The 65,183-nt window shown below is 37.7% G+C and overlaps 1 protein-coding gene and 5 long non-coding RNA genes across 8 annotated transcripts; 3 read left to right on the forward strand and 3 right to left on the reverse strand.

The window, feature by feature from the left end:
• Nucleotides 1–514: 514 nt before the first annotated feature.
• LOC109158381 lies at nt 515–2,141 on the forward strand. The gene is made up of 3 exons (XR_002050371.1): nt 515–748; nt 1,902–1,963; nt 2,050–2,141. It is a non-coding gene; the product is annotated as an uncharacterized LOC109158381 (long non-coding RNA).
• LOC109158382 lies at nt 821–21,765 on the reverse strand. The gene is made up of 3 exons (XR_002050372.1): nt 21,666–21,765; nt 21,291–21,572; nt 821–835 (listed from the first exon to the last, which is right to left on the reverse strand). It is a non-coding gene; the product is annotated as an uncharacterized LOC109158382 (long non-coding RNA).
• Nucleotides 21,766–21,900: 135 nt separating this feature from the next.
• Nucleotides 21,901–22,508, reverse strand: LOC109158418 (WD repeat-containing protein 82-B-like). The gene is made up of 4 exons (XM_019306328.1): nt 22,437–22,508; nt 22,296–22,362; nt 22,101–22,200; nt 21,901–22,026 (listed from the first exon to the last, which is right to left on the reverse strand). The coding sequence occupies exons 1-4, from the start codon at nt 22,489–22,491 to the stop codon at nt 21,901–21,903; spliced, it is 348 nt and encodes a 115-aa protein (XP_019161873.1). The 5' UTR covers nt 22,492–22,508.
• Nucleotides 22,509–22,533: 25 nt separating this feature from the next.
• Nucleotides 22,534–23,751, reverse strand: LOC109158441. 2 transcript variants are annotated; one of them, XR_002050386.1, is made up of 4 exons: nt 23,621–23,751; nt 23,277–23,353; nt 23,082–23,147; nt 22,534–22,599 (listed from the first exon to the last, which is right to left on the reverse strand). It is a non-coding gene; the product is annotated as an uncharacterized LOC109158441 (long non-coding RNA). The 2 variants fall into 2 exon arrangements; XR_002050385.1 differs by lacking the exon at nt 23,621–23,751 and having other exon boundaries at nt 23,277–23,462.
• A 4,593-nt stretch (nt 23,752–28,344) lies between these two features.
• LOC109158379 lies at nt 28,345–29,010 on the forward strand. Its single transcript, XR_002050369.1, has 2 exons — nt 28,345–28,752; nt 28,834–29,010. It is a non-coding gene; the product is annotated as an uncharacterized LOC109158379 (long non-coding RNA).
• Nucleotides 29,011–29,531: 521 nt separating this feature from the next.
• On the forward strand, nt 29,532–31,772 carry LOC109158378. 2 transcript variants are annotated; one of them, XR_002050368.1, is made up of 2 exons: nt 29,532–30,489; nt 30,857–31,772. It is a non-coding gene; the product is annotated as an uncharacterized LOC109158378 (long non-coding RNA). The 2 variants fall into 2 exon arrangements; XR_002050367.1 differs by having other exon boundaries at nt 30,860–31,772.
• Nucleotides 31,773–65,183: the final 33,411 nt, after the last annotated feature.

The raw sequence follows: 65,183 nt of genomic DNA on the forward strand, positions 1-65,183 counted from the left end.
ATAACAAATAACCGACGTCATATATAATCAAAATTAAAAAAAAAGTAAAATAATTACGACTTCGGCCGACTTAATTGACCGACGTCGTAAACTAATTTTTTTTTAAAAAATGAAATTTAAATAACATACGACGTCGGCTAATTAATTAGCGACGTCGTAAGCTATTTAAATAAAAAAATATGAATTAAAATAAGATACGGCGTCGGCTAATTAAAAAAGCCGACGCCGTATTCTATTTAAATAAAAAAAAATTATTATTATAATACATACGGCGTCGGCTGATTACGTAGCCGACGCGGTATGCTTAATATAAAAAAGAAATAAATTAAATAATTACTATACGACGTCGGCTAATTAAAACGCCGATGCCGTATTGTATTAAAATAAAAAAAAAAAGAAATTATTATAATACATTCGGCGTCGGTTTATTATAAAACCGACGCCGTATGTGCCGTACCTATTTTACAGCCAAATAAAAAAAATTTACACTCAGCATTTCATTTCTCACCAAATCTCACCGCATCACACTTCCCCTTCATCTTCATCTTCATCTTCACCACCGTTTGCCCGCCGTTCGCCTCACCGCTGCACCGCCACGCAGCTGCACCTCCTCTTCGCCGCTGCTCAGATCCAACGCCCTCCTCTCCGCCCGCTGCTCAGATCGGACGCCATTCTCTCCGCCGCTGCTCAGATCGGACGCCGGGGACGCCGTGACGCCGGTCGCTCTCTCCTTCGACTCTCCACGCTGGTACGTACTATGTATATATTTATTTATTTATTTTTATTTTTATTATTTAATTAGTTTTTTATATATTTTAAAATTTTTAAAAGAATTCTGCTATATTTAAACATCAATTGGATCTTTCATGCTCCAACAAACATCAGTAAGATGGTTTAATTTCCCTCAGTCATTTAATATGTTGGAATTGGTTTTTTTAAAAGATTTGTGATCTCCAACATATTTGTATTGAAATCTTGTTTGTTTGGTTTGATATTGTGCTATCTTATGGTTGGTGTCCCCTATGGCCCTATATTATATCATTGCATACATAAAACTTGAGTTTCCAGTTAAAGAAAGAGGGTTGGGTTGTTTTGAAATTGGTGTTAAAGTTGGGTGTAATACCAGTGGCTCTATATTTACATTCATTAGAGTGTGGTTACTGAGTTGTGAAAGAAGTTGAATTATATTGTCACTAATTTGGCATATTTGTTCTGTAATTATAGGATCTTGCTCTATTTGGAATATACTCTTAGGAACGTATTGGGTTAGAAGAAATCTTTTAAAGCATTACACATTCATTTAATATTGCATTTATTATATGCTCTGATTTTCAAGTGAACTGTGTGTAGAGTTTTAGTAAGGATTAAAAGCTCTAATGGGTAGTTATTCTTTTTTTATGGCTATCTGTTAATTAGTATATATTTATAAACTTTTTCTGTGGGAAATCTCCAATTTGCTTCATTATAATATTTAGCAACTAAGCAAAAAAACTAATTTTTTTCCCCTAAAATTTTCCCAAGTTTTGCCTCAGATGGGAATTGCTTTGATCTTGTGTATGCCTTAGAAATTGTTTATCATATCTATGCCTAAAAGCTCAATTTATTTATAGTGAAATGGCTATGACAAAAGGGAATCTACCTATAAAATAAAATATTGATCCTAATAAAACAATAAAATAAAGCTTGATTCATGGGTTAGAATTCCTTGATAAAATCATTAGTTAATTGAGTCCCAACTATTAGAATCATCTATTATTTTGGTTTGATTCACTTGGTCATGGGCCGCGTGAAGACATTAAACATATAATGGAAACGTATATAAATTTATATAATTAATTAGTAGTTATCATTAAACTAGTGATGCCAAGTATTTATATATATTCTATGTCTTATATTAATAGGTGTATGACTGCAACAAACATGATGAGTAGAAAGAAACAAAATCGTCCACCAAAATGGTTCGGTAAGTACTTCATTCACTTTGTAAAACATGCAAACTTATTGTTTTTTTTTATTAATTTATTTTAATTTTATTGTAATTCAATGTAGTGTGCTATACAAAAGGGAACCACCGAATGTGGTTATTATGTGATGAAGTTCATGTTGAAAATTGTTTCCAATAACCTAAGCAAAGGAATTGATAAGGCAAGTAATTTCATAATATATCTTTTTGCTTCAAATGTTTAAAAATACTTGCTTATTTATTAATTTAATTTCTTTTGAACTTTGTAGGCTTTGGAAAGACAAGGAAGATTGCCCTACAACAAAAAAGAGATTGATGAAGTTAGAGACAAATGGTCTAAGTTTCTTATTGATGAATGAGTTAATAAAATGCTTCTTAGTTGATACTTTACGTTTAAAATTAGTTTATGTTTATTGGCTTAATGTTTAGTAGTTTTGTTGAATTGTGGTACTTATATTAGTTTTATGTTTAGTAGGTTGAATTAGCTTAATGAATTGTGTTCTTTATATTAGTTTCATGTTTAATAGCTTGATACTTTACGTTTAAAATTAATTTATGTTTATTGGCTTAATATTTAGTAGTTTTGTTGAATTGTGGTACTTATATTAGTTTTATGTTTAGTAGCTTGAATTAGCTTTTAATGAATTGTGTTCTTTATATTAGTTTCATGTTTAATAGTTTGAATTAGTTTAATAAATTAGTTGATGTTGAATGTTGAATGTTAAATTGCTAGCTGCGCAGGATTTGAAAATTGATACAGGTTGGATAAAAACCATAAAACGAATATAATAATAAAAAAATAATAATAACATACGACGTCGGCTTTTAGGGTAAAGCCGACGTCGTATAGTTTTTTTTTTTAAAATAAATATATACAGCGTCGGTTTTTAGGTAAACGCCGACGCCGTATGTTAATTATTTTTTTTTTTAAAAAATAATAAATATATACGGCGTCGGCTTTTACCTAAAAACCGATGCCGTAGGTTAATTATTTTTTTTTTTTAAAAAAAATATAAATACTATACGACGTCGGTTTTACCCTAAAAGCCGACGTCGTATGTAAATTATTATTATTTTTAAAAAATATATATATATACGGCGTCGGCTTTTACTTAAAACCCGACGCCGTATGTTACATACGACGTCGGTTGTTTAACCGACGTTGTATCATTTACTTACGACGTCTCTAAAGTCGACGTCGAAAGATAACCGACGTTAAATGGGGTATTTTAACCGACGTTAAAACCATTTTCTGTAGTAGTGTGACAACACAAGTGGCTGAATTGACTAAACAGATTAACTTGTTGATGACTCGTGATAGTTCGAATAGAAAATTTTGTGCTTATTACAATACATATGGTCATAATTCTTCTATTTGTATGAATGCAGAGTCATTGCAACCATCTTATGAAGAGGCCAATTACATGGGATCTAACATGGGTAGGCAACCACCAAGAAATGATTCATTTTCCCATACATATAATCCAGGTTGGCGAAATCACCCTAACTTCTCATAGAGAGATCAAGGTAATGCAAGACCAATGGGATCACCTGGATTCCAACAACAAAGACCATCAGGATTCCAGCATAAACAATACAGACCTTTCCAGCAGGCACCTGCACCACAACAGCCTCAACTTCCTACTCAGGAGAAGAAGCCTTAACTGGAAGAGATGTTCATGCAATACATGGCTAGCCAAGACACTATGATGAAGAAAATAGATGCAAAAATTGATAAGGTTGCTCAGTTTAGCCAAGCATCCATTCATAATTTAGAGGTGCAAGTAGGTCAGTTGGCTAAATTGGTTGCAGAAAAAGATCGGGGTAAGTTTCCTAGTACCACTAAAATAAACCCTAGGGAAGGAGCTATAGTTGTCACTTTGAGAAGTGGTAAGATATTGAATGAAGTTTTGAAAGAAAAAGAAACCATGAGTGTTGAAAAAGAGAGTGATAAAGAAGAGGAGCAAGTGCCTAAAGAGAATTCTAGTTATCAAAACCTCACTTCCTCTACAGTAAAACCTTATGTACCCCCCATTCCATATCCACAAAGGCTACAAAAGAGGAACCATGACAATAACTTTAAAAGACTTTTAGAGGTTTTTAAAAAATTGCAGATTAATATTCCTTTTGCAGAAGCATTTGCTAATATGCCATCTTATGCCAAGTACATTAAGGAAATTGTGTCTAATAAAAAGAAACTGGAAGAGTTTGCTACTGTGCACTTAAATGAGGAGTGTAGTGCTATTCTACAAAGCAAATTACCTCCTAAGCTAATGGATCCAGGAAGTTTTTCTATCCCTTGCACTATTGGTAATACTGTTGTTGATAAATGCTTATGTGATCTAGGTGTCAGTATTAACCTTATGCCTTTAACTCTTTTCAAGAAGTTGGAAATAGCTGAAATGAAGCCAACAACAATATCTCTTCAACTTGCTAATAGATCAGTCAAGTACCTGCTTGGAGTAGTGGAGGATATCTTGGTAAAAGTTGGTAAATTTTATTTTCCTGCTGATTTTCTTATTCTTGATATGGGTAGTGATACAGCTACATCTCTTATACTTGGTAGACCATTTTTGTTAACAGGAGGTGTAATAATAGACATGCCTTTAGGGAAATTGATTTTTAAAGTAGGAACAGAAAAAGAGGAATTTTCTATCTCTAAAGCTGTAACGTTCCCATCTTTTGATGAATCATGTCTTGTTATTGATGTTATTGATGACCTTGCAAAAGAAACATTTGTTAAGCATTCATTCAGTGAGTCGTTGGAAGCATGTCTTGCACTTAGTATAAAAATGGAAGAGAAAGAATCTGATTTTGTTGAGTCTTTGATGAGGTTAGAAGGTCAGGGTTATTTGCCTACACATCTTAGTAGGAAATATGAAGATTTAGGTAGGGGAAACCATTTTCCACTCCCTTCTAATGAAACATCACCTCAACTTGAACTTAAACCACTTCCATCACATTTGAAATATGTTTTCTTGGGTGTAAATGATACTTTTCTTGTGATTGTTTATGCTGATTTGCTTCCTGCAGAAGAAGAAAAACTAATGAGAATATTGAGGCAATTTAAGATTGCCTTAGGGTGGTCTATTGCTGATGTTAAGGGGATTAGTCCCTCAATTTGTATGCATCAGATATTGATGGAAGAAAATCATACCCCAAGGGTGGAAAGTCAAAGGTGCCTTAATCCTAACATGAAAGAAGTGGTACGTATTGAAATTCACAAGCTTCTTGATGCAGGTATTATCTATCCCATTTATGATAGTGCATGGGTTAGTCCTGTACAGGTTGTTCCTAAAAAGGGTGGTATCACTGTTGTTCAAAATGATAAAGGTGAGTTGATTCCCACTAGAATTGTCACAGGTTGGAGAGTATGTATAGACTATAGGAAACTAAATGCAGCTACCCGTAAAGACCATTTTCCTTTACCTTTTGTTGACCAGATGTTAGAACGGTAGCTGGTTATGCATACTATTGTTTTTTAGATGGTTATTCAAGTTATTTTCAAATTCCCATTGCCCCTGAGGACCAGGAAAAAACTACATTTATTTGTCCATATGGTACTTTTGCATATAGAAGGATGCCATTTGGTTTGTGCAATGCACCTGCTACATTTCAACGATGTATGATGGCAATCTTTTCTGATATGGTTGAGGATATAATTGAGATTTTTATGGGTGATAATAATAATAATAATAATAATAATAATAATGATGTTAATGGACCAAGCCTAATTGAATTGGCAAAATTGGGTTTTTGTTTGGTGTTTCAATTCAAATTGAGCAAATTATATCATGCACCATCAGTCATGCACCGCACGTCCTTTTTTTAAATGAAAAGAAACAGTGTTTGGTTTCCGTCGTTTTGCACCTTTTCGCAAAAAGTAATCCTGTTATTCAGTGTCATTTTGTATACATTGCAGTTTCAGTTCAACACAACTACAGTTTCATTTCGATATAACTATAGTTTCATTCGATATTTATAGACTCAAATATGTGAAAATGTTATTTAATTTTATTTTATATACATTATAGTTTCATTAAAACACAACTACATGATCATTTTGATATAGTTACAGCTTCATTGTACAATATACACTCAAATATGTGAAATGTTATTCAGTTTCATTTTATATACACTACAGTTTCATTTCACTATAACTACAGTATCATTTCGATATAACTGCAGTGTCGGTTTAAATATACTGTAGTGACAGTTGATGTTTAATACACCAAACAAGCGGACTCCGTTAACTATAACGGCGGGCCGTTTCTTTACTTAAAGAAACGACGCCGTTTTTTACCGCGGTGCACATGCACCGCGGTCTATGATATAACGACCCTTCTAATTGAGTGTTTGAATTGATGATTTTCTTTTCTTTTTTTTTTTTTTTGAAATAAGTTTGAATTGTTGATTTTTAATTGCAATACTCTATTTTTGTCTTTGTTAATCCTCTAGGTGCTTTTTTTTTTTTTTTAAATTTTTTTTAAAGATTAATTTTATAAAATGTTGTCTAAAAAATATTTATCTGATGAGAGAATTTAGTTATTTTAAATTATTAATTAACATTATATTAGTATTTTTGTACTCATATATTGAATTTAATGTTTAGTCATAAAAATATATGAGCAATTGTCGCTTTGGCCGAGTGATTAAGGCGTGTTAAGTACATGAGGTTTTCCCGCGAGAGTTCCGAATCTCTCAGACAACGATTTTTTATTTTGAAATAAATGAACTTATTAGGACTCTATCTATGTATTTGAGTCTACTTATGATTCCCAATCCTAGTCTCCCTTTATCTCCTCTTGTATATATACCTAGGTCCTGTACTCTTGTAAACCATTACTGTTAATACAATTCATTACAGTTCTTATCTGGTATCAGCTAGCTAGGTTTTATTTCCCATGGCCGACGGGTCTGTCAATTCCTGTGAACGGACCGTTTCCAATGCTGCTATCTCATCGGTCATTGCCAATGTGACCACCCTGTCCACCGCTCACCACTTTATCAGCGTCAAGCTGACCTATCGGAACTTCCTATTCTGGTGAGCTCAGGTTGTTCCTTTTCTAAACGGGCATGATCTAATGGGTTTCATTGATCGATCAAACCCTTGTCCACCGGCCACGATTTCGACCGGTGAGGAAGGGGCGTTGCCGCGACCGAACCCTGACCGCCCCGCATGGGTTCGTCAGGATCAAACACTCCTCTGGATGCTCATGTCCTCTTTATCTGATGAAATTATGCCCCTGGCAATCGGGCATCACACGAGCCGTGCGGTTTGGACAGTCGTTACCTCTGCCCTGGCTTCATCATCGCGATCTCGCTCATTGAACCTCTTCGGGCAGCTCCAAACTCTGCAGCAGGGTGATGCCTCTGTTGCAAATTATATTGGCCGAGCTCAGGTTCTCATAGATGATCTTACTCTCGCTGGCCGGCATGTCCCTCTTGAAGAACAAAATCTATACGTTTTCAGGGGGGTTACGGCTCGAATTCCGAGGTCTCGTATCTTCTCTAAACGTCCGCGACACACCGGTTACCCTACACGAGCTCTCAGGCCTTCTCAACACCGAGGAATTCGTTGCCGGCGGTGGTAGACCGGACGCATCACCGACGGCTTTCTCCGTCCAGAAATCTGGGCAGCAGCATCGCGGTAAGGGCGGCTCATCGCGGGGCGGCGGGCGTGGCTCCGGGCAGTCCGGTGGTCAGTCTGGGCAATCTCGTGGTGGCGGCGGCGGCCGTCGTGGCCGTGGAGGTAGAAACGGCAATCGTCAACCTAAGTGTCAGCTTTGTGGGATCCTAGGGCACATCGCGACCACGTGTTACAAACGGTATGAACGGGATCCACAGGCCAATATAATTTATCAGGGAGCTCCTTCAGATTCGTCACCTCTCATACTTAGTTCCCAGATACATGTGCAACGAATCATGCAACTTCAGATATAGCAGCACTCTCTACCTCGGACGAATACAATGGTAATGACACACTCCGTGTCGGTGATGGTATAAGTTTTTCTATTAGTCATATTGGTCATGCATTCATTCATACCCCCTCTAGGTCATTTCATTTGTCTAATATCCTTCATGTTCCCACTTTATCTACCTCTTTATTATCAGTTCAAAAATTTGCTGCTGATAATAAAGTATTTTTTGAGTTTCACCTATCCTTTTTTGTTGTGAAGGATATCAACACCAAGGAGATTCTTCTTCGGGGCAATAGTTCTGGTGGGTTATACAAACTACCAGTTCCTACTTCATCACCTTCCGCGTTTCTTTTAGCTCGTGCGTCTCCGTCTGTCTGGCATGATCGTTTGGGACATCCACACCATTATGTTCTTAGTCGTTTTCTTCCTTTTTTTGTTGGGTTAATAGGTCTAGTAGTACTATTCGTTGTAATTCTAGATTATGTAATGCGTGTCAAATGGGTAAATCTTCTCGTTTTCCATTACCACGTGTTAATACTTCTAGTTCCAATATTCTTGATTTAATCTATACTGATATTTGGGGTCCACCTCCTCTCTTATCTTCTGATGGTTATAGATACTTTGTTCTGTTTGTTATGATTTTTCTCGGTATACTTGGTATTTTCCCATGAAACATAAATCTGATCTCTATGATATATTTGACAAATTTCGTGTTCTTGTTGAAAGACTGTTTAATCGTAAGATCAAATTTATCCAATCTGATTTAGGTGCCGAGTACAAAAAGTTGCATTCCTCTCTCACAAAATTAGGGATTCATCATAGACAGTCGTGTGCATATACTCATGAACAAAACGGCTGAGTCGAGAGAAAACACCAACACATTGTCAAAACCGATCTCACTCTCATGGGTCGTGCGTTTGTTCCATCAAGATTTTGGGATTTTGCATTTGAAACTGCAGTTTATTTTACTAACAGAATGCCATCTGATATCTTAAATAACTCTAGTCCTCACTCTTTGTTGCATAAATCCCCTCCTTCGTACTCGTTTCTTCGTGTCTTTGGTTGTCTGTGTTATCCTCATCTTCGTCCCTATAATTGTCACAAAATGTCTTATAGATCCTCCCCATGTGTCTTTCTTGGTTATCCTGAGTCCTTTATGGGGTATAGATGTATGGACTTACAGACTAATATGGTGTTCGTGTGCAGGCATGTCAGATTTGATGAAGCTGTTTTTCCTTTTGTTACTAAAATCTCTATGCAGAAAGTCTCAGCTTATCGTGATAAATCGTGGGTTGCATCTATCCTTTATCCCATGGTGACCAATCCCGATACTCATATTCAGTCTGAACCAGCACAGCAAGCCGCACTGGTTCGGACCGAACCACAACTGTCAGCAGCGCCTGAGGCGAATGACGCAACACTGCCGGCAGAACCCGGTGAAGCCGAGACAGCCCAACAAGCTTCCGCGGTGACTACTCGTCCATGGGGACGATCGACTCGGCCAAATATCCATACTCATGACATGGAAACACGAAGTCGGTCTCGCGCACCACCTACGGTCTTGACAACTCAGGTTTGCTCCACTAATCCCACTTGTTACACACAGGCTATCAAACACTTAGAATGACGCCAGGCTATATATGAGGAATTTAATGCCTTGTTACAGATTAGACATGGTGTCTGGTTCCGTCTAAACATGATCAAAATGTGATTGGATGTAAATGGGTTTTTCGAACCAAAAGGAAAGCAGACAGTTCGATTGAGAGATACAAAGCCAGGTTGGTCGCAAAGGGGTTTAATCAGGTTCCCGGTCAAGATTTTTTTAACACGTTCAGTCCAGTTGTAAAACTCACCACTGTCAGGTTACTTCTCGCTTTGGTTATATCTTCTGGTTGGACTATGAGACAGCTAGATGTTCATAATGTTTTTCTTAATGGGAATTTGACTGAAACGGTTTACATGCGACAACCACTTGGATATATTGATGCTCAATTTCCTGATCATGTCTGCTTGCTAAAGAGATCATTGTATGGGTTGAAACAGGCCCTAAGAGCCTGGTTTAACCGTCTTCATGCCTTTTTTATTATCTGTTGGTTTCCAGGCATCGAAAACAGATGTATCACTATTTTATTACTCCCAAAATTCCACTTATGTCTATCTTCTTGTCTATGTTGATGACATTCTGGTAATGGGCAGTGATCCGAATCTTGTAAGTTATTTATTATCTAAATTATCTGCTACTTTCAAGATTAGGGATCTTGGTGAACCAGGTTTCTTTCTTGGTATTGAAACCATTAAATGCAATGATGGAATCCTTTTATCTCAACAACGGTATATGCTGGATATTTTGAAACGTGTTGTATGTCTGATTGTAAACCTCTATCTACTCCGATTCCTGTTTCGAAATCTCTTGCTCACTCTACAGATTTATATGATGATCCTACACAATATCGAAGTCTGGCTGGAGCCCTTCAGTATCTCACCATCACTAGACCAGATTTATCTTTTGCAGTCAATCAACTTTGTCAACACATGCATGCTCCTATGGTAACCCATTGGGAACAAGCAAAGCGTGTATTGAGGTATGTCAAAGGGACTCTATCTTATGGTTTGCGTATCCGAAAATATGCATCCAGAGAACAACATGCCTTCTCTAACTCAGACTGGGCTGGCTGCCCTGAGGATCGTAAGTCAACCAGTGGGTATGCTGTCTTCCTTGAGTCAAATCTTGTATCTTGGGTGTGCAAAGAGCAAAGAACAGTGGCTAGATCCTCCACGGAGGCTGAATACAAGGGTTTAGCTGATGTTTGTGCTGAAGTAATTTGGGTTCTCTCCCTATTTCTGTTCCGAAACTATGGTGTGATAATCTTGGTGCTACATATCTGTGTGCTAATCCTATTTTTCATGCTCGCACTAAGCATGTTGAGATTGACTATCATTTTGTGAGAGACAGAGTTGCCAAAGAAGATATTCAAGTCAACTTTATCTCCACCAAAGATCAACTTGCAGATATATTTACAAAAGTTCTAGCAGGTCCTAGGTTTTCTTTTCTTAGAGACAAGTTACAAGTCACGTCTGTACCCTATACTTGAGCGGGAGTATTAAGACTCTATCTATGTATTTGAGTCTACTTATGATTCCCAATCCTAGTCTGCCTCTATCTCCTCTTGTATATATACCTAGGTCCTGTACTCTTGTAAACCAGTTAATACAATTCATTACAGTTCTCATCGAACTGTTGCGTAACTAGTTTTAGTTCTACACAATTATGAAAGGCAAGTCGCAGTGCTGTTGCACTGTTGCAAGAGCCTCGCGTATAGCTGCCACTATATTTAATTTTGTTTTTTTTTTTTTAATAAATATTTCAGTTTTCACAATATATTGTCTCATAATCAGACTATGTCTTCCTTGATATTATGCAATTTTGGGTGGGGGCGATGATCAATTGTTATACCGTGCACCAGGGCACACATAGCAATGTGCGCACCGCGCTTCCCAAAACAACGTCGTTTTATATTCTGTTATAAAATTCTGTGTTTTCAGGTATAAAATTCTGTACATTCGAAACAGGGGATTTTTATCCTATTAAAAAAGATTATGTGTTTTTAGGTATAAAATTCTGTGTTTTCTATTATATAATTCTGTACATTCGAAACATGAGAATTTTCAGTTATAAAATTCTGTGTTTTCAGGTATAAAATTCTATGTTTTCTATTATATAATTCTGTATATTCGAAACATGAAGATTTTCAGTTATAAAAATTTTGTGTTTTCAGGTATAAAATTTTGTGTTTTCTATTATACAATTCTGTAGATTCAAAAAATGAAATTTTTTTAAGGGATTAACAGCAGACACGAGAAAAAGGTACAAAACGACGTCCTTTTGAGCCAGGGCGCACAATGCATTGTGCGCCCTGGTGCACGGTATAATTTGCCAGTGATGATGACATATATATATATTGAGGATTAAATGACGAAACTTTCCCACATGAGGAGTGTGGATAAATATTAACCTTAGATATTTGGTTGATTTGTGGCTCTGATTTTTTACTGGAATTTTTTCTTTTTTTTTTTATTTCATTTTTCCCGTCAGCATGGATGGGGTGTTTTAGTATTTTTCTTTTTTTTTTTTTCTTTCCTTTGTTTCATTATTTGGTTGGCGTAATATGCTTGTTTTTACGAGGTTTAATTATGGTAATTAAGGATTTTTATATGTCATTGGTGATTTTGGTATCATCTCTTATGTGTTTTGCATATTTTTATTTTTTTTACTCAAATTTCATTTCGATTTGGCGTGGGTTTTTGAGTTTTATTTTAGTGTGCTGGTTGCTTGGTTGCAATGGATTCGCCAGGTATGTCAGTGTTTACATCTTTATGTAGTAGTTCTGTATTATGCATCGTTGTTCAGTCTATCTATGATCGTATGCTGTGTTCGTGTTAGCAATGAGCGTTGTGGATGTTGGGTTGTGCATTGTGTTTTGGTTTTTGTTTGCTTTGGGTCTATAAGGCTTTGTGTTTTTTATCTGAGAATGTCGTTGTTTTTGTTTATATCCGATGTTTTTGGTTTTGGTGTTGGTAGCTATGTGCATTCTTGATTATTGTGTTGGTGCATTGAAAGTATGTTGTTTGTATCTTCTCGGTTGCTATATTGTACTGTTTTTTTTTTTTTAAATTTTAAATGTTTTCAAAACATCAGTCTTCTGTTTGTTGGTTAGTTGTTTTCCTTTCAGTGTGTTTGCCTAAGATGGGGGGAGAGGGGGTGTATTGGTGTATGTTTCTCTCAATTTGATTTAATATATCGTAGTTCCTGTTTTGGGTGGGGGTGTGTGTGTAACACCTCGTGTTACGGCCTTTAATCGCGAATTAATTATTTAATTAATCCTATTAATAATAATTAAAAAAAATTAATTTGGTTAGGATTTCCTTTAATTAATTAAGGTCCACCATGGACCATGGACCCTTATCCCTAAACCAAGCCCTTAGTCCTATAAGGAATAGAATCTAGAAGTCACACCACAATAGATATCACCACACAAGAATTCCCAAGGGACTCCCCACCACCAAGCCTAGGGAGATCAAATGGATGGAAAACTTAGGGAAGAACCTTAATAGCCAAGGGAGGATTAACTAAGGCTAAGAGGTAACCCATGTCTCAACAAAACCTATTTTCCTTGCTATAATCTCCTTCTTTGGCTCCCTCTATATACTTGTGTCTTGATGAATTTCTTTATGATATTATGATATAATCTTGATTGATTGATGAGATGATTTTATGAGGGATCTTGATGATCTTGATGTTAAAAAGAGGTTCTTGATATTTATGTGATGATTCTTGATAAGTCTTGATGGTTCTTGATAATGAAAATAAAATATGGTTTTGATGATTTGGGTGGGATTAGAGCCCTAGGATAGATTGAGAATTGGTATTGTGATGTTCTTGATTTATATTTGGGTGTGAATTTGCATGTTCGGGTGTTGTTCGTGTCTAGAAGTCGTGATAGGATGTATTCAATATGATTCTTACTTTTGATCCATTAATTGCCTATGTGGTGTCGTTAATTGCGTTTAAAAGTGTCTAAGCATGGTTTCGGGTTCCACGAAGAATCCCGGGACAAGTATTTGATAAACGAGCCAGTGGGGGGTAGGTGGGGGTAGGTGGGGGTAGGGGTACCCGCCACCTACCCGCTGCCCGAAAATCACCGCCAGGCACCGGGCAGGCGTTAGCCCGCCGGCAACCCGCTGCCCGGGCGATGATCTCCGGCGGGTGACCCCCACCCACCGGCTACCCGCTGGTCCGTACCCACCCCGGGTCTTTGGTTTCCCCGTTTGATGTTCCCCATTCCCACGTGGTTTCCCAACGGACCCCGTTTATCGTGCTTGAGTCTAGTTTGATGTTTTGGGTACCGTTCGTAGGATAAAAGAGTCTTAGGGATTGCATGCTAGTTGAATCAGTAACCCGTTGACCTAGGTGGAAGTCGCATGAACCCCTTAAGACTATTCTTAGTATGTGAATGATCACACGTAAGCTTATTTATGTGTCTTCCCCTTCCCAATGTGCTATTATGTGCTACTATGTGCTATTGTGTGTTATGTGATGCATGATTCCCCAATTTGGTTGTGATCAAATTGGCTTTACGGGCAGTTGGATGGGTTGAGAACCATCCCAACTGTTAACCAGGACGGTTGCGATCGGTCAGGTATATAAATATTATATAGGGCTGCGGTCCACTGTTGGTTACTTATGAGCTGCGGTTCATCCTCCTGGCTGTGATCAGTGATTCACTTCTTGGGCTGCGGTCCACATGGGCCTCGGGTATGATGACCCACCGAACTGGATGCATCAGGCGGTGTGTAGGGCTACAGCTGGCTGCGATCCACCGAGTGATGGGCCAATGGTGTGTAGGGTCGTAGTCTCCGAGGATCTTCGCCCACCGACTGAGTCTCTCAGCAGTGCGTAGGGCTTGATCCGCTACGGTCCACCGACTGTGCCCGTCAACGGTGTGTAGGGTCGTATGTCCCCCCTTGTAAAGTGGATCACAGTCCACCGATTGAGCGCGTCAGCGGTGTGTAGGACTGTGATCCGCCGCTGAGTTCGTCAGCGGTCTATAGGGTTGGTTGCGATCAACTCCCTTCATGATGTGGTATGAGGTAGGGTGCTGCGGGGCCGTGTTGGTGCTATATGCGCTAACCCTCATGATCGGGGTTTGCGATTGGTCCCGTGGCGTCATCACAGTGTGATTGTGTGTCACAAATGATGATTGGATAATGATATGATTGATTTGAAAGTAATCCGTGACCTTAGATGCATATTGTTTATGATGATTGTCTCTACTTAACTGCTATCATTAATTATTGTGCTTGTCCCTATTTGCTGAGTCTATTCCTGGTTTTAAAGCTAGAGTCTCCTAAGTATATATCTTCCTGCTTCAAAATGGTTTTCCTATATATATATATATATATATATATATATATATATATATATATATATATATATATATATATATATATATATATATATATATATATATTTCTACCCATATTGTATTTCAATGCGTTGGAGTGAGTTACTAGCATCATTCGCTGAACAGATATATTTGGCTTTCAGGCACAGATGAGTAGACCCCGGAGCACGCAAGAGATCCGGAACGTAGATTAGTTAGCTTCCCTTTCGGCCTGCGTGCCATGATTATGTATTGACATTGCTTTGAGGATATTTAGTTAGTTTAGCCTGTGCATCTGAGTTCTCCAGCTCAGATGTGGCATAGCACCCCGCACTCTTGTTTGATTTTGGGATTTAATGAGAATTCACCTTTATTATATAAGTTTTAAAAGTTTCAAAATTTCGGGGTGTTACAGTGTGTGTAGTGTATGGTGTTATGGTGTATGTTTTGCCTAGTTGTGTCAGTCTGTATTTTTTTTTTTTAGGGAATGTTTGTTTGTTTTGTCTTTAATCATTGTTTATGGGGTTGGGTACCAGCGGTTTTTTTTTTTTTTTTTTTTTTTTTTGGAAATGTCTGTTTGTTTTGTCTTTAATCGTTGTTTATGGGGTTAAGGTGTGTAATTTTGAATACTGTATTTGTGTATAGATTATTTACAGTGTTTACCACTTCTGTTGTTGTATGTGTTTTTTTTTTATTTTCTATTTCCCCCCCTTTTATGGGGTATCTTCCATGCGTGTTTCCGTATGTATGTATGAATCTCGTTTAATTGATTGTGTCCAAATTTTGAAAGCCGGAATGTCTGTGTGTTTTTACTGTAATCATTGTTTATGGGTTTTGGGAATGTTGTTATACATTGTGCTCTAATGAGTACACTATTTGTGAATTGATGTGTACGATGAATGATCTTCTTCAATTAAGGTAGGTATATCTCTGACAATTTGGACAATGGAAATCAATTAACCTTATGCTATTACCAAATCAGAATACAAAGATATAAAAAAAAAAAATCATATTTTATCCTACTGTAGAAAGGTAACTGGACTTCCCTGAGCAGTCCATGTACCTGTTAGTAGTACAAATCTTTATAGATCTCATTCTTTAATAATATGATAGTGTAAATTTATTAAAACTGTATATCAAATATGATTTTAATGCAACCGAGGTGTTTTCAAAATAGGGTACGGAAGAATAGGCTCAACCAAATGCCTAGTAAGTTCACGAGTCTTGGACGTGGGAAATCTTTCCTCCTCTTCAGGCAACAATGCAAACTGGGGAGCAACTCTAGTTTGGTTCTATTCTCTTCTAGATTTGTGCACTAGTTGAGACACAAAATCATCATCCGCCTCTAGTACACTGGGATTAAGTTGCACCTGTATGTTGCTTTTTTGAGTTCTTGCCTGTGTATGGGTTGCAATTACAAAAATCAAACTCAATATTAATTAACTTCTATCCAAATACATAATGCACTTATTACCCACATATGCAAACACAAGAAATAGCCAAACGTTAACTACACACTGTACTCTAGATTCATACCAACTGCTCAGAATGCACAAACACTCTCTATGGTTTCACTGTCATAAAACCAAAATGCACACAGCAAAACTATTACCATGCACAATAACCAGGAAAAAACAAGTGGGCCAAACCTTTGAATTCTACCTCCTCAAGTACCACCATTTGCTCTTAATTCTTGCAACTAAACTAGGAAAAACAAGAAAAATAATGCCGCTAATAAGAAAAATCAAGACATTTTGAAAGCAACTTGATTAGAAAAGTGTGATAATAACAAGTTATGACAAAAATTAGTACCTAAATATCAATTTTTAATATTGTCATAACAGTCACTATCCTCCAAAGAAATTTCATGCATTGCATGTGTCTTTTGCTTTGTTTCCAGCATTTCAACTTCACATGTAGAAACATTCGGAATGCTTTCATTTTTCATACTCATCTAATATGCTTTAATCCTGCTACTCGCACAACTTGCAGTTCATATCTAATCATCAATATTTGAGAATCGTGGTTATATAATGAAGTGAAGGAATCTAGTATAAAATATACTAGTAGTTGCACCTGTGCGATGCACGGTCATGTATATAGTATATGGAATATACAGTGTAAAAAATAGTTATTGAAAATCTAATAAATTTGAAAAGAAACAGATTGAAATTTTATCACACATTGTTGAAAACTTCTTTGTACACAACATGTTTTGTGTTACTTCGACATGTATCATTTTCATCACAAATCAAAATTTTTAAACCCGTTGAATTACTAACTCTTAAAACAACTACGTACATTTGGCCATGGTTAAAGACGGATTTTTTTTTTTAAAATCCCACTTTTGAAAGAGTTTGTCCTTGCTTTTGTTTATTGTCATGGCATAGGATAGCATCAAAGGAAATTGCATTCGTTGGAATTTGAAAGACAATCTTGGATCTGACGTTGCAAGTGACATTCTGGGAATCAATACTCTAGTACCTGCATTTGTACCGCACATGATATGGGCTTCCAACACGTGATCAGCTAACCTTGTTACAATTAATATTGTACCGTTGCATAAGCCAAGAGTGTGATCAATATTTCTCAAGAGCATAACCTGTGATCCAACTTTCAAAGTCAAAGCATGATTGGGTACTCCAGAACATCGCAAACCGTTCAAGAATTCAAAAGTGTGCAAATCCGCTAACATATCGACATTTGAATCTGACTCACAATATCGGCATTTGAATCTGACTCACAATATCGGCATTTGAATTTGACTCACAATATCGACATTCCTATACAGCTTGTCATTAGCAATGTAACAATCTCCTCAACTTATCGCCAGACACCCAATGACTTGCTTCCTCTATTGCGTCAACATATTCTCTGTCATCATCAATTAAACCTCTAGCATAACACGCATCTCGGAATGAAACATATTGCACACCATTAACAGTTCTTATATCTACATAACTTGTAGGACCACGTACTTTATTCAACAAACACCTCAGATAAAATATTTTGCAGTAGCAGGTGGCACATAAAAAATCCTTCCGATTGAGAAACCTTTTTTTCCTTGGCTGCCATTTTCTAATGTCTTTCTTCCACACGAATCGTTGGCATCTAGCATAAGTAAGAGTTCTTGCATCTGGGAATGTCTTATTAGCCTCAAACCATTCCAAGAACATGCAATGTGCTATTGTGGGTCTATTAACAATGTTCTCAACTGGATCGTCATCGGCAAACACCACAGTTTGTTAATTGGGGAGGTGAAAGCTTAACCTTTCCACTGCCAGAGCCCTAGGTTGTATATCAAAACCAAACAAACGCCAAGCGGCTTCACAGGGTGATATGTACCTACAGTCATAGTACATATTAATCTCATATATGAGTTTCCCAGACTCCTCGTAATTCCTAGTTTTGTAGAACTCGACTGTTACCCGATCATGTCCGTTATTTACATACTTGAACAGATACTTGATTGAGCGCGACTGGTTGCACCATTCGACATTTATATGAGTCTTGTATTTAAGCAATAAATGTCTATTGTGCGGTACAACATACCGGTTATCCAAGGCGATGTCACTCTTTGTAATTGTCTTCCCATTGTCCCTACGTCTATATAAGGGATATCCATCATCATCAAAAGTAGAACAATCCAAAAATCTCTTAGGAAAATGTTTGGAACAGTGTCCTTTTACCATCCAGTTCGAATCTTCGTGTCGAATACAAAAAGGTGGACTATGGTGCTAGTACAAAGGTCTCAAATACTGTGTATATGACAACATTAGTGGAAATTGCTTTCTTTGGAACTTAAAAGGCAATCTTGAATCAGAATGTGTTAAGGACATCATTGGAATTAAGACCTTTGTACCAACACTTGATCTGCACAGTATTTGAGCTTCTAAAACATGATCAGCCAACTTTGAAATGATCATCCTTGTACCATTGCACAACCCCAATGAGTGATCAATATTTCTCAAAAACATAACTGGTGAGCCAACTTTTAGAGTCAATGAGTGATTTAGAACTCCAGAACATCGTAATCCATTTAAAAATTCTGGTGTGTGCAGATCAGCAAGCATGTAAACATTACAATCAGATTTACAAACCGAATCACAACTGAGATATGTCCTTCCTTCAACATTATTATAGTCATTCATGTATGCATTGACTGTATCAACAATATCCAAAGTTGGGGCTAAAATAGCACGATCTTTTAGATATTTAAGATCTCTATGGCCACTGCGAAACATAGGGAATGTGCTATCAACAATTGTAGAAATAGGATCCTCAACACACGTTAGTAAAATTCCTTAGGAATATTTATCTGACATTCTCCATCCATTGAATCACCCATTGTTCCATCACCTATATTAGCAATCCACTTTGCAAATTCTTGCCTCGTGCCCTTTGAAATTACTGGTAGAATCTGTCTGAAATCTCCACCTAACACCACGATTTTTCCACCAAAAGTCATATCAAAGTTGTTTGGATTTTGACACTCATTATATCTCTCATCGTTCGGTCCAAAGCTTCAAAACAGAATTTATGCATCATTGGTGTCTCATCCCAAATGATCAACCTACTTTGCATGATCAACTGTGCCAAAGTACTACTTTGGCTGATATTGCAAGTTGAATCTTCATTAACAGCGATTGGTATTGCAAACCTTGAATGCGCAATTCTTCCCCCTGGTAATAGAAGAGAAGCTATGCCACTTGATGCAACGTTTAAAATTTATCGCACCCTTTGACCTTAAAGCAAAAGACAATGCTCTCCACAAGAATATTTTTCCCGTTCCACCGTATCCATAAACAAAAAATAGTCCTCCAACATTATTCTCAGCATCTTGCAATACATTGTCATATATAGCCCTTTGCTCTTCAGTTAGTTGCTCCACCAAAATGTCATTCTCTTCCTTCATGACATTAATATCATATGCTAATTTCTCCTGTATCAACTGATTAGTTGTTCTAGCATGATTCTGTATCAACCGATTGGTTGTTCCAGCATGATTCTCAAAACAAACTCACGTGCGAGAAAGAAAAATAATAAATATAGTATAAAAATTATATGAATTTAACTCAAGAAAGTTTATACATTAATGCTAAATACAGTATAAAAATATATGAATATAATTCATATTATTTTTCAATTTATACAAAACTTAACCAATAAATAGATGATGGCCGATGATGAAAATCATGTTCTGATGCCTTATAATAATTCATTAGCTAAGAAAGCCCACATTGTTTGATATGACAAATTATTGTGCGGACCATGGTCCACACAATTGTATGAACCATGAATATCATGGACATTTTTTTATATATTAAAAGTACATTATTTTTGTACTGAAGGTATATTATATAAAATAATGTACCCTTAGTATATTAAAAATGTACCTTATATATATAAATAATGTACTCTTAGTATATTAAAAATGTATCTTTTATTTATGGTCCACACAATTGTATGGATCATGGTCCATGCAATAATGATTAGTTTAATATATACTATCCTATCATACTAATTATTTATTAATCAGCTATTTTTGGTTGTAATCAATTAAGCATATGATGATATATTAGTATGATGCTATTCTCAATCCTAATAAAAAGTGAACTAACATTTTCTTATTAATAAGAAAACCATCTCAAATAAATACTACATTTTTACACTATTAATTTTAGTTGAATGTGTATACCTTAACCGAGCATAATAGACGTCATTCAAAACTAAGTTGTTTTTTTAAAAAATATGTATAACAGTTTCTAACTAATAAGATAATCATGGAAAGAAATCAATTGTTTTTTCTTTAAACTTAAATTTCCTTGAATAAATTCAAATAAAATAAAAATGACCTATAAACCTTGTGCTATTACATAGTCCCAATGATTGATCAATATTTCTCATACCCTTCTCCGAACTGTCTTCGAGATTTAATCGGCTCGCAATCGTGTGTAAGCTAATGTTGAGTATTGGTCAACACACGAATTTGTACATTTTCTGCAATAGTACTAATTATGATTAGGGCTTAAAATAAAATGTGCAACACATAATTTATTTATTATATACAAATTTTATCTTTATTACACGGCTGGAAATCACATGATTTCAAAAAGTGGTCGGAAACACTCTAAATTCAGTCGGAAACACCATTTCCGACCACTTTTCCGTCCAAAATGGATATCCAGAAAAATCTTCGTCGGTAATTTCGACCATCAGCAAAAGTGGTCGGAAATTCCGACCATCTTTGTTGGCAGTCAGAAAAAAACCGTCAAACCACGAGTGACTGGTCCGGAATTTTCGACCACCACGTGGTCGGAAATTCCAGACCAACCATCTTGTTGGTTTTTATTTTTCCAACCACTTGCTGGTCGAAAAATCCAAATATATAATTTATTTTTTTAAAATTTTCTATTTGATATGCACTTTCTTAAAAATTATACATTGCTTTAGCAATTTTAAAACAAATAATAATTGCATAACAATACAATATCACTACAAAGATTATACATTTCAATAGCAAATTTAGTTGCACATAATATTCTAATTCTAATATCCACCTAAAAAAAAAACTAGTTTCCAATTCTAAAATGCTACTTTACAAATCAAAATACTTCTTACATCACATGTAGCATCACAAAAAGTGTTAGTATCTTTATTCTATTCCGCTTGCGTAGGAGATTGTGTGTCATCAATGAAACCAAAGTCATCTAGCTCAACGCCACTACTTTCATGGCTGCCGACTCTCTGCAAATTAGGATCAATAGATTGGAAACACTTAATACATATACAATTACAAATAATATAAAAATGTGAAGGCAGGACCATAAAAGTTCATACCTTGCTTGTGCCACGGAATGAATCAAGGACATGAATTTTTCCATCTGGAGTTGTCAAAAGCATAAGTTTGCCATCACTTCTGAACTTGACAACATTTGCATTTGATACATCTCCACCAACTGAAAATATTTCGAATGGGTCGTTCAAGGATGCAACTTTTGACAAATTAATGAATGCTAAGAGTTCAGGTTCAGAAACAAAATAATGAACTGAAAAATGTGACTCATTTTCGGGTTTAGTTGCTAACCTTTTCATACTTGCATGCATCAAACATTCTTATGTATCCACCAAAAGCAATTGCAAAAACAAACCCTTGCTCATCATAAGCAATAGTTGGTCTTCCTTGTATACGTAGAAAGCCCTAAGAACAGAGAGTACATCATTTATAAGTCTCAATGTGAAAGAAGCATGGATAAGCGCTTGCTTAGTTTTTACCTGGCATTTTTCAGCTCTTTGGTCCCAGAGCATAACAGTTCGATCAAGTGAGCCAGAAATAAAGCACTCCTTTTTGGAGCACATACTAAGTGAGGCAACCCTGCAAGTCAAAGATAGAGCATCCCAATTATGGTGCTTGTGTTATGGGGAGTATGTTGAAGGTTGATATACATTAATAGTTTTGTAATATTGTACCTGTAATGATGACCCTTGAAATACCGCAAATATTTGTTATCATGCAACGAGAGAAGCCGCAGAGATTCTGAAACCATTCTAAAATGAAGTGACTATTGGTTTTCTACAACTTGTATACAAGACATATCTAATATAACTTACCATCCCACCCATTCTTTGAAGAGTATATTACAGTTGTTGGATGGGAAGTTACCATCCCACCCACGCTCGGAATCACTTTCACGCACCTGTCGGGGTTGTGTCGAAGGTTGGGACATCAAGCTTTTACCCTTTTGCTTTGAGTTACGTTGCGACATAACTTAGGCTATTAAACCACAGAAAATAATTTAAGCTTCATCATCACAATACTAAGGCAGTAAGCATTATTCTCAAACAGGGATACTAATTATCCCATTGCATTCAAGTAATAATTAACAAAATGTGATGAAATTAACAAGGATTAACTAAGGCAGTAAGCATTATTCTCAAGGATTAACTACACAGTGCTTGAAATTTACAAGGATTAACTAAGGCAGTAAGCATTATTCTCAAACATGGATACTAATTATCTCATATGATAATAAGAGCTAATTAGAGCTAATTATATATGTTCATTACAGCAAAAAATTGTCAAATTTACTCCTAATTAGTGCTCATATTTAATTTAAATCTTATCAAATGATGTGAATCAAAAGCATATTAGTTGAAGTTAGTTAAAAAAAAACGGTGTTAGCAGACAACTAAAATAAAATAAAATTAAAAAAAAAAACAAAAAAAAAACATAAAACTAATTAAGAACTCACTTACAAAACTATATGGTCACTGAGATAGTCATTAACCAAAACTCAAGAGGAACATCTGGAACCACAAGTCCTGAAAGAAATGCATTTACAATATTCAGAAGTATTTGGTCATTGAGATAGTCATTAACCACAAGTATTTGGTCACTGAGATATTTGGTTTAGTGAAGCACTAAAATAGATATTTAGAAGGGAAACAAACCAATTCAAACTTTTTCTTAGAAGCTTCCTTTCTCAAAATTTCAGTTTCCACAAGAGGGACATCTGGAACCACAAGTCCTGAAAGAAATGCATTTACAATTAGGTAATGCCGTATAATAATCATACAAAGCAAGATAAAGCAGCACTACAGGTTCAGAATTAATGTTAAAATTCAGTGAAAAATAAAACTAGAAGAATCATAAAAGGTCATGATACTTTTGTTACAACTCCACGCTTAGGTATAGGGTTATAATAGGGGGAAGGAGCATGAATAACTACAAATTTTAAAACCTTAACTTTCAGAAGCACACAAAAATTAGGAAGGAAGAAACATGAATAACTTACTTCAATGGTGTTGTAGATTGATGGCGGAATAAGGAGCGTCGATGCGTCGTCGAGTGGGTAGAGTGATTTGTGAAATTTGGGAAGGAGGAGGGAGGAGGGAATGGCGCTGGCAAAGTGTAAATTGGAGAAGGCCGAAGGGTATACACTAGCAGTAAGCTAAGGCGCCACAAATTTGGGCTAAAATTTTTAGAATGGCGCTAAAAAGTGAGATTCTTAGGAGTCGTTTACTAACTTGGAAAAACAGAGAATTTTTCAAAGAATTGGAGAAATTGAGTAGTGGAAAAAATAAAAAATGGAGAAGTTGTTTACTAAAATTCATCCTTCAATTCCCTAACTTCTCTCCATTCTCCAACTCTATATACAAATTTGGAGAACTCTTTTACGGTCTTCTCTAAATGGGAGAATTGGAGAAAAGCACGGGTGAACAGTGCTACTTACTTGGATGTTACTTTCCACAGCTTCTTTCTTCTCCCTTCAGCGCAACTACTTTTGCTATTCAAAGCTTCTTTCTTTTCCCTTCTTATGCGCACAATTATTATTATGCCCACATAATAATAATAATAAGGGAAAATGGCACTTTTTCCCCCTATGTTATATACTTATAGCACTTTTTCCCCCTCAATTATTTATGTAAGCACATTAGCCCCCTCAATTATTTTAAAAGTGGTGGTTTTCTCCCCTAATATATTAAATTGACATTTCTACCCTTAAAGTAAACATTTTATTTATTTTACTTCTCCAACAAATTATTGCGTATATGTAGCGATTACCACGGTTCGGTTCGAACTGAACCAGACACTATAGCAATCGAATTAAAAGTTTTCAGTTATGATTCAGATTTAGAACCCAATATTTGGATTTCAATTTATTAAATTTAAGAATAAAAAAAAAAAACTGGATCATGAACCGACGGCTCCGGATCCCGTTCGCGATTTTGAACCGTCTTTATTTTAAAATTTTATTTTTTATTTTAAAATAGTTTAAATTCAACAATAAATGTATTTTATTTTTTCAGTTTGGAACATGAACCGGCCATTCCAGTTCGCGATTTTAATAAACTCTAAATATCGCGTTTTGATTATAAATTGTAATTGGAATATTTTGGTTTGGTTACCATAGTATCTGGTTTGAACCAAATTATAGTAATAATTTATTGGAGAATAAAAATAAATGAAATATTTATTTTAAGGGTAAATATGTCGATTTAACATTTCAGGGGGAAAAAGAGCCACTTAAATAATTGAGGGGGAAAAAGTGCTATAAGTATATAACATAGGGGGAAAAGGTGCCATTTTCCCTAATAATAATAATAATAATAATAATAATAATAATAATAATTATTATTATTATTATTATTATTATTATTATTAACATGTTCACATATTATTATTATTATTATAAAATTATTATTTTTAGAATAATTATAAAATTATTTTGTATTATTGTATTGAACTTTTTAGTATTATTATTAGTGTATTAAAATTTACATTTAGTATTAGTGTATTGAACTATTTTATATGATGAAACAAATTATAAAATTATTTTAAAGAAAATCATATTATTTAGAGAAATGAAAACTGGAGGAATGGAGAAATGGAAAACTGGAGAAATGGAGAAGGAAAATTGGAAAATGGAGAAATGGAAAACTGGAAATGGAAAAACAGAGAAATGAAGTAAACGACCCCTTATTTTTTCTTTCTTTTATTATTATTATTATTATTATTATTATTATTATTATATATATATATTATTATATATATATATATATATATATATATATATATATATATATATATATATATATATATATATATATATATATATATATATATATATATATATGATGCACTCAGGTGCGAATAAGTGCCCAGGAAAGAATATGCAAATGAATCAGCGCGCGACACGTGTCCAGATCTAATAGATTAAAAAAACGCGGTGACATTTTTGTAAATAATTGAACATCGAATTGCAAGTAAAATCACTTACAAGTTCACCTACTTTCACCTATAAGTGCATGTAATTTTGCGTTGTTAACACTCACTTCCCGCAAACATTCATGCACCTGGGTGCACCTACTTATAACTATAGGTGCACTTTGTATTGATGCTCAGTGTAAATTTTACTTGCACCTATAATACATTTTACATGCACTTGTAATACATTTTACTTGCACTTCGATGTTCAATTATTTACGAAAATGTCACCGCGTTTTTTTTTTAATCCATTAGATGTGGACACGTGTGTCGCGCGCTGATTCGTTCGCATATTCTCTCCTGGGCATTTCATTCACAACTGAGTGCAATTATATATATATATATATATATATATATATATATATATATATATATATATATATCATTGGGGTGTCGTGAGTTATATGGTGTATTATTTTGGGTTTGTTGAGTGTTTTTTGGTATTTTTTTGAATTTCATTGTGGTGTGTTTTCCTTACACTTTTGGTGCATGTTGTTAACACTGTTGGTGTATTCTGAAATTTCGCCGCACCGCCGCACGGGAAGACCCCGCCGCATTTGAGCTTTCTTCTATATATATATATATATATATATATATATATATATATATATATATATATATATATATATATATATATATATATATGAACTACTTAAGCAAATAAAAACATAATTAAGCAAATATTATTATATTTACAGAATCATCATTGTCATCTTCTTCAATTTCTTCACTATCCTCTTTTTCTAAATCTTTAGTTTGGACACCTTTAATGGACCATTGATTTTTTCTTTGAGGTAAATTCACTTCATTCATTTGTAATGATTCGTGCACTAATTCTTGCACGTAATCTTGAATATTTTGATCGCATCCAGTAAGTAGGCAACGACGTGTTATCTTGTTGAGTTATGTGTAACTAGAGCTATTGGCAACGGCGTCGTAAACCATTTTCATACATTCTACCATAGTGAAATTAGATATATACATTTGAAACTAGCATTAAAACCAAAAATAGAGCACACATACATTAAAATAGGTTGAATCTCCTCACAATTTAATAACACATATTGGTGAGCGGCGAACTGTTCTTCTGCACTCAAAAATCTTATTTGTCTCTTGCCCATCGACCGACCTGGTCTATTAAATATTGACAAAATAATTGGCAAGTTAGGATCAATGCTGCCATCATTTAGGTTACGACCTATTCTTGTTCTTCGACTATGCACATCATCATCAAAATAAAATGATGCAAAGTGTGTTGCCTCTTCAAGCATATACGCATCAGCAATTGAACCTTTAAAATATTTCTTATTTTTCATTTGGACTTCAAGTGGTTGAGGAATCTTTCAAATAGATACATCCAGCGATATTGTACTGGCCACCTAAACGTGCTTCATAAGGAAGATGGATAGGCAAGTGTTCCATACAGTCAAATAGCGATGGAGGGAAAAAACGTTCTACCTGACACAACGTTAAAACAATAGATTTTTCTATTTCACGTATTTTGTCTACACGTAGGGATGTAGAGCAAAGATTTTGAAAAAATACACTTAACTCAGTCAAAGATTTCTAGCAACAACTTGGTAAAAACATGAAGGCTATATGTAAAAGAAATTATGTTCATTTTTTTTTTCCAATTGTGTGACTGCCCAAACTCCTCAATGCGATCAATTAGACCATCAATAACCCTTGGGATATTTTCGAAACAATGAAACAACTCATCCCCTATCCTAATTGGTGGAGGTAATGATTTATCTACCCGTCGTTTGATGAAAGTATCTCGATTCTTCCTCCAAGAGTGATTCATTGGAAGGAATTGACGGTGACACTCAAACCAACATGTTTTATGACCATTATTCAAGTAAAATGATTTAGAATACTGAAGACAATAAGGATATGCTAGTTTTTTACTGTCTGCCATTCAGATAATATAGTGAAAAATTTCCTGCAAAAAGAAAAAAAATTAATCCAAAGGTGTAAATATTCAAACTAGCTCGATCTAAAAAATGGGATATATAAAAGTTCTAAGAATATATACACATATCTTAGCTTGATTTCTACACTATTGTGAGTGGTTTAGTGAAAAATCTCTTTGAAAAATGAAGAAATCTGTAAAAATGAGTTAAAAAAACTAGAAGAAAAGAAAGCAAATTATTGGGAGGAATGTATAAAAAGTAATTTCCGACCACCAAAAGTGGTCGAAAATAAAAGTTAATTTCTATAAAATAAAAAAACAAACATTTCCGACCATTTTTAAAAAGTTGGATGGAACTTTCCAACTACATACAAGAGTGGACGGGACTTTCCGACCACCCAGTTGGTCGCTAAAACACGCCGACGCACACCCACAAAAAATCGCTAACGTTTCCGACCACGTTTTACACGTAGTCGGAAACTTCCGTCAACTTATAGAAATGGACGGAGATTTCCGTCCACGTATTGAAGTGGACGGAAATTTCCGTCCACTTTTCCGACAACTTTGCCGCTTGACGAAAAAAGGAAAAAAATTCGCCTTTTGCGTCCAAAATTTTTGGTGGTCGGAAAATGATTTCCAGCAGTGATTAGCTTCATCAAATTATTATTTAGCTATATAATATATAAAATAATGTATTATTTAACTATCATGAGTTAAATTACTCATAACTAATGTATTATTTGGCACCACAACCCTCCTAATAATATTAATAATGATAATAAAAGAAATGATAATAAAAGAAATGGATGAAGGATCTAGAATAACACCATCACGCCAAACACACCTCAGTCCTCACCATTTCTTCCCCAACTCGACATTTCTATCTCTCATTCGCTCTGTCTCTCTTTCTCTATTTACCATGGCATGAAATGACTTTTTGATCATGCGGTCTCTCATCCCTATCGTCCTCTCTCTGTCTTGCAGCCTCTCTGCCTCGGCGTCTCCGTTTATCCGCCCTCTGCGTTTCCAGCTACCCACCTGTTTTCTTCGCACTTCTCTGCAATTCCTCCCTCCCTCTAAAAAAAAATGGAGATCGTATCATCTTCCATTGCTACAGAGATCTAGCTCTTCTAATTCCGAAAATTACCCATCGCAAAACCTAAATAAATAGTACATCTTCATTCTGTCTAAGCCCTAAATTGTTCGAACAACATATATCATGTTGCATGGCTATAGAGGCAGATTCTGTAAGTATGGTTTCTTTACTCTCTACCAACAAACATATAATTTTGTTCATTACATTGAAACCCTAACTCTTTCGTTTACAGATCTTGCTACATCCGAAAGTCAATAAAGGAAGATATATGTTGAAGAGCACTGGAAACAGTTGGACCTATACATGCAGAGAGATTAAGAGTTCTAAACCCTTCTCTCAAAAGGGTCAAAGAAATTTTCCACAAGATAAGTACATTCATAGCTCAAATATGTGCTAATCTGCCTAAAATGAGTAATGATTACTTTCAGTTTTCATCATGCCCATAAAAATTTCATTTTCAATGATGAATGTGTGTTCTCTTTGATGATTATTACATTAAATGTTGTTATTGTTTTGTTCGTATGCCAGGTTTGGTACTTGCAATGTTTTATTTATTTTTTTTCCATTTTATTAACATTTTGTTTTCAAGTTGTTGGCATACGATGAAATTAAATTTCTGATGCCCTATTTGCAAAATCGCCTCACAATAGTATTGATAGATGCAGTTCGTCTACTATTCACTCCAAAATGTTTGGCATATGATGAAATTCTAATTTGATGCCATAGTTTAAAGGTTTATTTACATAAGTCTTTATCAGTTGGCAATTGATGCAAACTCTATTCTGATGTCACGACTTACATTTATGTTTTTATACCTCAGGTCTGGCAGATAAAGAGACTAATATTATGCTGTATTAATTTTTTTTTTTATTGAAGAATATTGTTCCAATGTGTTTTTTGATTATGTAATTTCATAAACTTGTTTTCTCAATTCACAATAAAGTGTTGTGTAGAAATCTGATTTTCAATTCAATATTTTAATCCCAGAGTTGAGTTTGCATTGAAGTGTATTATATGAATATCAAGATGTATTTTTTTGTTCACTTACAGTGGTTTTTACAACACTGCTAGAATTTATTACAAATATGTTTTTTCATAAGGATTTTAAAAGTGCTTGATCGTTTATGAACTTTAATTTAATTGTAAGTATGGCCAGTGATAGTTGTACTTTTTTTCAACTTCAATGGTTGAGTGAATCAGTTGTATTTCTTGTAGTGATGGATCAGTTGTTTTTTTTAGTGATGAATCAGTTGTATTTTTTTTAGTGAATTTGGTTACACAACAATCAAGAGCTTTTGTGTCTTAAGGAGTGCAGACTGTTTTTTCATAATAAAAAAAAAACCATGTACAAACTTACATTAGGTGAAATGCCTTTCATAAAAAAACATTTACAACAGGTGAAACATAGACAAAATAGATCTAAGTGTTGAATTCCCATATCATTTGCCTTTAACTCTTAATTACTTCTTTAGGTTGTAATGCCTTGAAAGTTCTTATTTTTCAGCATGATGAATAAGTCTTCCAACTTCTTTGTAAGCTCTTGATTCCTTCTTTAGGTTCTAATGCCTTTGACACTTGTCATAGTACTTGCAATTGATAGCACTGGATAAGTGCTACCTATTCTAATAGGTCCATCACACGCAAAAAATCAATAACACGATGTGTCTGCATTTGTCATTTTCTCTTGTTTCATAGCAACTATTTTTTACTTTTTAAGTTGCCTAGTTGAAGAGAACTGGTCAAGTAGGCATCTTTTTCCACTGTCTGAATCTTCAGAATCTGCATCCCTTGAATTCTTTTGAGTTGCAACCACTGGACTATTCACTTCATCTTCTTTGGAGCAATCCTGAAAATTCAAACATATTAGTGAATAGACTAATATTATAAGGTAAGCTTTAAATTTGATATTAATGGTGTTAATACCTTATCAGGGTCTTCACTTCCTTATTCATGCTTATGAGGTCATTCTCTTGGTTCTCATTTAGCTTTGAACATTAGGCAGCTACTAATTCATCATCCCTCAATACTCTCATTACATTAAAAGTTGTTGTAGGGCCACATTTTGCATCTTTTTTATTTATTTTATGGAGACTTTGAAAATCATTGGCATGCAAATGAGGCCCTCCAATTCTGGAGGATGTCAACCCTTACCTAGAAAGAATATTAAGGAACAGTCTATGTTATCTATATATTATTATTGCAAATTAGTTTACCGTTGTCTAATGTCATCATTGTTTACCTGTTCATACTTTCAGCAGGTACATAGAAATACCTTCCCGCATGAATTGTAACACTAGTAAAAAGTAAGTTAATTTACTGCTTGCCATTTTTTTTATTCTTATGTGTTAAGATTCAATACCTTGCATTTATACTATCAACATAATCAATAGTACTAACCTTTTGTACTTGAAATAGGTCAGATAGGACAGTTACAACCACAAAACCATTTTTAAAATCACCAAATCCAGTAGACTGCGATAGAATAGTGGTAGTACTGACACTACACGCATGACTCTTCCACAGAGACAACCTAGATGAAAAGTAAAAATCCAAATAAGTAGTAGAAAATGTACTTTTAAAAAATATAGATTAGAGAACTGATTGCATTAGAAGGCCAATAGAATATTTAGTTGTCTTCTGCAGAGACAACTTAGCACTCCATAGTTGAATCACAACAATGATTGGTTCTTTAATATCCTGATTGTAAAACTGATGTATGGCAGCAATAGAAAACCCTTCCCATCACATATTTAGTAATAGAAAATATAATTGTCAAAAACCATTTAAAGTTCTATTCTGAGAAGATATTTGCAGATTTTCTTACCGAAAAGCTCCTTGTCGTTCACATCATCAGGATCTCTTCATCCACCCAGTTCTGGTACTTCATAGGTCGTTTGGTGTGCAGTGGACTGATAGCCATAATTGATACATAGAGAAGGCATTTTTTTGTTTTTCTTGCAGAGTATTGCCTATATGATTCAGAACCTGAGGTTAAATAGTTGATCTCCATCTACCTCTTTATATAGGTAGGAATTCGAACAGGACTCAACCTAGAGAAATGAAGAGTCCTCATTGGAATAATGTTATTAATGATTATGTTGTTTCAATTTAAAAGCCTTTATTTAAATTTTATTTAGATCCGTTTGTAATATATAATGCTATTTGCGTATAGCATTTAGAACACGTTCTCCAAGAATTTTCGAATAACGCGTAGTTGCCCTCTTTATAGCTCGGTAATTACAATCGCATTATATTTATAGCTCGGTAATTACAATCGCATTAAATTAGAGAATTAAATAGCGTAGCAAATCAGAACTCAAATGGCGTTGCATTAAACGATGGCGTTTCATGTGGGCGGGAAAATTTTTTGGCAAAAACTTCTTGCTTTATTATAGAGTTAAATTATCTAGAACTGCTACTCTTTCAAATAACGTAGGTATAACTTAAATCTCAGTTGTGCTATTTCCTGAAGATGGGTACTGTTAACACTGAATGCTAATTTTAGGGAAAAAAATATTTGTATATGGAATAGTAAATGTCATTAATTTATTTTATAGCAAAGTAAGCATTTAATTTAAGTAATCACCAAAGCAAAACTCTGTAAGATACAGACAGCTAACCAATTAAGCTAGCAAGATACCTATTACAAAAGGCTTTAGGAACCTAAAAGTAAAATCATTTTCCATACAACAAAGCTATTAGCATGCACAATAACTAGTACATGTTATACAAGTACCATCTAAACGCATAAAACCATCATTAACAACTTCACTCATTCCTCTAATATTAAAATGCACACAGACTGTTGGTCCCGAAAGGGTTGCGAGAAGTCTAGAGGGGGGGGGGGGGGGGGCGTTAATAGACTTCTCTAACTTTTTCAACTTTTCTCAAGCATACAACACTTTGGTAATTTCAACTCTAAGTAACAACCATAAACAAGTTAAACAACTTAGAGTGTGCACAACGGAATAAGTAGCGGTAAAGTGTTATGCTTTGATTGTGTAGTGCTCAAAGAGAGATTCTATACATGCATCACGTTAGAAACACTTGATATAGATTAGAGATGATGTATGTAAAATTTCACTTGCATGCAAACGAGGGAACTATCAAATCCAGACAAATAAAGATACACGATAAATCGTAATGGGTTAGTTCACAGTTGGTATAGGCATGCACGGAATTAAATGAACAGTAAGTAAATAGAGAGAGATTTATAGTAGTTCAGAGATGGTGTAATTCTCCTAGTCCACTCTTCTCCTTTCACTTCAAGGAGGAAATTCACTATTCTTCGATCACCCAGATACAATAGTGAATAAGTGTCCAGCGACACTTCTCCGAGTGCTTCGCCCAAAGCTACATTCCACCAAGGTTTTTCGCAAGCTCCTCTTGTTACTCCGCCTTCCCGAGTACTTCGCACCAAGCTGTACTCCTACACCACGAAAACTACGCACAAAGCTACGCTCTCACCAGGTTTTCACAAGCTCCTCTTGTTACTCTTCCCTTTACAACCGAGTGCTACGCACAAAGCTACACTCAAACTAGGTTTTTCACTCTCTCTAGTTACTCTACCCCTTTTCTACACTCAGTAGAAGATTTACAATGAAATACAATGATTTCTTCTCTCAGACTTGAATTCTATCGTATATAGCTCAATATATCACTTGATGTTTGATTGGATATTTTTCGTTGTTTGATCTCTCTTTTTTCACCGTACTTGCCTTCAAGTCTGCTTGGACAATTTATAGCTAATGAAAACTATTTGTCCGTTGATCAACTTTCGATCTCGATCGTCCATTTTGAATTGTAGTTGATCAAATAATTGTGCCAACTTGGTTTGCAAAGTCATTTCGCCGTTTGTCAGAAGATTTGAATAATCTTGCCATTGCTCTTCATGAATCTGACAAAGCTTTTCTTGGAATGTGTAGCCTCCAAATTTGAATTAATCTCAGGCTTGACTTTTGTTGAATTATTGATCTGATATGCCAAGTTAATCAAATAATTTATCTGCTGATTCTTGCTTGAGTATTTAAAAGATTTCCTTCGTGTATTAGCTTCTTCGACTCCTTCGTCTTCCTTCGCAAAGATACGGGTTCTAAAAAAAAAACATTCTGTCTAACAATTGTATCATGATGATGTCATATCCCTATTGTATATCATGTTCACCTTGTATCATGAACTAGTATCATGTTAGGCTAGTATCATGAACTTGTTATCATGTCTTCATAAAAATTGCTTCAAGTGAGAATCACTCCATGTATCCTTTGGTTCATTTACAAAGCTTCTTCCAACTCAACTAATTAACCTTTTGATACATATCATGACTTAAATCCTTTTGTCTCATCTCTATCTTCACGTGGGTTTCATAACTCTTCTAAAAGCATATCACGTTGTGACGTGATCATCCGATAACAAAAGATATCATGTTATCAAAACTATTTCTTCATGACGGCACTTCTCGATATTACACTTCCCGTTATTATTTCCCAATATCACTTCTTGTCTACCACTTCATGATAGCACTTCACCATAGCTTGTCTTAAACCTTTTTAGACAAAAATGTTCTCAACAAGAATCAAACCATAAACCATCAAGTATCAAGTACACTTTAACAAATCTTCTTCCATCTCGTCCAATTTAACCTTTGATGACTTAAGCGCTTCATAAATGTGTTAAGCTATGATCCCGCTTACATTTATTCTTCCACCAAAACTTATACAATATATCCCTAACAATTTCCCCCGTAGACTTCATGGCAGGGTGCACCATACTTTGTGAACCAGGACTGACTCAAATAAAATAAAATTGGGGTCTACAAAATACATTTGGCTCATCAAAACTTATACAATATATTCCTAACAATTTCCCCCTTTTTGATGATGCCGAAACTTATACCCAAGTCATTTGGCTATGTCAAATTTTGAAAAATAATCTTTTTGTCCAATTTTATTGCGACTAGCCATTTAACGGGTTTAACACATTTAGGACTTAGAGATTTTAATTTTGGACGGTCCTAAACGTATATTGAGACTAAGACGCGGGGTTTGCGTATTGATTTTTATCTTTTAATTTTTCTTCCCCCTTTCAATTTTATTTTCTCAATTATACGCATTACATGCATTTGCTAAGTCCTATTAAAATCTTGAGACTTTAAATCAATTAAACAAACACACTAGTCAATTAACGAGATAGGCCGTGAGCTAGCTATTATATTGTGTACCAAAAGATATAATTCGAACAAGCTAGCTAGGATTATGTACACCAAAAAGAATAAGAGACTTCATTTTTACCTCTTGCCAATTAAGGCATTCACATGTGCCCTTAGCTTCTTGAAATCTTGTTCACCTTCTTTGAGTTGGTATGGTGCGGTGACTTGCTCGGTTACATAGTTTCCATATGCTTCTTGAATATTCTCACCCCACAACACTCCGGCTTGATACCAAGCAACGCATTCTTCAAATGATCTTCCATCTACCATCTCGTTGCTTGAGTGTTCGAAGAAAGTCTCCAACTCACGTACTAGCTTCAGCTTGGTCTCATCATAGATTGATCTTGAAGGTGATGACCTTGGGCAATCTTGTGGACTTGGTAAATCTGAATTTTGAGCAGTCACAAGATACTCCATAATTCTTCCTCCTCGACCTCGTCCTTGACTTTGAACCTTTGGCATAGGAGAAACTCCTCGTGGTACTCCCGGAAGTCGAACAAGCTCAACGAATGGCCGTTGTGATGACGGTCCAATCAAGTGATTTGCCAAATGACTTGGAGCTCCTCTAGCCCTTTCCCCCTTTTCGACAGCAACAACATAGCTTTGAAAGCTTGCCGAAGCTTCGAGTTGGCTTTTCTGAACTCCAACTAATAGATCATTGTTCACGCCGGTTTGATGAAGTAAGGCCTTCAACTAATTTTCCACCAACCGTAGTCTTGATTCGCAATCGGTTCCTTTCTTTCCCAAATCGAGGAACATCTTCAAGACTTCCCGGTTGTGCTCTTCTTGCTTGGTGGTCATCATAGCCATATCACCTTGCATTGATCCTTGGCCAAGAAGTAATGATTCGGCCCTTTCATACACACCTTTGTGAAAATCATCCAATTTGGTATCAACATTACCAAATCGATGGTGAACTTTCTCAAACTCTTGGGAAACATCTCCTCTCATCTCTTGAAGTTCCCTGCGTACATCTCCAACAATATTTTCCCTTAATGCATCAACATCAATGGAATGAGAGTGTACCTCCTTATGTGCCATAGGTAGTGGTCTCGGCAAGGTGGACTCAATCGGTTCCGGTGCATCCATTTGTGTTGTAGCATCAAGATGTAGTGGCTCGGCAATGGTATTATCAATAGGCTCGGCACAACTTAACGGTAACGAAGTAGATGATTCAACTTGCATCACTCCCTCTTGTGCATTCTCACGGGTTTCATGCTCATTCAAATCACCAACATTTTCTTCATTCATCAATGATGTAGGATTAAGTGTGACTTGATTATTCTCCAAATTTTCATTTACCGAAATTGTCACATCGTGGCCGTGTGTGGAGAGATAGCATCAAAACTAAGATTGTCACCTCCAAAATTCAAAGGAAATGCATCCAAATCATTTAGACTTCCACCATCGGTTTCCTTCAAAGTTGATGTTTCTCCCGGTGGTCCGTGAGCTTCCTCTCTTGAAAGAATCATAGCTCGGGCAATGTCATCACGAGCAAATCCATCAAATGTCTCGACGGCATCTTCGGTAACAACTTGAGCAACTTTCTTTCCTCGGCTATTGGCAACTTTCTTGATAAAACATTCATTGATCACCGATAGCCTCGTAGCAAGAGCAAGGTTTCTTGTACCTAACCATGCTAGAGCAAACTCCTCTAACTCAAGAGTATTCGGCCCTATGGTTGTAGCAACCGAATGGTGATCACTCAATCTCCAATTTCTCCAAAACATAACATGATTAAGCTCCCCCAACAAAACACTATCCGCCCCGTACGTAGGAATGTCATCTACACTCCCAACTTTGCTTAGAACTCCCACTTCATCTTCATTCGGGTTCGAGGAGTTGACTATGGGTGCGGGTAAGGTAACAAAGAGATGGCTACAAGCATCATCACTAGCTCTCCCGTGGGTGTTGGACTCTCCATGGCTCGGTTCTCGGATAACAAGGGATTTCTTGGTTAAGGATATGTTTGACGGGTTTGCCGGTTTTCGCTTTCGGGTGGTTATTTGTGAGGGTTCAACTGGGGTTGGTGTTCTAAAGATGTAGTTTTTGTTTTGGATGGGTCGTGGCTTAGACAGGGCAACACCTTTGGCTTTCAACAACTCTTCAACAACAAAGCCATATCCAATATCATTAGGAAACCATCCATTCACCAACGGTTTCGCATTCCCAACCTGCTCAATCATTCGACCAAACACAAAAACTCCCCAATCCACAGCAACATTATTCAATATAATATGCATCAAACCCAATTTCTCCTTAGTAAAATAATTCCTACTAGCATACTTGCATTCAATAATCTTATGCACAATATCTAACAACATTCCATATTCATGCTTGAACAACACGTTATTTCCATTATTGCAAGCCCCGACCGGTGCGGTTTCGTGCCTTATTTCACTCCAAAAGGTATTCAAATCAAATCCATGATTTTCAACTCTCAAACCTTTCTCCAAAAAATTATACTTAGTTCGAACATCATCTAACCCAATTGACAATGCAACACTTCCAACAGTACATTTTATAAAGCCATTTTCGACATATGCATGCTTATAAAATTCTACTACTTCATTCTTGTAAAATCCATCATACTTGAAAGAGCAAAAATTTAATAACCCACTAGATTCAAGAGAGTTTAAAATATTTACCCCCAAGTCTTTGGATTGAACATGTTTGTTGTAATCCTCAAGGTCCAAGATCATCCCGCGAATCACCCGTGTAATTTTCCTTGATCCTTCGTGTAACACCCCAAAATTTTAAAACTTATATAATAAAGGTAAATATTCATTAAATCCCAAAATCAAACATAAGAGTACGGGGTGTTATGCCACATCTGAGCTGGAGGACTCAGATGCACAGGCTAACTAATGAAATATCCTCAAAGTAATGTCAGTACATAATCATGGCACGCAGGCCAAAATGGAAACTAACTAATCTACGCTTCGGATCTCTAGCGCGCTCCGGGGTCTACTCATCTGTGCCTGAAAGCCAAATATATCTGTTCAGCGAATGATGCTGGTAACCCACTCCAACGCGTTGAAATACTTTATAGGTAAATATATATATATATATATATATACATATATATATATATATATATATATATATATATATATATATATATATATATATATAATATATATATATATATATATATATATATATATATATATATATATAGATATACGAAAACCATTTTGAAGCAGGAAGATATATACTTAGGGGACTCTAGCTTTAAAATCAGGGATAGACTCGACAAGTAGGGATGAGCATATTCAACAATGATAATCAGTTATATAGAGACAACATCATAAAGAACATGTATCTAAGGTCACAGTTCACTATCAAATCATTCACATCATCATTCAAATCACGCAAGCACACTTTGGTGGCGCCACGGGACCAATCGCATGCCCCGAACATGAGGGGTAATGCATATAGCACTAACACGGCCCCGCAGCACCCTACCTCATACCGCAGCATGAAGGGGTTGATCGCAACCAACAGTATAGACCGTCGATAGTTCGACGGCGGATCACAGCCCTACACACCGCTGACGCGCTCAGTCGGTGGACTGCGATCCTCTTTTGGGGACTACGACCCTACACATCGTGACGAGTATAGTCGGTGGATCGTAGCGAATCAAGCCCTACACAACGCTGAGGGACTCAGTCGGTGTGCGAAGATCCTCGGAGACAACGACCCTACACACCTTCACTCGGTGGATCGTAGCCGACCATAGCCCTACACACCGCCTGATCACTCATTCGGTGGGCTATGGCCTTTCTCAGGCTGGTGGCCCTACACACCGCTGGCGCGTCCAGTCGGTGGACCATCTGCACACGAGGCCCGTGGGCTGTAGCCCAAGAAGTGAATCACTGACCGCAGCCAAGAAAATGAACCGCAGCTCATAAGTAACCAATTCGACCGCAGCCAACTTCTGAACCGCAGCTCAGGAACACCCAATTTGATCGCAACCGAATTGGGGAATCATGCATCACATAACACATTGTAGCACATAATAGCACATTGGGAAGGGGGAGACGTATAAATAAACTTACGTGTGATCATTCACACACTAAGAGTAGTCCTAAGGGGTTCATGCATTCTTCTCCTAGGCCAACGGGTTATCGATTGACTAGCATGCAATTCCTAAGACTCTTTTATCCTACGAATGGCACCCGAAACATCAAACTAGACTCAAGCACGACAAACGGGGTCCGTTGGGACACCACGGGGAATGGGAAACATCAAACGGGGAAGCCGAGGACCCGGGGTGGGTAACAGACCAGCGGGTAGCCGGTGGGTGGAGGGCCACCCGCCGGCGATGATCCTCCGGGCAGCGGGTGGCCGGCGGGCAGACGTCTGCCCGCTGCCTAGTGGTGATTCTCGGGCAGCGGGTAGGTGGTGGGTTCCCCTACCCCCACCTACCCCCCACTGACTTTTTCATCAAATAACGCGTCCCGGGATCCCTTGTGGAACCCGAAACCATGCTTAGACAATTTTAAACGTAAATAACGACGCCACATAGACAATTAACGGATCAAAAGCAAGAATCATATTGAACATATCCTAATATGACTTCTAAACGTAACAACACCCGAACATGCGAATTCCCACCCAAATATGAATCAAGAACATCACAATACAAATTCCCAATCCAACCTAGGGCTCTAATTCCCATCCAAATTACCAAGATCATATTTTATCTCTAACACCAAGAAACGTCGAGATTTATTACATAAACATCAAGAACCTCTTTTTAATATCAAGATCATCAAGATCACATATAAAATTATCACATCAATCAAATAAGATTATATCATGATTATTATAAAGGAATTCATCAAGACACAAGCATATAGAGGGAGCCAAAGAAGGAGACTATAGCAAGGAAAATAGGTTTTGTTGAGACATGGGTTACCTCTTAGCCTTAATTAATTTCCTTGGCTATGAAGGGTCTTTCTTTAAGATATCTTCTTTCTTGATTTCTCCTATGGGAATTCTTGGGAATTCTTGTGTGGTGAAAGTTATTGTGGTGTGAGTTCTAGGTGCCTCCTACGTCCCTATTTATATATCTAAGAGTCCCAATTAGTTTCTAAGTGGTATGGGTTTGCTAATTCTATTTCCTATAGGACTACGGATTTGGCTTTAGGGATAAGGGCCCATGGACTATGGTGGACTCCCTTTTACTTAATTAATGGATTTTAATTCCCTTTTTAAGGTGAGTGGTTAATTAATTAATTTGTTTTAGGGGTCGTAACACGGGGTGTTACACTCTCCCCCTTTACGAGAGGCTTCGTCCCCGAAGCCAGTGCGTGGACCCATTCTTTCACCCCTGGACGTCACGTATTTTGGCCTCCTGATTAGGAAATGTGGCCCCACGCGTTGTCTTTGCTGGGGTATATTGGATTTCTGGTGAAGTGGTGATTGAAAAGTTCGAGTCTACCTTGGTTTCCTGTTCCCGAGCTGGATGCCCCGCGAGTGCCCAATATGGTCTCGATTGCTGCCACTCTCTGGTCTAAAGTGCGTGTTGCGTGGATTAGGGATGAGAACCCTTCGTCCATGATTTGGTTCTGCCGGGTGAGCTGTGCGAGGATGCGCTCGTTGATGGATTCTTCATTTTGGCTCCTTGGGTTTCCCCTTGCTTGTGCGGGCGCCGGCGGGTTAGGCTCGCTATCCTCCTCTTGTTCCTCATTTCCCTCCAGTCCCCCACATTCTTGCATTGCCCGTCTAAACTTTTTTGTTGGAGATCTCCAGTTGATCAACCAATTCCCTTCGTTCCTCTTCGGGTTTAAGGCAAATCTCCTCGAGGGTGATGTATTGTCCCCCTTCAGTGTAGTAGATGTCATTGCGGCGGAGGTTCTGGGCATTGAAAATCATGCCGCTTACGGGTTTGATTTCTGTGTGGCCCAGGTCCACTCCCTTTTTCTCCATGATCCAACTTAGGATCATCCCGTAAGGTAGACTACGCCGATTGCTAGTCTTGCAAAACTCCATGTGTTTCAACATAAGGGCCGGTAGATTGAACTTGGTTTTGTGCTTTAGGAAGTAGGCAAAGGTACACTCCAAACTTCCCACATCCTTGCTTTTGTTGTTCGTGGGCAACAAGCTATCAGTCACAATCATGACCAGTATCTTTTGTTCAGCGGTCAGCCATTTCCTGTTTGGCCGGGTGGCCGAGGTGAAGCCTTCTTCCTTTCCTAGTAGGTACCCGAGGTAATCCATATACCCTGTGCCTTGGGTACCGATCCATCCCTTCCGGTCGTAATCTGACACACCCGTGGTGGTCAGTTTTAGGAGTTTGGCCAAGCGGCCTTCGGAGAATACTATCTCCTTGCCTCGGACTTTAGCGGTGATTTCCACTTTATCACCGCAGTTTGACGGCCACTAAGTGGTGATAGAACTCTTTCACTACGTCGGGGTACGTATCCCCTTTGATGGAGAGATACGTATCCAAGAGTCCTTGAAATTTAAGCATATCGACCAACTCCGGAGAGAATTGGTCGGGTTCGAGGGCTTTACCTTCGATTACCATGTAATCGGCGTCATTCCATTCTGGGGTTCGTATGCCAACGGGCTTTTTCGGCATTTTTGGAATTGTTTTTTGAAGTAGTATTTTTCCGGCGGCGTTTTTCCGGCGAAAATCTCCGGCGACGCGATTTCTCCAGCGGCGAAGGGCAGTGCGGCCAGGGGTCGATGGCGAGGTGCGATGCCTTGGGTGGAGTAGTTGGCAGCGGGAGGAGGTCGGGTGGCGTCCGGGTGGTTCGCGGCAGTGGGAGGTCGACGGGCGGCGACCGGGCTTGTGGCGGTGGCGTGTGGCGAGGTCGTCGGCCGGCTGTGGTGGCGTTTCGTTGGCGGGGAGCGAGCGACGATGGGTGGTGGTGCGGTGGTAGGCCCGTGGAGGTGGGGTGATGGCGGCTTGATGGTGGTGAGGAGAGAGAGAGTTTGGGTGAGGGAGAGTGTGAGGAAGAAGAAGGGTTTTTGATTTGGGGTTTTTTTTGTGGGTTTTAGGTATTTGGAGGGGTTTAAGAAGTGAGTGTTCCCTTGGGGTTTTAATAAACATTTATAGTCTAGTGGTTAAGGGTTTGGTTTTATAAGTGGAAGGTCTAGAGTTCAATTCCCATTGGTTACACTTGCCTCCCTTGTTGTCCCCCCCCTCCCCTTTGTCTTTTTCCTTCTTTTGTTTTCTAGTGGTAGAAGGTTTGACCGGTCTTCTCTATTGGACTTTGGTGACGCGTGGGTTCCTGGGGTAGTCTGGCCCCTCTTCTTATGCTGAATTATTTTGATTTTATTTATAATAATTCCGAAGTAACTAAACTAAACAAGTAACTTTACTATGAGGGTGGTTACAAGGGGTTCATTAGTCTATCCTAAACAGAACTCGTCTTCTTGGTTTTCTTCTGCTTGGTTTGCGGGATTTTCGTCTCCTAGGGCCACGTTTTCTTCATCGAGGATGCCCTCGTTTTCGAGTTCGGCTTGGGTGCGGCTCATGACGAACACTTTTCCAGGGGCACCGTAATTTCCTTGATTGTTCATGCCTCCGCGTTGGCCCATGGCTGTAGGGCGTGAGTTCGAGGGTTGAGTGCAGTGGAAGGACTTGCGTCCTTCTTCTCCACAGTTGAAGCATCGCCAGGGATTTCCCATGCAGTCTTTGCCTCTGTGATCCTTGTTGCACCTTGGGCAGGAGAAGCCCCTTGTACTGGTTTCGTTGTTTCCCTGGGGCGACCTTCGGTCAGCTGGATTGCTTGGTCTGGTGTTAGCGTCGTTCTTTAGTCTTTTCATAGGACGTGTCCCACCTCCTGTGTTCCTTTTTCGAATCTGCTCCTGAATCCCTCGTTGTAGTAGTTGGATTCGGTAGAGGTTGGCGGCACTGGAGTAAGCCTCGTTAAGGGTCCGGGGTCCGCTTACTACTAGTGCTTTTAGGGCTTCGAAGTTGAGGCCCGATATAAATTGTTCTACCTTGGTTGCCTCTGTGGGGACCAATTCTGGTGCGAAGCGTGCTAGTTCGAGGAACCGTTTATGGTATTCCATGACGGTAGTTGTTCCTTGCTTTAGGTGGAGGAACTCTTCGTGCATGGATGCCCTTATGTGTGCTGGGTAGAATCTTTCTTGTAGTCGTGTTTTTTGGTTTTCCTAGTTGAATTCTTGTTCCTGTCTGTAAGTGGGTCCCTCGTGGATCCACCAGAGGTCCGCCTCGTGTCCAAAGTAGAATGAGGCTATCTCTACACGACGCTCTTCTAGGCATTCTACCAACCCCAGAATTTTGTCGAAGGTCCGGATCCATTCCTCAAGGATGGCGGGATCTTTTTCTCCCGAGAAAGTGGGTGGTCGATGATTTGAAACTTGTCGGGCGACTTCTGTGTTTGTGTTTGGTGGAGGTGGTGGTGGTCTTTTGTTGCGGAGAGCTACGTCGCTCAGTATTTGGGCGACTTGGGTTAGTTGCTGCAGGGTTTGAGCCAGGGAGTCGTGTGTGGCGGGTTCCAGAGTCCTTGATTGTCTTTTGTTTGGTGCCATGATGCTGATCTATAGAGCCAATGTTTACAGTAAATGTCGAGTCAGAGTGTTGTACCCTTACCTTGATGTGATAAGCGAAGGGGAGTTCTTTAAATTAGGTGTAGGTTAGTGTGAGGGAAAGTTTAGGGGTCTCACAATCTCACCGCGCGTCCTACGATTCCAAAATCTTATGTTCCTGAACTCCTAGAGTTTAAGCCTAATGTCCTAAAGTCTGGTTTTAAGAGTCTTATCCTAGGGTCAAACTTAGGCTCTGATACCAACTGTAACACCCCGAAATTTTAAAACTTTTAAAACTTATATAATAAAGGTAAATTCTCATTAAATCCCAAAATCAAACATAAGAGTACGGGGTGTAATGCCACATCTGAGCTGGAGGACTCAAATGCACAGGCTAACTAACGAAACATCCTCAAAGTAATGTCAGTACATAATCATGGCAAGCAGGCCGAAAGGGAAACTAACTAATCTACGCTTCAGATCTCTAGCGCGCTCCGGGGTCTACTCATCTGTGCCTGAAAGCCAAATATATCTGTTCAGCGAATGATGCTGGTAACCCACTCCAACGCGTTGAAATACAATATAGGTAAATATATATATATATATATATATATATATATATATATATATATATATATATATATATATATATATATATATATATATATATATATAGATATACGAAAACCATTTTGAAGCCGGAAAATATATATACTTAGGGGACTCTAGCTTTAAAATCAGGGATAGACTCGACAAGTAGGGATGAGCATATTCAACAATGATAATCAGTTATATAGAGACAACATCATAAAGAACATGTATCTAAGGTCACAAGTTTACTTTCAAATCATTCACATCATCATTCAATCATCATTCAAGTCACGCAAGCACACTTTGGTGGTGCCACGGGACCAATCGCATGCCCCGAACATGAGGGTTAGTGCATATAGCACTAACACGGCCCCGCAGCACCCTACCTCATACCGCAGCATGAAGGGGTTGATCGCAACTAACCGTATAGACCGCCGATAGTTCGACGGCGGATCACAGCCCTACACACCGCTAACGCGCTCAGTCGGTGGACTGCAATCCTCTTTTGGGGACTACGACCCTACACATCGTTGACGAGAACAGTCGGTGGATCGTAGCAAATCAAGCCCTACACACCACTAAGGGACTCAGTCGGTGGGCGAAGATCCTCGGAGACTACGACCGTACACACCGTTGGCCCTTCACTCGGTGGATCGTAGCCCACCATAGCCCTACACACCGCCTGATCACTCATTCGGTGGGCTATGGCCTTCCTCAGGCTGGTGGCCCTACACACCGCTGGCGCGTCCAGTCGGTGGACCATCAGCACATGAGGCCCGTGGGCTGTAACCCAAGAAGTGAATCACTGACCGCAGCCAGGAAAATGAACCGCAGCTCATAAGTAACCAATTTGACCGCAGCCAACTTCTGAACCGCAGCTCAGGAACACCCAATTTGATCGCAACCGAATTGGGGAATCATGCATCACATAACACATTGTAGCACGTAATAGCACATTGGGAAGGGGGAGACGTATAAGTAAACTTACGTGTGATCATTCACACACTAAGAGTAGTCCTAAGGGGTTCATGCATTCTTCTCCTAGGCCAACGGGTTACCGATTGACTAGCATGCAATTCCTAAGACTCTTTTATCCTACGAATGGCACCCGAAACATCAAACTAGACTCAAGCACAACAAACAGGGTCCGTTGGGACGCCACGGGGAATGGGGAACATCAAACGGGGAAGCCGAAGACCCGGGGTGGGTAACAGACCAGCGGGTAGCCGGTGGGTGGAGGGCCACCCGCCGGCGATGATCCTCCGGGCAGCGGGTGGCCGGCGGGCAGACGTCTGCCCGCCGGCTACCCGCTGCATGGCGGTGATTCTCGGGTAGCGGGTAGGTGGTGGGTTCCCCTACCCCCCACTGACTCTTTCATCAAATAACGCGTCCCGGGATCCCCTGTGGAACCCGAAACCATGCTTAGACACTTTTAAACGTAAATAACGACGCCACATAGGCAATTAACGAATCAAAAGCAAGAATCATATTGAACATATCCTAATATGACTTCTAAACGTAACAACACACGAACATGCGAATTCCCACCCAAATATGAATCAAGAACATCACAATACAAATTCTCAATCCAACCTTGGGCTCTAATTCCCATCCAAATTACCAAGATCATATTTTATCTCTAACACCAAGAAACGTCGAGATTTATTACATAAACATCAAGAACCTCTTTTTAACATCAAGATCATCAAGATCACATATAAAATTATCACATCAATCAAATAAGATTATATCATGATTATTATAAAGGAATTCATCAAGACATAAGCATATAGAGGGAGCCAAAGAAGGAGACTATAGCAAGGAAAATAGGTTTTGTTGAGACATAGGTTACCTCTTAGCCTTAATTAATTTCCTTGGCTATGAAGGGTCTTTCTTTAAGATTTCTTCTTTCTTGATTTCTCCTATGGGAATTCTTGGGAATTCTTGTGTGGTGAAAGTTATTGTGGTGTGAGTTCTAGGTGCCTCCTACGTCCCTATTTATATATCTAAAAGTCTCAATTAGGTTCTAAGTGGTATGGGTTTGCTAATTCTATTTTCTATAGGACTAAGGGTTTGGCTTTAGGGATAAGGGCCCATGGAGTATAGTGGACCCCCTTTTAGCTAATTAATGGTTTTAATTCCCTTTTTAGGGTGAGTGGTTAATTAATTAATTTGGTTTAGGGGTCGTAACACGGGGTGTTACACTTCGGCTTCAATTTGATTGGGAGCTCCTTCCATCTTGAATTAGAACACAAATTAGGAATTTTTGAGGTGGTTTTTCGGGTGGTGATTTCGGCAGTCCGAAATTTGGGTTGAAGGGGATGGGTTTTTGGTTGTGAGGGGTTTTGAGGTTAATGGTGAGGATTTGGGATGGGTTGGGTAGGATTGGAAGATTTTAGAGCTTCTTCTCTTCTTCTTGCATTCGGCCGGCGGTGAGAATGAGGGAGATGGAAGTTGATATTCTTTCTTCCTCTTCTCTCGTTGGAGGCAAAATAAATGCCTAGGTAAAATTACCATCTTGCCCTTTAGTGGATAGAAAGAGATTGTAGAACAATTGGGGTCAACTTCGAACTTTCATTGATTTAAATTTGCCAACTCAGATTTTAATACTCCATTTGTAGGTACATGGCGCCAAAAATTAAGCTTCAATTAACTGCCACCTGTAGATGTTCATGGAGCAAAAATTTCTTCGACACATAATTGTTAGTGCAATAAATATATTCACGCTAACAATTTAATTTTGAGATCGGATAAATCTGAGAAAATATGAGCGATCGATAAATTCAATCAGACAGATAAGTGCAAGTTCCAAAAAAAGGATGCCAGATTTATTTCTAATTTTAAATAAAATCACATCAATTGACTTAAGCAGGTCAAAATTAAATAAAGCTGTTGAGCACATAATCCATACTGACTTTACAACTTGCATGCAAGTTATCACTTTCAATTTGCAACTTAGCTCAGTATCATGCATATTCCCCCTAAACCATATATGCACTTAATCCACTATCATGACATATTCCCCCTAAATTATATCCTTTACATAATTAACAACAATTTCTACGTACCCAAATTCGTAAGATAAAATTACTAACATGTACACAAATAAATTGTAACACATTACTCAAATTAAATCACGTAGAACACGTAGGTAACAAATTTCATGCAAAGCACGTACGCACAATTTCAAATTTAAGAGTTTCGAAATACTTAGCTCATTTCGATCATTCCGATTTCGTGCCATAGAGTTGTAAAACAAGATTCACACAACGGTTTTGTGAGAATGTCAGCAATTTGATTTTCTGTGGGAACATGATCGATCTTCAAATCTTTCTTCTCGACGTGGTTTCGTATGAAATGATGTCGGACGTCGATATGTTTGGTTCCCGAGTGAAGTACTGGATTTTGGGTTATTGCAATCACGCTAGTATTATCACATAAAATACTAACATTTTCGCATTTAATCCTATAGTCCAACAATTGTTGCTTCATCCACAAAATTTGTGCACAACAACTCCCTGCTGCAATATATTTGGCCTCGGCAATGCTCGTAGCTATGGAGTTTTGTTTCTTGCTGAACCAAGAGACCAATCTTCCCCCTAAGAAATGGCATGTCCCTGAGGTACTTTTTCGGTCTATTTTACACCCTGCAAAATCTGCATCTGAATAACCAGTTAGTGTAAAATCTCCTTCTTTGGGATACCATAATCCCACGTTGATTGTTCCCTTTAGATATCGAATTATCTTCTTCGTTACAATCAGATGACTCTCTTTAGGCTTCGATTGAAATCTCGCGCATACCCCGACTGAGTAAGATATGTCTGGTCTACTCGCGGTTAGATATAGCAGTGATCCAATCATTCCTCGATACATCGTTTGATCAACGTCTTTGCCTTCGTCATCTTTGTCCAATTTTTGAGAAGTACTCATGGGAATTTTGACTGAGGATTTTCCATCTAGCTCAAATTTCTTTATAAGATCTTTTGTATATTTGGCTTTGATTCACGAAAATTCCTTCTTTGAGCTGTTTGACTTGTAGTCCCAAAAAGTAGTTCAATTCTCCCATCATGCTCATTTCGAATCTGTTCTGCATAAGCTTAGAGAATTTCTCACACAAAGATATATTAGTGCTTCCAAAAATAATATCATTAACATAAATTTGCACTAATAAAATGTGACCATTTTCTTGAATTCTAAAGAGGGTTTTATCGACTAGGCCCTTGGTGAATCCACAACCAATTAGGAACATCGACAAGGTATCGTACCAAGCTCACGGAGCTTGTTTCAACCCATACAACGCCTTCTTGAGTTTGTAGACTTGATCACCAGTGCCTTTTACCTCAAATCCGGGTGGTTGCTCGGCGTAAACTTCTTCTTCAAGTAAGCCATTAAGAAATGCGCTCTTTATGTCCATTTGGTATACTGTGAACTTCTTGTAGGCTGCATATGCTAGGAAAATTCTTATTGCTTTGAGTCGAGCGACGGGGGCAAATGTCTCATCAAAATCTATGCCTTCTTCTTGTGAGTACCCCTTTGCGACTAATCTTGCTTTATTCCTAACAATGACGCCATCTTCGTTTGCTTTGTTCCTAAAGACCCATTTGGTGCCGATTACATTTTGGTGCGTTGGTCTTGGAACAAGTTCCCAAACATCATTGCGCTTGAATTGATCCAATTCTTCTTGCATTGCATCTATCCAACTTGGATCGGCTAGAGCTTTTCAATTTCTTTTGGTTCAAGTTGTGATAAAAAACATGAGAACATTGCATCTTGTTGGTCCCTTGTAGATGATCGTGTTTTAACTCCGTCTCTCGGATTTCCAATGACTAAGTCATGTGGGTGACTTCTTAGCCATTTTCGATTTGGTTGAAAACTCATTGGATTCTCAGAGTTTCCTTCTTGTTGAAATACCACTTGTTGAATTTCATCTTGTTGTAAATTGTTGACGGGTATTTCTTCGGATTCATCTACTGAGTTTTCTTGAATTTCGGGTGCAACTTCGGGTGCGGTCACGGTTGGTACTTCACGTGCCACAATGGGTATTGTCTCCAATTGATGAGTACCCATGTCACTTGTTTCTTCTATCTCCTGCAACACATTTTCTTCAAAGATATTGTTTGAATTATTTAAATTTGAGTTACCTCCCTTATCTTTGACTTCTTTGTTGTTGCTTTCGTCGAACACAACATGGATTGATTCTTCTACCACCATTGTTGATTTATTGAAAATTCTGTACGCCTTGCTGGAAGATGAATATCCCAAGAATATTCCTTCGTTCGCACGTTCGTCAAAAGTCTTTAAATAAGACTTTCCATTGACAAGTACAGAACATTTACATCCAAACGTATGGAAATAAGTGAGGTTGGGTTTCCTCCCTTTCTATAATTCGTATGGTGTTTTGTTATATGACTTGTGGATTAGACTATGATTTTGAGTATAGCACGCCGTATTGATAGCTTCTGCCCAAAATCTTTTCGGTAGATCAGCGGCTGATATCATGACACGTCCAGCTTCTTTGAGTGTCCTATTTCTTCTTTCAGCTACTCCATTTTGTTGCGGCGTTCGTGCGGCAGATAGTTGGTGTAGAATCCCTTGTGAATTGCAATAGGATTGAATCACGCCATTCACAAATTCGGTTCCTCGATCGGTTCAAATTGTTGCAATCTTCATATCTTTTTCGACATGTAGTTGCTTTAGTAGCTCCGGCAACTTCGATTCAACTTCGTTCTTCTTCTTTATGAATAACGTCTAAGTGTACCTGAAAAAATCATCAACAACAACCAAAGTGTATTTCTTACCACTTATACTTAATGGGTCTACTGGACCAAATAAATCCATGTGCAGTAGACTTAGAGGTCTTGATGTTGACTCTAGAGCTTTGGATTTGAATGATGACTTGATTTGTTTTCCCTTCTGGCATGCATCGCATATTTGATCCTTTTTGAACGTAATGTTGGACAATCCATCGACTAGCTTATTTTGTGCAAGCTTATTGATGGTTTTGAAATTTAGATGATTTAGCCTTCTATGCCATTCCCAACTTTCTTCATTTGAATTGCTTGCCATCAAACATACAGAGTCCTTTGTTGTACTCCAATCAACAACATACATATTTTTCTTTCTTGATCCGGCTAGTACAACTTCCTTTGTAGATTCGTCTTTGACTTGACATTTATCTTTGAAAAATTCTACGAGATAGCCTTTGTCGCAAAATTGACTTGTGCTAAACAAATTGAATTTTAATCCTTCGACAAATGAAACATCTTCAATTCGTATACCATTCTTCACAATTGTTCCACTGCCTTTTGTTGTTCCATATCGATTGTTTCCTCTAAAAATTACTTTTGGTCCTTCGATGCTTTTGAACTCAACTAGACTAGCTTCATTGCCGGTCATGTGTCGAGAGCATCCGCTATCGAAATACCAAGTTTCCTGCAATAAAATTAATTATTCTTAGGTACCCACACTTGTTTGGGTCCTTTTGCGTTAGTAATTTTTGACATCCAAATCCACCTAGATCCCACTGATCCAAGAGTAGGTGATTTGTAACCATTAAAAACTTTATAATCATAAGCACTTGCGAATAATGCTTTGGTGCGGGTTGGGAAGCTGATAGTTGCTTGATTCTATGAAATAGAGCAAATCTGGACTTGTTCCATGGTTTGTCTTCAAGCGACCAATCTTCTTCTGAGGGATATAATCTCCCAGCCCCAATTCTCGGAATTATTCCCATATTCCTATAAGGTTTTATTGCACTTGACTCGTTAGTTCTCTTTTGAGATACAAATTTTTGCCTTTTAAAATTTTGTTGTCTTGCCGAGATATCATTGTGTTGATTCGGCCTTGCAACATTTTTATTGGCATTAATTTTGTTTCCAACTCCTTGTCTCATTGTGCTATGCTGACTTTTCACAAATTTTACCACTGGAACTTTATTGATTAAAGTAGTAGTAGAATTAGTCAACTTTTGAGGGGTTTTAGAACATGGGATTGTAGCCTAGTCCGGCTTTATCTCCAGCGGGTTTTTGCATGTTTACCATTTTATCCATTATTTTGGATGAATGCGTAAGTGATGCGATTACATCTCGAAGGTTATGTTCTCGAACCTCTCTAGCTTTGCACTCTTCTTGAAGTCGAATATTTTCGGCTTTCAATTTACTCATTTCATTTAGAGCATTTTGCAATTTTTGTGCCATTTCTTCCTTTTCAAGGATTAACGTATTATTGCGCTCTTTGATTTGAGTATGAGTGGCCATGACCTTTTGACAATCTTCCATAAGACTTTGAAATGATTCTTTAGTCTTGAAAGAGATATCAACGGAACTAAAGGAACTAAAAGAACTAGAAGATACCTCTTCGTCGGTTTTGCGTGCCATCAAGCATTCCTCATGTTCGGATGTCTTGCCTACTAATGTAACACCCCAGATTTTCAAGACTTTTAAAACTTATATAATAAAGATAGAATCTCATTAAATCCCAAAATACGATACAGAGAGTACGGGGTGCTATGCCACACTCGAGCTAGAGAACTCGGGTGCACAGGCTAAATTCTAAAACCTCAATCAGTATCAATACTAAATCATGGCACGCAGGCCGAAAGGGAAAACTATCTAAGCTACGCCCCAAGCTTCTAACTCGCTCCAGTGATCTACTCGTCTATGCCTGAAAGCCAAATATATCTGTTCAGCGAGAGATGTTGGTAACCCACACCAACGCGTTGAAATACAATACATATAGATATATATATATAGATATATGAAAACCATTTTGAACATGAAGATATACCCTACGAACTCTAGCTTTTAAAACAGGGATAGACTCCACATATAGGGCTAAGCACAGACAGCAGTTATACCAAACATATGCAGTTTACAACAGGCAAGACAGATAAGATAAGCACAATTAATAATCATAACCCAACATATACGATTCCCAATATGAATCCCATAGTCACATCTCCAAGGCACTCATAACAACACTCCACCATATCTCATCACATAGCACACTTTGTTGGCGCCACAGGACCAATCGCATGCCCATACATGAGGGTCAGCGCATATAGCTCTGACACGGCCCCGCAGCACCCTGCCCCGTATCGCAACACGGAGGGGTCGATCGCAACCGACCGATGAACCGCAGCTCATCATAGTTTGATCGCAACCAAACAGTGGACCACAGCCCAAGAGTATGTCATCTGACCGCAGCCAGGAAATATGAACCGCAGCTCATGTAGAAACGTTTGATCGCAACCAAACGGTGGACCGCAGCCCAAGAGTGTAAATCTGACCGCAGCCAGCTTCTGAACCGCAGCTCAGGGATAACCAATCCGATCGCAACCGAATTGGGGTATCATGCACACATAACACATAGCAAGCACATGCAACCCACATTAGCACATTGGGAAGGGGGAGGAAACGTATAACAAAACCTATGCGTGATCCTTCACATACTAAGAATAATCCTAAGGGGTTCATACTCCTTTCACCTAGGTCAACGGGATACCAATTCAACTAGCATGCAATATATAAGACTCATACAACCCACGAACGGTACCCGAAATATCAAACTAGACATAGGCACGATAGATGGAGTCCGTTGGGACACCACGGGGGTTGGGGGAACATCAAACGGGGAAGCCAAAATCCCAAAGTGGGGTCCAAACCAGCTGGTAGCCGGTGGGTGAGGGATCACCCGCAGGCTGCCCGCTGCCGGCGTTGCCCAAGAAGGCCGCGGGTAGGTGGCGGGTCCCCTACCCCCACCGTGGCGGGTCCCCTACCCCCACCTACCCCCCACTGACCCTTTTCCACCAAAAACGCCCCGGGAACCTTTGTGGAACCCTAAACCATGCTTAGACACTTTCAAATGCAATTGATAACACACGTAGACAATTAACGGATCAAAATCAAGAAACATACGACACATAACCTATCATGCTTTTCTAAACGTAATCAACACCCAATCATGAGAATTCCCACCCAATATACCAAGAATAATTCCATAAGATACAACCTAGGGTTCTAATCGTTTTTAAATCAACAAGGACACAATTCAGCTTCCAATATCAAGATTCAGTAAGAATATCATCTAAACATCAAGAACATCCTACAATCATCGAGAACATCATATAATCATCAAGAACGTCATATAATCATCAAGAACACCATAATTATCAAGAACCTTTCATCATCAAGGTCACCCATGAAATTATCCCATCAATCATCAATAATAATATCATAAATCACCAATACACAATAATATGGGGAAATCCTAGGAGGGGAATCATAGCTATGAAAGTAGGTTTTGTTGAGACATGGGTTACCTCTTAGCCTTAATTAATTCCTTGGCTATGAAGGGTCTTTCTTTAAGCTTTCTTGCTTTCTTGATTTCTTCTAAGGGAATTCTTGGAGCTCTTTGGGGTGGTGAGTCGTTTATTGTGGTGGGGGGTTCTAGGTGCCTCTTAAGTCCCCTATTTATATATTTAGGAGTCCTGGTTAGGAACTAATATTATAGGCTTGCTAATTCTATTCCTTGTGGAACTAAGGATTGGGTTTAGGGATAAGGGCCCATGGACTATGGTGGGCCTTTCCTAATTAATTATTGTGATTTAATTCCTTCTTTTGGGTAATTTGTTAAATGTTTGATTGGTTTTAGGGATAGTAACACGGGGTGTTACAACTAAGCATAGAAGCGCCGTATCTTCTTGTGATGAATCACTCTCATCACTGGATGATTCTTCGAATTCGCTTGCTTCTAGCGGATCACTTATTAAAGCCTTTCGTTTATCCTTCTTGAATCTCTTTTCCTTCGACTTGTATTCTTCCTACGAAGGTTTAGTAGCATTCGAATTTTTTCTTACCTTGGGGTGTGGACATTCTGCCATAAAGTGTCCAGGCTTTCTACAATTATAACACACATTTGTGTTATCTTCGGCTTGTTCTTTCCTTGGTCTTCTAAACGAGCTTCCTTGTGGTGAACTCTTGAATTTTTTTTTTCGCATGAACTTTTTGAATTTCCAAACAAATAAGGAAAATTTTTCGTTAGATAAAAAATCATTATTTCCTACTGACCTTGATGTAGACGATTGATCGGCCATTAGTGCGGATGTTCGTTCATCACGTTCTTCTTCAATTCGTGTCTTCATCTCGAACTCATACGCCTTGAGATCGCTAAAGAGTTTATCCGTAGATAATGTCCTTAGATCTCTATGATCTCGCATTGCGGTTACTTTCATATCCCAGTTAGAAGGTAGTCCACGCAATACTTTGAGTGATATTTCCTTCTGGGAAATGGTTTTGCCGAGATCACTTATTTCACCAAGAATCTTGACTAAGCGAGCTTCCATATCGGTAATACTTTCGTTAGAAAGCATTTTGAAATCTTCGAATCTTTTCATGGCGATGGTTAGCTTGTTGTCCTTTTCTTGTTCGTCGCCTTCACCGATACTAATGAGAGTATCCCATATTTCTTTTGTCGTAGTGCACTTTCGAATCTTTGGGAATATGGTGTCATCGACCGCTTTGAACAAAATGTCCTTGGTAATGTTGTCCAAGTTATTTCGCCCTCTATCTTCACTAGTCCACTCTATTTTTGGCTATGGAACATATTGTGGAGCATTTGGATCTCGTGCGGTAGCGGTATTAGCTTCCATGATCTTGATAGGACCAGTGGTGATGACTTCCCACATTTCATCATTTAAAGCAGATAAGTGCACCTGCATACGTATTTTCCAATCATCAAATTTATCAAGTGAGAAAAGAAAATTTTGAGCAAGAACAATATCTCTCTTCATCTTGAAGTTTTCGAGATCGGCCTAGCAGTCAAGAAATGACTCAAATAGACAACCGCTCTGATACCACTTGTTGGTCCCGAAAGGGTGGCGAGAAGTCTAGAGGGGGGGGGGGGGGGTGAATAGACTTCTCTAACTTTTTCAACTTTTCTCAAGCATACAACACTTTGGTAATTTCAACTCTAAGTAACAAGCATAAACAAGTTAAACTACTTAGAGTGTGCACAGCGGAATAAGTAACGGTAAAGTGTTATGCTTTGATTGTGTAGTGCTCAAAGAGAGATTATATACATGCATCACGTTAGAAACACTTGATATAGATTAAAGATGATGTATGTAAAATTTCACTTGCATGCAAACGAGGGAACTATCAAACCCAGACAGATAAAGATACGCGATAAATCGTAATGGGTTAGTTCACAGTTGGTATAGGCATGCACGAAATTAAATGAGCAGTAAGTAAATAGAGAGATAGATTTATAGTGGTTCAGAGATGGTGTAATTCTCCTAGTCCACTCTTCTCCTTTCACTTCAAGGAGGAAACTCACTATTCTTCGATCACCCAGATACAATAGTGAATAAGTGTCCAGCAACACTTCTCCGAGTGCTTCGCACAAAGCTACACTCCACCAAGGTTTTTTGCAAGCTCCTCTTGTTACTCCGCCTTCCCGAGTACTTCACACCAAGCTGTACTCCTACACCACGAGAACTACGCACAAAGCTACGCTCTCACCGGGTTTTCACAAGCTCCTCTTGTTACTCGTCCCTTTACAACCGAGTGCTACGCACAAAGCTACACTCAAACTGGGTTTTTCACTCTCTCTAGTTACTCTACCCCTTTTCTACACTCAGTAGAAGATTTACAATGAAATACAATGATTTCTTCTCTCAGACTTGAATTCTATCGTATATAGTTCAATATATCACTTGATGTTTGATTGGATATTCTTCGTTGTTTGATCTCTATTTTTTCACCGTACTTGTCTTCAAGTCTACTTGGATAATTTATAACTAATGAAAACTATTTGTCCATTGATCAACTTTCGATCTCAATCATCAATTTTGAATTGTAGTTGATCAAATAATTGTGCCAACTTGGTTTGCAAAGTCATTTCGCCATTTGTCAAAAGATTTGAATAATCTTGTCGTTGCTCTTCATTAATTTGACAAAGTTTTTCTTGGAATGTGTAGCCTCCAAATTTGAATTTATCTCAGGCTTGACTTTTGTTGAATTATTGATCTGATATGCCAAGTTGATCAAATAATTTATCTGCTGATTCTTGCTTGAGTATTTAAAAGATTTCCTTCGTGTATCAGCTTCTTCGACTCCTTCGCAAAGATACGGGTTCTCAAAAAAAACATTCTGTCTAATGTTCACCTTGTATCCTGAACTAGTGTCATGTTTGGCTAGTATCATGAACTTGTTATCATGTCTTCATAAAAATTGCTTCAAGTAAGAGTCAAACTATGTATCCTTTAGTTCATTTGCAAGGCTTCTTCCAACTCGGCTAGTTCACCTTCTAATACATATCATGACTTAAATCCTTTTGTCTCATCTCTTCACGTGGGTTTCATAACTCTTCTAAAAGCATATCATGTTGTGACGTCATCATCCGATAACAAAAGATATCATGTTATAAAAACTATTTCATCATGATGGCACTTCCCGATATTACACTTCATGGTACTTCGTGATATTATTTCCCAATTTCACTTCTTGTCTACCACTTCACCATAGCTTGTCTTAAACCTTTTTAGACAAAAATGCTCTCAACAGGAATCAAACCAAAAACCATCAAGTATTAAGTATGCATTAACAAATCTTCTTCCATCTCATCCATCTTAACCTTTGATAACTTGAGCGCTTCATAAATGTGTTAAGCTATGATCCCGCTTACATTTATTCTTCCATCAATAAGGCTTTCACGTAGACTTCAAGGAAGGGGTGCACCATACTTTGTGAACCAGAACTGACTCAAATAAAATAAAATTGGGGTCTACAAAATACATTTGGCTCATCAAAACTTATACAATATATTCCTAACACAGACATATCAACCAAGTGCATTATGCATTATTCCAAAATGGAACATCAATATGCACACAATTAATGCCACACAAATGCATACTATCTTGCAATTTTCATACCGCACGACTTTCTACCATAGCTTCAACATGCAGAGTGCACAAACACGGTATATGGTTTTAGTGTTTCACAATATCATAAAGCCAAAATGCACTTAGGAAGTATAGTAGCATGCAAAAGCAGTGCACACAGTACTGTTGGGCAAATGCACAACCAATTTCCTTTTCATTTATACTGTGGAGCCCCCTCCAATGAATTCATTCCAAAACAACACAATCTCCAACAATTGCCCAATTTTAAGAAAAATCTGCAGCTCACAGTCTGCAATTTCACTCTATAATCAACAAAATCCAAATCTTCAACTCATCACTCTCCCTCACAAAACAATACCCTGAAACAGTACCCACTGCCTCATGCAATAAATCAAGCCAATGTCCGTCTGGACGTCCAATGCACACAACGCCCCATTCACTGCCTCGCCAAATAAATTACATGCAATTTAAAGCTTCTCCAATGGCGTCTTAGCGCCCAGCAGTGAGGAAAAAAAAAAAAAGCAAAATAGAAACTTACTGATTCATAGCGCCGCTCACGCTAGTGACTTCTTCTTGGGGTTCCATCCGCCATAGCTTCGTGCTTGCTAACCGATGACTTCTTCTCCGGTCGTCGCACTGTTATCTTCTCTTTCTCTGTCGTGGTTGTTGTTCCCGCTATGTTTATTGTGCAATGCCGACACAAACGCTATTCATCCGGCGTTAAGACCCTACGGGTGAGGACCCGGTGACTTCGGCCTTTCCATTCTAATCTTGCACAAACATTTACCTAATTACCCTTTTCTCCCCCATAAATAATTATTCCTTCAGTTACTTGTCATAATTAGTGCCCTTTTAATTTCACATATTGTGCAATTTACAGCCGTTAGATGGAGTGATTGTATGGTTGCAATTTGTCCACAGTTCTCACCTAACACACTAGCCTCACTTGAACCTCACCCTATATATATATATATATATATATATATATATATATATATATATATATATATATATATATATATATATATATATATATATATATTTCATTCATTTATTTATTTATTTATTTTAAAAAAGAGTGGTTACAAATTTATTCATTTATAAAATGACATATAATGAAAATTTTATTTTCTAAGAATTTACTTATCATTTTCTTTTTGAACTTAATTAACTTTTGAATTTTTACCTTGTTTTTTATTATGTGGCCAAACGTTATAATTAGGGATAAGTAGTTTGATTCGGGTTATTCAAATTGAACCGAATCATTCAATTTTGATTTATTATTAAAAATCAATTGGTTCTGTATTCTATAAACTAAATGATCTTCCAATGCCTTTCAGAGAAAGTGATCGTTGCATTTGGGGTTGGACTATAGAGTTTGGATCATTCTTTTTTATTAGAACACTTTGTAACGTTTATCCGTTACTATTATTATAACATTAGGATAAGTTATGATAATATTTAGTATTTGATATGTGGTGCAACACTAATAACCTAATAGCTAGACTACCATTATGATTAGGAGTCTGGTTAGGGTTTAGGAGACCTAAAGACAATCAACCACAATGATGGTCAGTGGTTATATAAGGTCACTAGTCCTCTCACTGCTCACATTACATACCTCATACACCATCTAGAGAGAGCTGAGTAAAGTGAGAGACAAAATACTCGTTATCTCTGCAGCAGTCCGGATCGCTCAACCGTAACAAGAACTATGGCTGGAGGTTAGTCGATCCTATTATCGCATACTATATGATGCATGTGATATTTTAGTCTAACAGTTGGTATCAGTCGCCATAAATAATCTCTGCCTAGTTTTTTTAATTGCTTAAATATTTGCATATTTTATATACTTTGTTATATAATTGAGATTATGTGAATATTTTTTTTCGTATGCAATTATATTGTCTGGGCTGCTGGAAATTAAGTTTTTATTCCGCATTAAGAAATTAAAAAAAAAATCAAATTGGATAATATTGTGGCGGCCATTCCGGTGGTGAGTGATGGCGATGCAAAAGCCCTTTAGCCGGACTGGTTCACGACGGGTTGGCGTTGAGTCGAGGCTACGCGGCAGAGGTGGAGCTGGGTTCTCTCAGCTTCGTCCTTGCTGTCTTCTCCTCTCTCCAGGCAACGCCAACGACCGCTGCACCTTCGTCCTCCGGCTGTGCGTCGTTGGTCTCCTAATCAGCGCTGTTGTTGGCTGCGTGAAGAAGGAGATGATGAATGTTATAAGTTAATGGGCTAGACTTGGGCTCATTATTATTAAAAAAAATTGTTTCATTTAATCTGGGCCTGTTTTGGTTTTGGGTCAGATCTGAATTGATATTTGGACTACATCAATTCATTCAGATTAACATCTTCATCATATTTGGACTTCTTCTAATTAAATTATCCAATTGAATTTTTTTTTATTAAGTCTATTATTAAATTATTATTCAACTTTGAATAATTATTCAGTTTTAAATTTTTCAGTTGAATTTTAATTTAATAATATTTTTCAGTTTAAATTGTATTACGTGATGCAATTTAATTGTGGAGCATTTTGTGAGTAATATGCATAATCTGAGCATGCTATTTATCTTTTTATTGCAATAATTATTTGACTGTTATAATTATGCCTGTAGAAAAGCATGTTCATTAAGAAAAATTTAGAGCCTTTTAGGTCTGAATTATATGCTATGCATGATTTAGTGCCTTTTAAGGGGGCGTTTGGTTCAGGTTATATAACATAACCAAGGGAATGTGACATTCCAAAGCTCACATTCCGGTGTTTGGTTCATATTATCTTAGGGAATCTAACATTCCCAAAGAATGTTACATTCCCTCCACATAGGATTTTGAAGGGAATGTGATTCCCTTCAAAATCTTAGGTAATGTAAGATAACCTTGGTTATGTTAGTTTATATATATATATATATATATATATATATATATATATATATATATATATATATATATATATATATATATATATATATATATATATATATATATATATATATATATATATATATGATGGTTTTTGGGTTTTCGGGCCCAAGGAGGTCCAACACAACCTTTAGCTGGAGGATACACCTTTCAATAAAGCTTGCTAAAATAATATGGGCTCGATGATTTTGACGTGGAAACCAAAAGGAAAACCACGGGCCTTTTTGGGCGGTGCCAAGCCTAATTCCACTATGCATTTTGTAGGTGTCTTTTGTACATACTTGTAGGGCTATAATATGGAAATATTGTGTAGGGAGAAATCTATACTTTGCACATTGAGAGATGGAATATGCTTCTTGATGGAATGGTGGTGGACTCTTCTCGTGTGGAGTCTTCTTCATGCGTGGAAGAGTGGTGGAGCCTTTTTGGGAGAGTGATATATGATCTTCTAGTGTATAGGAATAGTGCTTGGGAGAGTCCTCCCATGTGTGGATGAATGTGTGAATGTCCCCCTTCTTCTTGTCTTCCCCCCTTCTTATAGCTAGCCCATCCCAAAAGTGTCCGTTGGACATTTAGTAGGGTAGTGATGGGTGATAATTAGGGGGTTATGGATAATAATAATAATGGGGTAATAAGATGGGGTAATAAGTGGGAGGTTAGGAATGGTGGGGTAGTAAATAGGGCTTTAAGGGTAGATAATTAGGAATTTAATAGGGGCTAACGGCTAGTTTTAGGCCGACCCTCTACCCATGCCGACCTCCGGGTCGACCCGACTCCTGGGCCAACCGATTCCTCGGTTTGGCTCGTATCTCTTTTGGGCTTGCTTCATTTTCTTCTTGGGCTTCCCTTCTTTGTCTGGGCTTTATCTCTTTTCTTCTTGGGCCCCGAGCCCACGGGGTTCACACCCCATCAATATATATTTTATTATGTTATGTTAGCATATAAAATAATTTTGTTTCTCAAGTTCAAGATTTTAGTTAATATTTTAAAATCATGTAATTATATATGATACTGTTATCTTATTTATTTATTTTAATAACCCTAAACCAAACATGATTATATTACATACCCCAATTTTAACCAAACACAGGAATCTAACATTCCAGTAATTTAACATTCCCAGCAATCTAACATTCCCTAAGGTAATCTGAGATTCCGTGAACCAAACGACCCCTAAAGAATTAATGCCTTTCAGGTTAGATTATGCATATTATTACTCAATCTTCAGTTATTACTCCACTCGTGTTTTATAAAGTTCCTAAAGCACATAAAGTACATAAACAATTCGTAGTTTACCCTATTCAAAGCCTTATCCATAGGTGAAACTACTCTTTAGATCTCTCAAACGATTTTACTTCAAAAATGAGAACACATGAATTAGGGAAGTTTCTTGGGGAGGAATACTAGTTCTATGGCCCTGGCTTAAAAGCCTTGTTGCTACTAGTCCCCTTGCGACGCTACTCTGTCTAAGGAGTTGGTTTTTAACCGAGCTTCGTCTCGACCAACTTTCCTGGGAGTATACCTAAGAATTGTCTATCATATTTTGGTTTAATCTGTTTGTTTATTAGGTTTTCTTGCTAATGTGATTATGTTCTTCGGTTAATTAAAGAGTAGCTACAGCATCTTTAATTTTTCAAAAATTACATATTAAGTTTTACTCACATAAAGTTAATGCAAGAATATTGTAATTCACTCTGCGTGATATGGCAAAATTTAGCCCACAGGCAATTTTGTTATATTTGTAGGGTTAATTAGGATGAAATACCATGCTATGATCATAATTTGCCCACAGGGATTATGTATCGGCATATAGTTTTGGTAGTTTTGTCATTAAGGGTGGAAAAATTAAAATCGCACTCATTCCGTTTCCACCATTCAGTTTTGGTAAATTCATTATGCGTAAAAATTTAGCCCACGGGCAATTTTTATGGCATCCGAATTTATCTTTTGCATAATTTTACATTGGTAATATTATGTACTTCAGTATCTCTCTCTATTTTTTGTGCCTCGAAAAATTCTAACCAAGCTTTCAATTTTCTTTTTATAGTCACTCTTCCAATCACTCAATCAATAACAATTGATATTCCTATCTTTAATTATGATAATCACAAAGAGTGGAAAGACGCTGTTTTATTGAATTTAGGAATATTAGGGTTTGATTATGCTCTTCGCATTGAGAAGCTTGCTGAGCTTACTGCGCAAAGCACTGAGGAACAAAAAACGCTATACGAGCGATGGGCAACAGCCAATCGCTTAGGCGTATTCCTCATTAAGTCTAAAATTGCCAGAGAGATTCGTGGTCCTGTCGATGATATTGAGGACATTGAGCCATTACTCAAGGCCATCGATGATCAATTTGTTGACGCGAACAAATCTCTGGCAAGTACCCTGATAATGCAGTTTATCAATATGCGTCTTTCCACTGTCAAGGGAACACGGAAACACATCTTACAGCTCAGGGACATTGCGGCTCAATTGAAGAAGTTGAAGATTATTCTTCCAGATGCCTTTGTGGTGCACTTTGCACTAAATACCCTATCTCAGGACTATAATGCATTTAAAATTTCCTATAATACACATAAGGATGAATGGTCTATCAATCAATTAATTACCATGTGTACTCAAGAGGAAACACGGCTTTTAACTGAGCTTGGGGAAAGTGCTTTAATGGCCACAACAAGGCCTAAAAGAATGTCTAGAAAGCCTAAGGGACTTACCATGGCTGCTAAGGGGAAACTAACCCCTAAAGCAGACATTAAGAAGATACAAAAGTGTTTCTTTTGCAAAAGAAATGACACATGAAGAAAGATTGTATCAAGTTTCAGAAATGGATGTCCCAAAAAGGTAACATTTCATCTTCTTTCGTTTGTTTCGAATCTAACATGTCAGAAGTTAAAACTAATTCCTGGTGGGTTGACTCTGGTTCAACAATCCACATTGCAAACTCTTTGCAGGATATGACAAAACTGAGACAGCCAATGGGAACTGAGTGTAGCATCTTCTCTGGAAACAAGATTGCGTCACCAGTAGAAGCTGTCGGAGTTTGCAATTTAGTTTTGGACAATGGCTTTGTATTGACGTTAGAAAAGACTTTTTATGTTCCTAGTTTTTCCAGGAACTTAGTTTCAGTATCTAGACTTGTACCCTTCGGATATTCTTTTGAATTTAATGCCAATGATTTCAAGTTATTTCGTTATTCTACTTGTGTTGGTACTGGTACAATGTCTGATGGTCTTTTCTGTCTTAAATTAAAGAATGATTCAGTTTACAATTCTTTACATGTTCAAAACGGCACCAAACGGTGTAGTATTAACGACAATTCCTCAATGTTGTGGCATCGGAGATTAGGTCATATCTCCCTTGAGCGTATTAAAAGGTTGGTAAAGGATGGAGTACTTTCTACTCTAGACTATACTGACTTTGAGACTTGCATTGACTGCATTAAGGGTAAGCAGACAAACAAGTCAAAGAAAGGTGTCAATAGAAGTTCAACATTGTTGGAAATTATTCATACTGACATATGTTGTCCTGATATGACAATACCTGGTCAGAAATATTTCATCACCTTCATTTATGACTTCTCAAGATTTTCCTATGTGTATTTACTTCATCATAAACATGAAGCATTGGATGCCTTTAATCATTTAAAGCTGAAGTTGAAAACCAATGTAACAGGAAAATACACATAGTTAGGTCTGATAGGGGTGGTGAATACCATGGTAGATATACTGAGAATGGACAAGCACCTGGTCCCTTTGCTAAGTTTCTTCAAGAGCATGGGATTGTTGCCCAATACACCATGCCTGGTTCTCTGGACCAAAATGGTGTAGCTGAAAGAAGAAACTGAACCCTTTTGGATATGGTGCGGAGTATGCTTAGCAACTCTAAGCTTCCGAAGTCGTTGTGGGATGAAGCACTTAAGACGGCAATGTATATATTAAACCGTGTTCCAACCAAGGCTGTCCCTAAGACACCGTTTGAGTTATTCAAAGGTTGGAAACCGAGTTTGCAACATATGCGTGTTTGGGGATGTCCGTCTGAGGTGAGGATATATAACCCACACGAGAAGAAACTTGACCCAAGGACGATTAGTGCTTTCTTTATTGGATATGCACAGTCCTCTAAGGGTTATAGGTTCTATTGTCCATCTCACACTACTAGGATAGTGGAATCAAGGAATGATAAATTTCTTGAAGATGACTTGATTAGTGGGAGTGATCGGTTTAAGGACTTAGTTCCTTCCTTCGATCATACTGACTCTCGACCTTCTACGTCATCTGGTGGGGTTGTACTTATCCGCAGTGCTCCTTTAGTTCTGCCTGCAGATATACCACCTACCATTGAGATTCCACAAACTGTTGAGGATCAACCTTTGGAAGAACCAGTTCAGGATATACAGCAAGATTCTGAGCCGATGCAGACTGAACCAATTCAAGAACTGCAACCAGTTCCTGAAGAGGTAGTTGCCCCGCAGCCTGTACAAGGTGATGAGGGTCCAACTTTAAGACGGTCTACTCGAATAAGGTGATCAGCAGTTCCTAGTTATTATGTTTCGTATCTACAAGAATCTGACATAGGGGCGGAAAATGATCCTGAAACATTCTCTCAAGCCACAAATTGTGCACAGTCTGACTTATGGTTAGAAGCCATGAAAGATGAAATGAATTCCATGAAGGACAATGGAGTTTGGGATCTTGTTGAGTTGCCTAATGGGGCCAAGGCCATTGGCTGTAAATGGGTTTTTAAGACTAAAAGAAACTCATTAGGCAACATTGAGAGATACAAGGCCCGGCTTGTTGCCAAGGGATTTACTCAAAAAGAAGGAATCGATTACAAGGAGACATTTTCTCCTGTATCAAAGAAAGATTCACTTCGGGTCATTCTGGCATTAGTTGCACATTTTAATCTTGAGTTGCAACAAATGGATGTGAAAACCGCTTTCCTAAATGGTGATCTAGAAGAGGAGGTTTATATGAAACAACCTGAAGGTTTCTCTTCTAGGGGTGGTGAGCATTTAGTATGTAAGCTTAAGAAGTCCATATACGGTTTAAAACAAGCCTCCCGTCAATGGTATCTCAAATTCGATGGGGTAATTTCTTCATTTGGTTTTGTTGAAAATCCCTCAGATAACTGTATATACCAAAAGGTGAGTGGGAGTAAAATTTGCTTTCTTGTTTTATATGTGGATGACATCTTACTTGCCACCAATGATAAGGGGATGCTTCGTGATGTGAAACAATTTCTTTCTAAGAACTTTGATATGAAGGATATGGGTGATGCCTCTTATGTTATTGGCATTAAAATTCAAAGAGATAGGTCCCGGGGTATACTGGGTTTATCTCAAGAAACCTATATAAACAAAGTTTTAGAGAGATTTCATATGCAAAATTGTTCACCAAATGCTGCTCCCATATCTAAGGGGGATAAATTCAGTTTGGAC

This window comes from Ipomoea nil, unplaced genomic scaffold, assembly GCF_001879475.1.
Source record: "Ipomoea nil cultivar Tokyo-kokei standard unplaced genomic scaffold, Asagao_1.1 scaffold2818, whole genome shotgun sequence".
NCBI lineage: Eukaryota > Viridiplantae > Streptophyta > Magnoliopsida > Solanales > Convolvulaceae > Ipomoea > Ipomoea nil.

Excerpts from the sequence above, each read along its gene's own strand:
- LOC109158418 (XM_019306328.1), bottom strand. The coding sequence starts at position 22,491 with ATGGTAACTTCCCATCCAACAACTGTAATATACTCTTCAAAGAATGGG. Across the intron at positions 22,363-22,436 it reads TTCAAAGAATGGGTGGGATG|AATCTCTGCGGCTTCTCTCG; the intron begins GTAAGTTATATT and ends GAATGGTTTCAG. Across the intron at positions 22,027-22,100 it reads AAAGAGCTGAAAAATGCCAG|GGCTTTCTACGTATACAAGG; the intron begins GTAAAAACTAAG and ends CTCTGTTCTTAG.